The following is a 72,089-nucleotide window of genomic DNA, read 5'->3' as shown; positions in this document are numbered from 1 at the left end:
ACTTGCCAGTTGTTCATCGGATCACCCTTTCGACCTCAGGCACTCTATAATCTTGTGGGCTCACCTAAGGTCGATGTTGGTATTGATTGTGTAAATCAGAGTATGCAATGGAACGGTGACAATAAGCTTTTAACTAATATTAGATCCAAAGATCACATATATACTTATACATTAAATCAAGATTCATATAAACATAGAATCATACCTCTCGTAGCCTATAAAGAATCATCACTATCTTTTCGCAATTAAACAACGAACATCCAATCCAATAAGACAAGTTTGAGATCCACACCAAGATCTTCTAAGCCAATCCTCATCACACAAGGGTGTGTGTGGGCACATAGGATATAGATGACAAAATTTAGACTCCCTTGATGTACTCAACATATGACATCCAGAGAAGTTTGGAGAGGACAGTGGCTCTTGAGAGAGAAGCAAAGTTTTTCAGGTTTTCTTAAAACTGATAAAAAATTCTATGGTACTTTTTTCATTCTATAATTTAAACTTTATAAATCTAAATTAATCTAACAAACTTAGACTTGGTCAAAATATGATTTAGGTTTCTAAAATTCAATTTATTTATGGTGTGTTTGGAAGTAACTGTGTAATTACTACGTGTTGATGCCGTTTTTCGTCAACTTAGAGAAGAAGAGAAATTAAACAAAATATACCAGAGGAAACAAATAATAAGATACGATTTTTTACGTGGTTTAGCAGTTAAAATCTGCCTAGTCCATGAGTCTGTATTATTAACTTCTTGGAATTCTCTGATAGCTTTCTGGAAGCAACTGTACAGAGTTTTTCCAATATCAATTTCTCGGTCCATACAAATGAATTATCCCACTCTATTTATAGAGTGGTTTACCGAACCTCTTCCCACAAATTTCGGGAAGTTATTCTACAAATCAAATAAAATAATGCCATTAAATGCGTTAGTTACTATGTGCGCGGTAATATCCCATGATATTTGGGATTTAATAACAAATTACATACAATCCCTTAAACATAGGGATTTTACAACAATAAATACGTTCACACACAACTGACGAGCTTGGATGCTAGATTCACACGCCTTCGAGACCGTTTTCCTATTGTGAGCTCATCACCTTGGTTTGCCTATGTTCCCAACAAGTGATGTTGACGAGACCATCCTCTTCGAGCTTACAATACTCGAGCTCGAATTGTCTAGCCTGAGGGCAGGAAATAAATCAAGAAATTTATACAAGTGGTGAACCATTGCCATTGCAAGTTGCGAGCCTAACTTATAACCTCGAAACACCTCTGAGACTACATAGTTCCTGAGCTCACCAATTCGATGTTGTCACTTATTGCTTAGCAAGACTATCTCTGAGACTACACCTTATGAGCCTAAGCTTCGAGATCAAACTTCCCATTCTCGAAATCTGGGTGTAACATTTTGCCCCCTCAAAAGTATCAGTTCGAATCCCATGAGAAGGAAACTTTTGAACTGTCTCTTTCAAAAAACTGAGCAACTTAATACACTCGAGTGTGGACATGCATCAATCACGGGTTGCTCAATCAGAGTACTCGAGTACTTTTTTCACCATACCCATGTCTATTCGCCTGCCAACTTTTTGCTGCCATTGCCACGTTTGTACCCGACCGTTCGATCAGATATTGAATCCAGCCAATGGTCCAGATTAATTCGACCCTTGACATTCCCTGGGGTCTATAAATATGCCCATTTCATCTTCCTCATTTTTCTTTTTTCTCTTCTCGTTTTGAGTTTCAGAGAGAAAAAACCAGAGCTTAAAAATTTGTTTCATCTTTGCATGTTTTCCAAACCGAAGAAGCAAAACACCCTTGGCATTTTTGACTTCGTGAGAGCTTCCTTGACACCACTCCTTTAGTCGTCAATCTCACTGTACCCGCAGAAGTTTATGTGTAAGTTCCCGTTCTTCACCCTTGCTTTATCATTTACGTGTTTTTCAGCTGTATGAATGTGTTCACTAGTTTCTGTTTCTAGCTTTTACAAAGTTATTGCTATTACACAATTTTTTGGTTCAAAATCTAGATTTAAAACCCAGATTTAGTGCAAAAAATGCAAAAATAAGGTGTTTCAGATTACGGGTAGTGTATCGTGTAAGCCAAGAAATGGGGTTCTGAATTAGGGTTTTTAATTGCACAAATCTCAAAATTATCACCTTTTTGGGTAACCGTCAACTTTTCCCCTGAAAATCTGGGATTCTTAAAATGAACCCACACTTTCCTACTCTCGCATTAAATACACGCTCGAAGCCCAAACTTTACAATAGTTTAGGGTTCTTCCTTAAATTCGACCTGTCATTTCGAGACCTCGGTCTCGATTGAGCTTACTCCGTGGTCTTGAGCCTTTGAGTTCTAAGCACAAACACTACACTCTGATTTCTTGTATGCCTAGCCCTCACCTTTTTATTTCTTGCTAGATGTCACAGAACTCTGAGAATCTGTGGGGGTTAGTGCTCGCAATCCTTTATTCTCCATCAACTCCCAGTCCAGAATCTCCCTTCACCTAGAACCAACGACTGATACATGAGCACCGCGCGAGGTGTGAACAAGAGGATATACGAGCCCATTTCTGACGTCAGATTGACGAGATCGAGGAAAGAAAAAGGAAGAAACTTCGGGTCACGATTTATCCAGATCCAAACCCCGAGCTCAGACCTATCCCTCTCGATCCCAAACTCAAAGTCACCATTGCTTACGAGCCTGGTGCACTTTCCTTTTCTTTGATGGAGGACTCTTTAAACCACCCTTCCACCTTGCAAGCTGCTACCATTCCTACCTCCAGGGAGGAATTCTTCGAGGCCAAGCATTATTGGAGCTCGGTTACTTCGATGGGTCAAATTTCTAACATCCTAGCTTGCCACAGCTTGAGACTATCCGGCACGCTGATGTGTCGAGCTGCAACTCCAAATGAACGGAGCTGCTACACCCCAAGTGATGGCCGACCTGATAACAAGATTAAGCTTGCGGCCTGGAGTCACGAGCATATGAAGGCAGGGGCTCTTCTTCCCCTGAAATCCTTTTTTAAGGATTTTGTGGACTTTGTCAAGCTCTCACCCTTCCAACTCCAGACCAATTCATACAGGTTTTTGTCAGCCCTAAGGTTGCTATACCACGAGCTAAAGTGGGAAGGACCTTCACCAAAAGAGATTCTCTATCTCTTTTGTTTGAAAAGCAACCCATCCCGAGCTCGGGGATGAGATGGCTTCTACTATCTATCGAGCTACCCAAAGGAGAAGAAGATCTTCAAGGACATGCCGAATCATCCTCCCAACTTCAAGCTGGCCTTCTTCTGGACGGACGACCTTGCTCCCTCAAAATTTTATTCGTTCCAACGAATTCGTAAGTACACATACTTATTTATTTTTTCGCTCGATTAATGATTAGGCTCGAACTAATGACACATATCAGTTTCTTCAGCCAATTATCACCGTCCTACACCCTCAGACTCAATGGTGGAGCACAAAAAAGCTTTGTTCCAGCTGCCGTATGGTAGGCGCTCCCTGTTTTATCTTCTCCATGAAGATAAACTTCGAGCCTGCGACCTCCTGGAGCAGGACTAGTTGACAGACGATGTTTCTTATCGTAAATACCTTGAGTGGGAGCATGTGACCCTTCCCATTGAGAAGCTCCCTCCAAGACAGAGGTTAACGAGCTCATAGGCCCGCTCCCCAGTGGCTCGCCATCATGAACGCCCGTGCTCGGGGAATGAAGAAAACGACGAGGCTTCGAGCTCGAGTGGTGGAGGTAAAATCATTCTCAGCTCGGCTATGTGTTCCCCCTCTCTACTAAAGCATAAGCCCGATACCTTGATCCTATTACCAGATTCTAGGGATAACTTCTATGTATGGTCTTGGGTAGATGAGAGGGTTCATAGGTTTGATAGTTGGTTAGGAAATTTCCAGACTATGTATAGTTTAAATGAAGTCTGGGATGGGGTAGTCGTTCAGTATGGTACCAATGACTATAGAGACCTTTGAGGCTATCTCCCACGTATAGGGAAGGGACTCCCCCAGCCTCCTCTAAAGAAAGAGGGATTACATGGTCATCGAGCACAAGCCCGGGTGAGAGTTCCAGTTAGGTTTCTTTTTACTTTAACCCTTGTTTCTTTTTGTAGTTTAAGCTCGTTAACTAATGTGTAACTTGTCTATATGCAGATGATATGGAGTCCTATCTTGACAACGTACTCAATTGCCGCTTCGTAGCAAAACAAAGCAAACGTCCGAGGGCATCGTAGAGAGCGGGACACCCTTCTAAGGTCCCGAAAAGAACCGAGGCGACTCCTCCAGCCCCGGACTCCCAAGACCTGAGCCAATCTGTTGCTACAGACCTTGACGTCAGGGTATCTATCGAGGTCACACTCCCCTTGCCTCCTGCCATTCAAGCCTCTCAAAAGACTGTGCAGGCCCCAAAGAAGCTGGTTCCCACTCAGGAATGCCTGCTGTATATTTTGACTCATTCCACTGAGTATGTGATTGATAGTGCTGCAAGGACAAACGGAGACACTTTGGGCTCGAATGTATTGTCTCGAGTAGGCCAGAGTTTCAGAAATCTCGGCGCCCCTCAATGGCACTTCCTAACCTCCTGCCAAGACACCAACACCCTTTATGACAAGGGTAGCGAGCTCATCTCCTTGGTAATTCTTTTTTACTCTGTCATGCTGCCTGTTTGAGTTTATTCTGTATGCGTTTTAACTTATTTTGTTTATGTACAGGCTCTTGCTGTGTTTTCTCAGCTTAATTACAAGCTGAACAATGAAGTCAACTCGAGGATGTCCTATGCTCGGGAGTAAAAGAATCTCCAGATCAAGCTCGCAAACGAGCTTAAGGCCACAAAGTCTGAGCTCGAGCCAAAGCTGGAGGCTAAAGATTCTGAGATCAAGGAGAGGGATTCGAGAATCAAGGAGCTTAAAGAACTGAATGCCAAGCTCGAGGAGGAGAAGAAAGCCACTTTTGACATAATCGAGGGTGAGAAGGCTCGCCTCCTCGAGGAGTTCAAGAAAAAAAAGGATCATGGTTGATATGGCCATGTGCCGAATCTGGGCCAACAACGCTGACCTCAACAGAAGCTTCTTAGACACTCTCGAATATGAATTATTGGCGAGGTGGCAAGCTTGACTTGATGAGGAGGACACAGAGGAGGAGGCAGAAAAGGTGGCGAAGAAGCCTAATGCTGCCGAGGGGTATGCATTCGCTTCATAGAAGCGAGGACATGGGCTGCATCCCATTAATATTTTTGTAATAATTTTTTTTATTTAAGCCCTTGGGGAAAAGACAATTGATAGCTCTCTTAAGGGCTTATTTTATATTTATTCGAACAGTAATCTTAATGTACGATTTTCTTTGCTCGTAAACCTTCGTACCCTTAATTTTACATTCAACTTTTACTTTAATAATTTTTTCTTTACATTCATGGGTCGAAATATTTCAAGCATATTATATTAAAGGTTAGCTTTTATGCTTGTTTATTCGTACAAACACATCTGTTGGATTTGGATTTAAGCTCGAGTTTCAATGCATTCATGCACAGTTTACTCAATGTATCCATGTCTGATCTCGTTATTTGTCAAGGTCGGACATTACTTTTACCATGCACTCGAAAGTACTTATATGGCATGTAAGATAGGTAGTTTAGTTATATCTTGCTTTTCTAGTCACTTTTCCTCTTCCTCGAGTAGCTCCCCAAGGTTGTGAGGTCGAAACTATCTTTTTGCAAAATATTCCAGCCTCGATCTCGACTTGACTCGAAGTAGGTTTATTTATATTCCAACTTTCTATTGATTTGTTATAGTTGGTTTGTTCCAAACTTATTTAGCTCGTGTTTGTTTTGTAATCCATACACTTGTAACTTTGCTAATCTGGTTATGTCCAGATGAGCTCGCGTATCTGGTCAAATCCAGACACTTATAATTTTGATAATCTGGTTATGTCCAGATCATCTTAGCTCGCATATCTGGTGAAATCCAGACAGATTTAGCTCACGTATACACTTATAACTTCTATGTCGGGTTGATAATCCAGACATTTTTGTTAGTTTACATGTATACATGACATTTTTATGTCAGGTTAACGATCCATACATTTTTATTCTATGTTATTTATTTTTTTCAAACTTATGGTATTATTGTATACCACTGATGCCCCCTTAATATCCTATGAGTGCGACCATAGGTTATTAAATTAAGAGAGTTTGCAAAAAATACAACATTTAATACTTTTGATCAAACTGGAACACTTTATTAACAAAAAATCTAAAAAATAACAAGCTTGGTTACAATAAAATATCATTCCTACACTACTGATAGTAAGGTCATAGATGTTCGCCATTCCAAGCTCATGGTACCAATTCTCCGTTCAATCTTGCCAATTTATACACCCCAGGTCAAATAATAGACTTGATCTGGTAAGGTCCTTCCCAGTTAAGTCTGAGTACTCCAACAGACGGATCCCTTGTAGCTAGGAATACAGGTCTTAATACCAAGTCTCCTAATCCGAATTTTCTATCTTGAACCTTTTTATTGATGTATCGGGTAGCTAGTTGCTAATATGCAACATTTTTTTAGTTGAGCTTTATCTCATCTTTCTTCAATAAGGTCTAGACTTTCTTCGAGCTGGGATTAGTTTAAGACCTGATCGTAGGCATGGGTCCGAATTGTGGGTATTTCAACTTCAATTGGCAACATGACCTCGCATCCATATGCTAGGGAGAAGGGAGTATGTCATGTTGAAGTTTGAGCAGTGGTTCGATAAGCCCACAAAACTTGGGGTAACTCCTCGGGCCACCTTCCTTTAGCCTCCTCCAACTTTTTCTTCATGGAACTTTTAAGGGTTTTGTTGACTGCTTCGACCTGACCATTTGATTGGGAATGGGCGAAGGAGGAGAAGTTTTTTATTATCCCATTTTTTCACAGAAATAGGTAAACAAATCATTGCCGAACTGGGTACCATTGCCCGACACTATCTTTCAGGGCATTCCGTATCGGCAGATGATGTTTTTTACCACAAAGTCTAAAACTTTTTTCGAGGTAATTGTTGCCAGGGGTTCGGCCTCAGTCCGTTTTGTGAAATAATTCAACTGCGACCACAACATACTTCACTCCACCTTTGCCTGTTGGTAGTGAGCCTATAAGATCGATTCCCCACACCGCAAATGGCCATGGGGAGGTCAGCATGGTTAGCTCGGTAGGTGGAGCTCGTGGAATCGAAGCAAATCGCTCGCACTTATCACATCTCTTGACATACTCGAATGCGTCTGCCTTGACTGTGGGCCAGAAATATCCTTGTCTTATAACCTTCTTGGACAGACTATGCCCCCCAGTGTGATCCCCAGAAAATCCTTCATGAATTTCTTCTAGGATTTTCTTTGACTCAGGTGGAGTTACACATCGGAGTAGTGGCATAGAATACCCTCTTCGATACAACCTTCCTTCCACAATAGTGTATCTCGGGATCTGATACATCAATTTCTGAGCCTTATTCCGTTCTTCTTGGAGAAAGCCAGTTTCGAGGTAATCGACTATTGGGGTCATCCAGGTAGGTTGAGAATCGATCATGCATATGTCTTATTCGTCAGGATTGCTGATACTCGGGGTCGATAGAAACTCTATTGGCACCACGTTCAGTGTGTCGGCCTCGCTAGTCGTAGTGAGCCTGGCCAAGACGTCCGCATTTGAATTTTGTTCTCGGGGAACTTGCTCTATAGCGTAGAACTCGAATTGTCCAAGCGCAGCCTTGTTTTTCTCTAAATATGCATCCATCTTTATGCCATGAGCTTGATATTCCCCTAAAATTTGGTTGACCACTAATTGTGAATCACTATAGCAGTGTATAGCCTTTACTTTGAGTTCCTTGGCTATTCGAAGTCCTGCCAATAATGCTTCGTATTCAGCTTCGTTATTTGACACTTCGAAGTTGAACCTTAAAGCGGAATGAAATCGACTTCCCACTGGAGTGATCAGTATAATACCTGACCCCGATCCATTTTCGTTGGAGGATCCATCGAGTTTCCATAGCTCGTGGGCTGGGGTTATAACTTCGTCGTTAGACACTCCAGTACATTCCTCGATGAAATCTGCCAGGGCTTGTCCCTTTATAGTCGTTCTCGGGTGATATGTGATCTCGAATTTTTTGAGTCCAACTGCCCACTTTAACAATCTTCCAGAGGCTTCTGGTTTAGATAGAACTTGTCGCAGTGGTTGATCAGTTAACACATGAATAAGGTGTGCTTGGAAGTATGGTCGGAGCTTTCGAGATGATGGATCAGGCTGAGAACTAGTTTTTCCATTAAAGGGTATCTCGATTCTGCCCCCAGTAACCTCTTGCTGACATAGTACACTGGTTTTTGTACCTTCTTGTCTTCTCGGAAGAGCACAACACTAGTGGCGTGCTCGGTGGTAGCGAGGTACAAGTATAAGACCTCTCCTGTGATAGGCTTCGACAAGATCGGTGGTTCGGTGAGATGTTTCTTTAAGTCCTGGAATGCAAGCTCGCATTCCTTTGACAACTCAAAATTTTTGCCCCTTCTCAAAAGGATGAAGAAAGGAAGACAGTGGTCTGTAAATTTTGAAACAAATCTACTTAGTGCTGCCATTTGTCCAGTTAAACTCTGGACATCATTATGCTTTCGAGGTGAGGGCATATCAACCAATGCTTTGATCTTGTCAAGATTAACCTCTATTCCTCACGCATTCACTATGAACCCTAGAAACTTTCCCAAGGATGCTCCGAAAGAGCATTTTTGTTGGTAGGGTTTCATGTTATATTTCCGTAATATGGTGAAGCATTCTACGAAATCATCCACATGGTTATCGTTACGTTTGGACTTGACTAGCATGTCGTCAACATAAACTTCCATGTTATTACCTATCTGCTCAGAGAACATTATGTTCACTAGTCTTTGGTTTGTTGCTCCAATGTTATTGAGCCCGAAAGGCATGACATTGTAGCAGTATAGCCCTTTATCGGTTACAAAGCTCGTATGTTCTTGGTCCGGTGCGTGCATGGCGATCTGGTTATATCCAAAATAGGCATCCATCAATGACATGAGGCCATGACCTGCTATGGCATCTACGAGTTGATCAATCCAAGGTAAGGGGAAACAATCTTTAGGGCATGCCTTGTTAAGGTCGGAATAGTCGATGCAGGTTTGCCACGTGCCGTTGGGCTTCGGAACCAACACTGGATTGGCAATCCAATTAGGATAGAAGGCCTCTCGTATGAATCGATTTTCCTTTAACCTGTCGACTTCTTCCTTGAGGGCCTTCTTTCTATCTTCATCCAGGAGTCTTCGCTTTTGCTGCTTCGGGGGGAAGCTTTTGTCGATGTTAAGTGCATGACTCATGACATTTGGACTGATTCCCACCATGTCCAAATGTGACCATGCGAATACATCCTGGTTTTCTTTTAAGAAGCAGATTAATTTCTATTTCGCTTCTTTAGAAAGATTCTTACCCACCTTTACTATCTTTGTGGGGCCTTCGAGCTTGACCTCCTCAAGCTCTTCTAGAGGTTTGAGGTCAACCCTTTCTTCTATTTTGGGGTCGATCTCTTAATCTATCTCAAAGACTGTCCCATCCTTGTTTTGAATAATTATAAGTGCCTGTGCACTTGTTTGCTTCTTTCCCCTAACGGAGATGCTATATCATTCCCTCCCCGCTAGCAGGTCCCCTTTCAGCGTCCCGATGCCACTAGAAGTCGGGAACTTGATAGCCAGGTGCCTAACAGATGACACTGCCCCCAGCCCAACTAGGGCGCGTCTCCCGAGTAGTACATTGTAGGCCGATGGGAGGTCCACCACAACAAATTCCATCATCTTGGTTACACAGACTAGATAGTCTCCCAAGGTCACAGGGAGTTCAACGGATCCCATACAGGAAATCATTCTCCTTAAAAACTATACAGTGTGGTTGTACATGCTTTTAGGTCGTGAAGCGCGATTCCCATATTTTCTTGAGTGGCTTTATAAAGGATACTCACCAAGCCCCCGTTATCAATCAAGACTCGATGTACCCTCTTGTTCGTGAGCTGGAGGGTTATGACCATGGGGTCGTTATGGGGAAACTGGTCGTGTGAGGCATCCTCTTTAGTAAAGGTTATGGGTTGAGTCTCAACCCTTTGTTGTTTTGGAGATCGTGGTTCGGGTTCGTAGGGAGAACCGCCGCCTGTCTTGAGCTCGTTTACATATCTCTTTTGGGCATTCCTGCCCGATCCTGCGATATGTGGTCCCCCCGAGATGGTTATTACATCTTCTCCATCAATCAGAGGGGGTCGCTCATACTCCCGAGCTCGGGAGTTACTATTTTGGGCAGGTGGTGCAACTGCTACCCTTTAGCTTGTGGAAGCTTGATTGGGATTTCAGTTTCTGACGTACTATCCGAAATAACCCCTCGAGATCAAACCTTCGATCTCGTCTTTCAACTGTTGAAAATTATCGGTTGTATGTCCGATATCTCGGTGAAATCTATAGTATTTTATTTAAATCTCTCTTTTCTTTTTGGTTGCTCATTGGGTCAAGTTGTCTGAATGGGACCTGATTTTCATTAGCCAGGTAGATATTCTCCCGAGACTCATCATGCTCGGTATACACCTTGTATATGGAGAAATATCTGTCCCCTTTCTTCTTCTTTCCTCCATCTACCTCTGGGTTATTCCCTTCGTTTTTCTTCCTTTTAGAAGGGTTATCCCCAGGGGGTTTCGAGGTTGAGGGGTCTGTCGAGGTTGAGGAAGAGTTCATGTTTGTCATTGTAGTTATAGGCTGAGAGGTCATGTTCAGCGCTGACCTCGCCTCTTCTACATTGACAAAGCTCTGGACCCTTCGATTGAACTCGGTTAAAGACTTGACAGGTTTCCTTTGTAAGTCTTCCTAGAGGGAACATCCTGGCATTACGCCTGCTCTAACTGCCATCAGGTAACCATTATCGTCGACATCTCGAGCTGGGGCCACTTCTAAGTTAAACCTCGTGAGGAATCTTTTTAACGACTTGTTTTGTTGTTGTCGAACGTTGGTTACGGCTGAGGCCTCGGGCCTAATGCCAACCATAGCCTTAAATTGTTTTTTAATGTCCCTAGGAAATTGATCCCAAGACGCGATCGAATGCCATTTGAACTTCTCAAATGAGTTTTCTGTTGGTCTTGTAAGTGTGGCTGGGAACAACATACACCTGAGCTCGTAATCCACATTGCTGGCTCACATAATAGTGTTGAACGTGCTTAGATGGCTGTAGGGATCTGAGTTTTCATCAAATGGCGGGACATGAGGTATTCTGAATCCCTGAGGGAATGTGGTGTTAGAGATATGTGGGGAAAAAGGCTCGAGCTCTTCATCGAACTCTTAATCCTTGTCCTTGCTACACTTGTTCTATAAGAGCCTGAATGCTCTCTCTAGTTGTTCAATCCTTTCTTGGACTAAATCCACTGGAGGTCTATCCTAGACTTGAGGGGGCTGGTTATCATTAATAAAAACTGTTAGAGAATATATATTATTGCTCAATGGAATTATGGAAAAACCAAATACAACTCTATGCAAAAATACAATGGACAAGATAATATTGATTAAATAAATATTACAACTCAATTGCTCAAAATACAAGTAAATAAAAGGATGTAGAAGAAGAAGATTACAAACTCAATACTATAACAATACAAGTAAATAAGAAGAACAAAAGAATGAAAACACAAACTCTCACACAACCAAAGTGTAGAGTAGTGGGGATCACCAACTTGAACAAGGTTCAAGACCTTTGTCAAAAAGCTTATTTCCCCCTATTCTCTAAGCACTAAGGGATCTCTCTAGGAAATAGCTCTTTGGAATTATCAAGCCTTTTGGTGTATTTTTCAGCCAAGTGCTTTGTGGATGAAAAAAGGTGTTTCATACAAGTGAGCATTAGGCTCCTATTTATAGAGTTTGAGATACCCCTTTGAATTTCAAATTCCACCAACCCCCATGGCTGTTACCAATGTTTAATTGGATGTTTACGGAATTAAAATGGAGATTTGGGAGTTATTTGGGATGTTAGAATCGTTCAATTTGGAAAAAATTAAAAATTCACATAGGCTGTCAGCCTCACTGGCCGCGGCCACTAGCTTCTGTCCCCCATGCCGCGGCCACAGGCCATTTTCAGCACAAAAAAGTCATTTTTCCAAAACGTTCCAAAACGTCCCAAATCCTTTCCCACATGATTTTGTAACCTCCAAACACCTATTGGGAGTTAAAAACATGTCTCCAACAGTCATATATCATCATGACTTTATGAAATCCAATCTCAAATGTGTAACATATAATATACACATTATTGGGTAATATTTGGGAGCTACAAATTTGTAACTGATTTTGTAACTCCAAAATATGTCACATTTGGGCACACACTTTAGTCCAATTTTGTGACTCTCAATAATATGTTACAAGGTGTGACAAATCACATTTTGTCACATTATTTAATCTAATATTATATTATATGAAATAATATAACAAAAACTCCAGCCCCCTATCTCGGTACAGGGTTATACACTGGCTGTTTGCGGCCATTCAGATGGTCTCGGAGATCTGGGTTCAGGGGATTGTCTCGACCCCGATTGTGGTTTAAGTGTTCCCGCATATCAGGGTGATTCCCTCAATTCCCTGCATGCCTTGGTTCCGTGTTGTAAATGCTCATGGACCTAGTGTAATCCGAACTTTCACTTACATAGCTTGCAGCTCGGTGATTACGAGGTGGGTCCCCTGCTGGTGATAACTCTACAAAATAGAGTTATTTGACCACTTTTTATGTGCTAATTGTTGCTTAATTCTTGAGTTTTTAATTGATTTATTAAGTTTTAAAGTAATTTTGAATTTATTGGGTTTATTTTGGTTTTTTTATATTTTTGTGTGTTTCTATAGTTATTTTGTTGTAAAATGTTGTAGTTAATTATTTGAATTATTGTTTTTTAATTTGAGGAAAAAAATGTTGTTTTATTGAAATTAAATGTTATGTAAATTAAATTTTAATTAATATTTTCATGGAAGTTATATGGTATATTTTATTAGAGAAAATAATTAATCTTTAATTTAATTTATGATTATTTGTAGGAAACAATATGCATTTTGTTACTTTGAAAAGTAAGGAAAAGAAATGAAAATTTTGGCATTTATGAAAGCCAACCTCACCCTTCAGCAACTTCTGCCCAGGCCTAAGCCGAAGCCCAGCCTTCACCAACTGCTTTAGGCCCATCCTTCTAGCCCAGCCTCCTAGGCCTGCCAGCTGCCACTCAAGCCCAACTGAAGACACTCCCAAGCCAGCAGCTGCTCCATGCTCCCCCAGCCGAAGACCAGCCCACTTGGGCCTCCTGCTCAGCCCAGCGCCCGTTCCTGCCCATTTCAACCTTCCAGCCGCCTACTTCATCTCAGCCAGGCCCACACACCCACCAACCTGCCTCTCCTTGCCTCCCAGCACCCAACAAGCTCTAAAGAGAGCAGTCCTTGAGCCAGCTGCCCATTTACTTGTCTCCTTGCACCAAATTCCCATTTTAAAACATGCACAAGAAAGCTACAACATTTACATCAAAATTACCATTTTTATTATTTCATGTTTTATTTTGGTTTAATCTTTGGTTTTAATCCCCAATGTAATTTATTTTTGTTTCTTAGTCCCCATCCCCTCCTATAAATAGGAGCCTCATTTCACCATTTCACATCCCCTCTCTTACACTAATTCTTCCATATCTCTTTATTTTTTCCATCTTTGTTCTTTTCTTAGATTTGATGTATTTTTAGAGGAATAATTTTGGGGTTTCTCCTCCAAATTTTCCTATTTATGTTTGTAATTTTTTATTTGTAATTTCTATTTTAGTTATGAGTTTCTAATCTTTTTAAGATTAATAAGGTGATGATGAAACAATATGTAACTAAATAGTATTTATTTTGTATGTTGATTTCCCATTTGTGCAACAAAGTTTATGGAATTTTCTTTTTCAAATATCTTCTTTCATCTTAAATATCATGTATTTATGATTGTTAGCACATATTTACACTATGTTCTTCATTAGTGAAAAATCATAATATTCTTTGATTAAGGTGTGCCATTAAATTGTGCACATCAAATGCTTAGAACAAAAATATTATGTTTTGCCTTATAAATAATATTCATTGATTTGTTTGTTATTTCATTAGATTGTTTTAGATTAAATACTTTGAAATTATAATTTTAAAAGTGAAGATAAATCCTACAATTCTATGATAACTTGTGCTTAAATAGAATATCTGATTTGAATAAGTGATGGTTTGATTAATTTCTACTATTATTAAAACTTGGAAATCAATGTACTTATAAATATTATTGAACTTATATTTTGTGGATTCTATTATCATAATAATCTTTCTTCTACCATCTTGTTTACAATTATTAATGTTAGTATATATATTGTCTTTAATATCTTTATTATTATCTTTTATTTTATTTTCTTGTCACAAATTCTCATCAATTTTTTGAGCTAGGTTAGAATTTATTAATTTTGATTTAAAATAGTTTTCTTTTTTATTTTAGACAACTTCTTTGGATTCGATCTCGTGCTTACACGAACACTATATTTCATATATGATTCGTGCGCTTGCGAGTTATAAATATTTAAAACATACCCGTTTTGGGTCCATCAAGTTATAAATGTTTTTTTGGCGCCCCTGCTGGCCTCCTTGTCCCAGAAGTCTGTGATCTTCACATTTGGCTTCCTGTAGGGTGAGGAGCCCTGCGATCTCGGGTAGCTTCTCTTTCATTCCCCTGTCTGTGCCTAGCCTGTTGATTTCCATCTCGACGTGCAGGTCGTGGAACTTCCTGGACAGGTGAGGGGTGCCTTATTGGTGATGGTGGGTGTCTTATGGAAGATGGTGGCTGTCTCCCATAGCCGGGCCTAGATGGTCCCGAATTCGCCAGGTCAGGCTCTGGGTTTTTTTGCACATCATAAAGATTTGGGTTCCGAGCCATTGAGGGGGCCCGGTTATTTCCCGTTCCTGTTTGTGCTTCTGCAGTTGGGTTGGCATTACCCTTAGCCCGGCTACTCCTCTGGGGCCTTGGATGGACTGGCTGGGATGCTGGTGGTGGCACCCGCTCCGCCCTCCTGGTAGCCGTGCTCTCACGAGGACGTCCCCTAGGCCTCCGAGGAGGTGCCTGGGCACCAGCAGCCTGTCTAGCTAACTCTTCGTTGCGCTTTGTTGCTTCTGCCAACTGTTTGCGCAGTTGGTGATTTCCGAGTTCCACAATTGAAACATACCTTTCAGGATTGTAATACATATCCTCGTCTGACCTGGGAGTAGGCGGCCCTCGAGAATTGGATGAATCGCTCCTTTCTTCAGGATCTGGATCCACCATGGGTTGCTTTCCAGGCCATCGTGGGTAATCTTCATCATGAGGAATCTGCTCCTAAGGTATATTGGGCATTGGTCGTTCACCCGTATCGAGGTTACTCACAGTGACCATTGATGATTTGAGAGACTTTCTGACTAAACAGGCTCACGTTTTGTTTAATAGCTCTCAATGAAAGCACCAAACTGTTGACTTCGTTTTTCGTCAACTTAGAGAAGAAGAGCAATTAAACAAAATATACCAGAGGAAACGAATAATAAGACAAAATTTTTTACATGGTTCAACAGTTAAAATCTGCCTAGTCCACGAGTTTGTATTATTAACTTCTTGGAATTCTATGATAGCTTTCTGGAAGGAACTATACAAAGTTTTTCCAATATCAATTTCTTGGTCCTTACAAATGAATTATCTTACACTATTTATAGAGTAGTTTACCAAACCTCTTCCCACATATTTTGGGAAGTTATTCTACAAATAAAATAAAATAATATCATTAAATGCATTAGTTACTACGTGCGCAGTAATATCCCATGATATTTGGGATTTAATAACAAATTACATACAATCCCTTAAACATATGGATTTTACAACAATAAACACGTTCACACACAGCTGACAAGCTTGGATGCTAGATTCACATGCCTTTGAGACTGTTTGCCTATTGCGAGCTCATCACCTTGGTTTGCCTATGTTCCCAACAAGTGATATTGACGAGACCATCCTCTTCGAGCTTACAATACTCGTTCTCGAATTGTCTTGCCTGAGGGCAGGAAATAAATTAAGAAATTTATACAAGCGTTGAACCATTGCCATTGCGAGTTACGAGCCTAACTTATAACCTCGAAACACCTCTGAGACTATATAGTTCCCGAGCTCACCAATCCAACGTTGTCACTTACTGCTTAGCGAGACTGTCTTTGATTTGTTGATCACATGATGACTGTGCTGGTCTTGAGCCTACACCTTACGAGCCTGAGCTTCGTGATCAAACTTCCCATTCTCGAAATCTGGGCGTAACACTATGACATGTAATTATTAGTGTAGTAATTACACTATCTTATAAAACACAACGTGTGTTTGGATATCAAGTGGTAATTACATATGAATTTCTATTGTCATGTTTGGCAAAACAATTAGTAATTACACAGTTTAAGAATATTATGTAATAAATATTATTTAGAATTGGTAGTATTTAGTAATTACACCCAATTCTCATATTCTCGTGGGGGCTATGAGAATTTGAAAGTGTAATTGGGACCCCTCAATTACCTCAAATTACATGGTTACTGTGTAATTACATGGCCAGACAAACACGTCAAATCGAGTAATTACTCTGAATTACACCCAATTCCAATTTGAGGGTAGCTTTCCAAATGCACCCTTAATAAATATTTTAATCAAATTAAAATTATCCTTTAATAGATAGATAATTCCAATTATTAACAATTAAAATTTGAATTGAACAAACTGGGCTGTGACATGTGTCACACGCTAGCCACTATGCAACCAAAGTGTTGGGCGTGCTCCCCAATTTTATCTCATTTATTTATTCAATTAATAAGACAATATATTTATGCATTAAAATAATATAATATTTCACAAATGCATAATTATTAGTTAATTTAAAATTAAATTTATCTAGTAATTTAAATAATTTATTATCATATAACAAATTAATATCTTTCTCTCTCATTATTAATTAACCCAAAGTTAATTAATACAACTAATATATAGTTTTTTAAAAAAAACATACTAATTTATTTAATTTTAATTACACATAATTATTACTTAACCTTAGAAAATTAATTCCTTGATAATTAAGTCATTTTCTCCTTTTAATTTGTCAATTATATCCACACCCTTAACAATGTGGTATAGAGGTGACTTGGGACCGTGGACCTATAATACTAATCTCCAATCAACCAGAATATTAATTAAACTCTTTAATTAAATAGTCTTATTCATTAATTCTATTTTTACTTCCACAATATATATAAAGTTACACTCTTAGTAATTATAGAATTATATTTACAGAGTTATCTCACTTTGTCCATTGATATAATCACTTCATGTAGGTCTGTCCTCCAATTTATTGGTTTGCTAATTAGAGCTGGTCAAATTTACTGTTTTACCCTTCTAATTATCTCTTATTCCTTAAGTACCATTAACTCACTAGTGAACAATTAATTTATAACCATATTATAAATTTGAGCTCAATAACTATTCCGTTCCAGAATTAACTCTTAAGATAACCGATATTCAATCCGTTAAGAAAGCTAGGATTTTACTATTGTAAGATCATGTCCCAAGCCATTCATACTATTGAATCTCCAAAAAAAAAGTCACTAGCCTCATTATTCTAAGAGACCTCAACGAGTGAATCAAAAGACTCAATAGACACGAACATGAGTTTATAACTTCTCAGGATTTATACTGATCTACATATGATCATCCTTTGATATGAATTGAATCTTTATGGAAAACGGTATGTTTAGAAAGAAATCTGTATGTCTATCCACATCAGCAACCCGGATCTAGATCACATACATTATCAAAATAATGCTTAGTAAACCGTACTAGCAACCATTAATTTAAGATTCCATACTTTAATATGCTGCTAACAATTTTATTCACTATATATGATCTTAATCCTCTCGTACTCATACAAGATCATACTCTCATTAATGAATATGAAATTTTCTGATATTTATAATTATTAATTCCAATAAGAAATTGTCTTATTACATGCTTTTAGGGCACTAACCCTAATAGTTGAGGCTAAACATACTATGTGAGATACTATTTCTTGATCATTGACTCAATCTTATTCTACAAATTTCTATACTCATTCATGTTGTCACCGTGGTTATTGTGGAACTTACTGAACTTAGTAATATCCTTCCTTATTCTCGCTGATGGGGAGATTGTCAAAAGGGAATTTGCAAAGTTGTAGGTATAAAAATGTTATCGAGAGTCTTGATTAGGTCGGTATAGGCTAATTAACAAATCTCATTGTATTTTTTGTATCCCTTGAACTTTGTTATTTTTTTATTTCCCACATGGTGGTCCTCGCACTTTTCCATAGCTTTTCTTGTTGAGGCCCTTTTAGCGATGGAAGTCTAATTCGCTCGCATCCTTTCCATGGCCTCCTCAAGTCTCATGTAATTGTTAGTCTTCTAAAGGAAGTCCTTAAAAAAGTCCCAGATCTTCTTCTGTAAACTTACCCACAAGAGTGCAACTTAGAGACCGAAAAGCATAGCCTTCGACTTTCCATCCTCACTCACATTTCTTAAGTAGCTTCCTTGCTGAATCTCTTTATGAACTGCTTAAGTAGTTACTTGAGTCATTGCTTAATGTTAGATAAGGTAAGACCACCCCCTAATTACACTCGACAAGAGTAAAACTGATTCTTGAAACTAGAGGAAAATGTTGTTGGTATTAAAAGTGTAAATCAGAGTTATGCAGCAGACTAAGTCTCTTAAATTTTTTTTTAATACCAGTGAGGATCATACATATTGTAACGTCCCAAATTACCTAATAAGACTTAGGGCCTTGATGAGATTGCCAGGATGGCAAATTATGAAAAATTATGTGATTTAATTATGAAATATGTGTTTATGTGATATATATGTGTGCCATTGTATGATTACGTGAGTTATATTATAATATGACTAGATATGCATGTGGGCCCGTTTCTTATTAGAAGGGAAATTTTCATAATTTGGCTATTACATGTATATTTGGAATATATTGCATATATGTGTGAGACCACATTATTATGTGGATATATTTGGGTTACTTTGCGCAAGGCGATCCTAGGGAGCAGGTTAGCGGGAAAGTCACAACGGGACCTAATACCCGACTAGAGGTGATCACAAGCATATCCCTTTAACACAAAAACATTGTCTTTAGATAAAATAAGCTTACTGGAATCTATCACAACCTTGATTCCCAGTTTTCCAAGTAAATTGCCACTCACAAGATTTCTACTCATTTCTGGTACATACAAAACATTTGTGAGTAGAAACTTCTTGCCGGATATGAAGAACAAGTCAATAGTTCCCTTTCCTTCAACCTTGGACCTTTTCTCATTGCACATTTGGATTTCATGCCCTACCTTTGAATATTCAAAGGTCTTGAATAGAGATCTATCATAGGTTACATGAATGGTGGCACAAGTATCATACCACCGCCCACTCACCTTTCCATGTATGACATTAACCTCACTTAGTGTTGCCACTAGCTCCTCTTAGGCTGAGTTGACTTTTGCCTCATTGTTATTGCTCCTCTTGAACCTACAATCTCTAGCAAAGTGGCCATTCTTGCCACACATAAAGCAAGGTGCCTTGGAACTCTTGAATTGTCCCTCACTCTTCTTGGGCCCCAAGGGTTTTTGGCCCTTGCCCTTGTTCTTGCCATTTCCTTTCCCCTTGTTAGGAGGATTTGCCACAACATTGGCCTTAGAAGTCTCTCCATTAGATTTCTCATCATTCATATCTCTAGAACAAGATTCCTCCTAAATTCTCAAGTGTTTGATAATTTCCTCCAAATAAATCTCTTCGTTTCTATGGAGCATCTTTTTCCTATAGCCTCTCCATGAAGGAGGTAACTTGGCTATAATGGCACCCATAAGAAATTGTTCCGGCAATACAATTTTAAGAGTAGACAATTTATTTACAATAATTTGCAGCTCGTGAATTTGAAGGAGAAGGGGTTTATCATCATAAAATTTAAATTCCATATATTGAGTAATAAGGAATTTCTTTGTACCTTCCTCTTTCACTTTGTACTTCTTTTCCAAGGCCTCCCAAATCTCCTTGGCGGTCTTGGTGTTGGTGTATAGATCATAGAGCCTATCCGATAGAGCATTGAGGATGTGACCACTAGAAATTAATTCATCTTCTTCGCGCTTCTTTCTTTCTTTGACAAGTTCCCGAGTATCATCTTCCTTGGGCTCTTCTAAGGCCTTTGTCCAAGACATAGACAACCTTCAAAGTGGTGAGCAAGAATCTAATTTTGTCTTGCCAACGAACAAAGTTTGTCCCATCAAATCTATCTACTCTAACAAAGTCTTGTTTCATGAATCTCAAAGCCGAAAGAGAGTTAGATTCTTCCATGATATGCTATCTCAGATTATAGAGTATTAGAATGTTGGGGGAGAGTGAGATAACACCACCATAAGAAATATAATCTACACAAAATTTGGATTGACAGAGACTTAAGAAAGATTAAGAAAGAACATGCAAACCCAAGTAGAACAATGGTGTTCTTCAAGTTTTGATGAAGCTTCAAACCCTAGGAAATTCACAACTTTTAACAATCCTTTGAGCAAACCAAACACAAACCAAGGCTTATACATGTTGTAGAACACTATCCTAATACTATTTTTCCTAGCCACCATTGATGCTTGAGGCCTTTTCTTGAGGAAATGAGGATTGAGATTGAATAAGCCTTCAACTCTCTAAGTCAAGCACTTTCTTGGAGAGTTCTTGGAGAAAACTAGAGATTCTTTGAGCTAGAGAGAGAGAGAGAGAGGGTAGAGAGAGATTGGAGAGAGTGATCAAGTCTCCCAAATCACTGTTTTTGACCCTTATATACAGTAGGCACCGTCATTAAGTCCAACCAATAGGATTAGACTTATAAAACACGTAATTTGGAGCATTTACGTAAGTCCACGTTATACAGCAGGCGACGTGTCGCCTGCTAGGGTTTCTAGAAACCATAGCCTTCAGGCGATGTGTCACCTCTTGGGTGGCCACATATTGCCACCCCCTCTGACTTTGGACACTTCCAAAGGTCCCAAAATTCCTCAAAATGCCACCAAACTTTTTGGGAACCCTTAGATACTTTTATGTATCAATTTGGACCCAAATTTTCAATTTATAAGTGCCTACAATTGAAACTCAAATTCACATCTTCACTATGTGAATTCTACTATGTGTTTATACCTTGCTTGTATTTTAACACTTATCATTTGTATTTAACAAATAATAACAAGAGCTAGCCAAGCACTTTGTTTTCCAACGACCATATGGTCGACCACCGTAATAGTACGTCCCTGATTTGGCCTAAGCCTGTCAACCAGCACACAACGCGCTATTGACGCCCTTGACTAATAAGTCAAGGCCATAACTAGATATTCAGATAACCAGACAAACAGTTACAGATACAGATAGACATACTTCAGACAATACAAGTATGCATACGTATCAATCATATATTTTAGCCAATTGAATACATACATAGTAATAACCATGTTCCTTAACGGGGTCGAGCCCTAATTATGCAGACAATGCAAACAATGATTAAACAATTATCCAAACATAGAGCATTCAAGCATGCTTAATTAACGAGCACAAACATAACCTTAATCACATTCATTCCTAGGGGCCCGAGCCCGAGCCCGAGCCTTATTCATATTTACATTTAACAAGCAGGCCAAGCCCAAATCACATATATCACGTATTGGGTGCAGTTTTCTTACCTTAGGTCCGAGTGCAATGTATATTAAGAACGATCCTCGAGCATGATCCCGGTTCCGAGCCCTTAGCGATAACTAGCCATAACCATTATAGATAATCTTCTTAAAAATGAGCGAATAAATGCTTTCGGACTGAGTCCTAGCCTCTGGGACGTCGAATTCTACTAAACCAAGTAGTAGGATCAATCCCGAGCCCTAAGGTTTGAGTTCCTGCACTCAAAACTTTCCCAGGGCTCTCCTGAGTTCCAAGCACCGCGGCCCAAGGCAAAAGAGTTGCGGCCTGTCTCAAGTCAGAAAGCCCAAGGGCTCTCCTATGGACCACACACGTCGTGGTGCGCCCCTACAAGCGTCGTGACTCAAAAGAGGTTTCTGCACCTGCTTTTCCCTGTGTTCATAAGAGTCACGCCGCCCCAAGAGCAGGGTCGCGACTCGCAATTAAACCTTAGGTTTCCCATTCGTTTAGACAAATCTCACAAAAATCCTATCCAAACATAGTTAAATCCCAAAAGTAAAGTTCCCAAACAACTCAGCACTTGAAATTCCTAGTCTTGTTAAAATCTAAGTATTATAGTCGTACCGTGATTGACCGCAATGTGGTAGAGTTTACGACTTTGAAGCAAGGAAATTTGAGCATCCAGGAATATACCAGGAAGTTTGATCACTTATGCAGATTCACACCGGATCTGGTTAGTGCTGAATCAACTAAAGTATGGAGATTTATGAGAGGACTTCGAGGAGAGATTAGAAAACTTGTGGAAGCCAGGAAGACAAGCCCAGAAACATATACAGAAGCAGTGGAGCGAGCTCTTCTCCAAGAGTCATGGTCTGAGCTGTAAAGGAAGGAATCCCAGAAGTTTGAAGAAAGAAAGTTTAACTATGGCAATTCGGGTCAGACCTGAGCTAACCGAAATGGCTCCAAGGGAAGGTTTTTCCCCAAGACCAACCGCAATAAAGGGAATTTTGGAGCCCCAGGAGGCTCAAGACCGAGTAGTAATGGAAATAGCAAGAGAAAAAGGGGACTGTCTGACAGTCGGGCCAGGGGTTCCAATAAACAACCCAGGCGCGATTTTGAGTACTGGCCTGTTTGTGATATGTGTGGCCATTGAAATTTTGATGAGTGTAAGGTGGAGGCATGCTATGCCTGTGGAAAACTAGGGCACCTCGCTAAGAATTGCCCAAGTCTGAATTGGAAGGGCGGCAACAACCAACAAAAGCAGATAGGAGCCTCGCCATGGGTCTACGCTCTTACTCAAGGCAACAAAGAAGCCATACCATCTGAGATGGTGTCAGGTCAGATCTCTATTTCCCAATCCTCAGCATATGCACTAATGGACACTGGTGCATCATCTTCTTTTGTAGCTACCTCTTTTGTTGAAAAATTGAATAGAATGCTTGAACCTACGCCTAGTGTTTGTGGGGTGTTGTTTCCTTCAGGTGAAGATATGTTGGTACGGTCATGGGTAAGAGTCATACTAGTTTGGGTAGAGGGACGATAATTGATAGTAGATCTGTTGATTTTAGACCTACACGAATATGATGTAATATTAAGGATGGACTGGTTATCTAAGTATGGTGCCATAGTGAACTGTAAGAAGAGGAGAATGGTTTTCAAACTGGCAGGAGAAAAGTCGTTTACGTTCCAAGGCTCAGCCGAGGAAAAGAAATTCGCGATGATCTTAGCTATGAGGGTGAGGAAGATGTTAGAGGATGGTTGCATTGGATATCTGGCAGACGTCGTGGATAAATATAAAGAGGGCATGTTACAACTAGCTGAAGTACCCATCATATGAAAATATCTTGAAGTATTTCCCGATGACCTTCCCGGGCTACTGCCAGAGCGAGAAATGGTGTTTGAAATAGAAATTATTCTGGGGATGACACCCATTTCGAAAGCTCCATACCAGATGGCGCCAGCAGAATTGAAGGAGCTGCAGGCTCAACTACAGGAGCTGTTGGATAAAAAGTTCATAAGACCGAGTCATTATTCGTGGGGAGCTCTGATATTGTTTGTAAAGAAGAAAGACGGCTCCATGAGAATGTGTATAGACTATCGGGAGCTGAACAAGGTGACGATTAAGAACCAGTGCCCGCTTCCCAGGATCGATGATTTATTTCATCAACTCCAGGGAGCATCGATATTCTCTAAGATAGATCTCCGATTAGGCTACCATCAACTCAGAGTTAAGGAGTCAGACATACCTAAGAAATTGTTTCGGACGCGGTATGGGTACTACAATTTTGTAGTGATGTCCTTCAGACTGACCAATGCACCCGATGCATTAATGGACCTCATGAACCGAGTGTTTAGCGAGGTTCTGGATAAATTCATCAACGTGTTTATTGAAAATATTTTGATATACTCGAGAAACCTGGAGGAACATGCGGTGCATTTGGAGATGGTTCTTCAACGTTTGAAGGAACAAAAACTTTATGCCAAATTTTCCAAGTGCGAATTTTGGCTGGAAAAGGTGAGTATGTTGGGCTATGTGGTGTCACGGGAAAGGATATCCGTGGATCCTACCATGATAGAGGCAGTAAGTCAGTGGAAACCTCCGAAAAATGCTCAGGAAGTGAGAAGTTTTCTCGGATTAGCAGGGTATTATAGGCGATTCGTAGAAGGGTTCTCAAAAATAGCTACACCAATTACCGCTCTTACCCGTAAAAATGCTAAGTTTGTATGGACCGAACATTGTGAGAGGAGTTTCCAAGAACTAAAGACAAGGTTGACCACTGCCCCAGTGTTGACTATCCCAGTGGGACAGAGGGATACCCGATCTACAACGATGCCTCATGACAAGGACTAGGGGCATTACTAATATAACATGGCAAGGTGATAGCTTATGTGTCCTGACAGCTAAAGAATTATGAAAAGAACTACCTGACACATGACTTAGAGTTGGTTGCAGTAGTGTTCGCATTAAAAATCTGGAGGCATTATCTCTATGGGATGCATTGTGACATTTACACTGACCACAAGAGCCTCAAGTACTTCTTCACCCAGAAGGAACTGAACATGAGGCAGTGCCAGTGGTTAGAATTGTTAAATGGTTATGATTGTGACATTCTATAATATATCGGAAAGACCAATAAGGTGGCAGATGCTTTGAGTTTGTAGTTGATGGCGTACGTGATGACAGTGCGGGAAATGCCCTTGGAACTGCAAGGTGACATCTCTACGTTGGATCTCGAGGTAGTTGTTGGAAAATTATCAAATCTTTCAGTCCAACCCACCATTATGGAAGCCATACAAGGAGGATAGCTTTTGGAACCTTGGTATGAGCAGATCAAACATGAGGTGAGGAAGGATATGCGACCAGGATTCCACATATCGGAAGATGGGGTGTTAGGATTTAAAGGTAGAATTTGTGTTCCCGATGATGTAGAGATTAAGAAACAAATCTTCTACGAGGCACACAATGCCCCTTACGCAATGCACCCTGATGCCACAAATTATGTTTTTCCACAAATTATGTCAAGAGATTTTACGGGACGTTAGAAGAGATTCTCATCATCTTCTATTATTCGAACATTTCTCAAGCCATAATCCAAGTACTCATGTGTTGAGATAAACTTGTGATTTCTAAATTAGAAACCCTTGTTCTCTATATGCCCACACATCTTGAGGTGTAGAGAACACTCCAAAAGATTGTGGTCTAAGTACTCAAAGCGTTGGATTGGAAGTTCGTTATTCATACAAAAAGACTCAATGACACTTAATAGACTTCAAGAGGTAAATATATTTGTTCTTGAATATTGTTATACCCAGATTTCGAGCCATAGTAAATATGACCTCGAAAGCTGAGTTCGCATTAAATGGTCTCGTGAGGGTTAGGGTATGCTCTACGATTGTAAACCGAGCCTGCAAAGTATGATACATGACCTGGAATGTACTGACCTCGAAATGATCTCGATCTCGAAAGATAACTCTGAGAGCCCCTCATCTTCGGGAACAACTTCGGAGCAGGGATATTGAGCTCGATGTACTATCTCGAAAGCAATGTTAGCTCGGGAGATGTCAGTGGCTCGCACAATGACGTGAAACCTGAGATGCCGAAGCCTTGGAGATACGCTATGACCACCTTGAATATCTACAAGTATTGTAAGCATGAGATGTAATCCTCATTTATTGATATAAATCCCCAAGAATCGTGGGATATTATTTAGTCAGTTATGCGTTTCCTGATCTATGGGGGACGTTTCCTTATATATCTGATTATTGGTATTTAAAGCCATTTATTTTTATTCACAAAAGAGTAACTACCCAAAATATGTGGGATAGTATTCTGCATCCTTCTCTATAAATAGAGAAGCCATGCACCATTGTAAGGGACCGAAATTCTGATCCTTAAGAGAAAACTCTGGAGAATTCATGCTAAAGAATTGTTCAGAGATAATCTTGAGATTAATAACAGAGACTCGTGGACTAGGCAGATTTAACTGCTGAACCACGTAAAAAACCGTGTTTGATTCATTTGTTTATTTTTGGCCATTGTCTTAAATTGTTTACGTGCTCTCTTCTTTTATCTGTTGACGAAAAACGGCGTCAACAGTTTGGTGCTTTCATTGAGAGCCTCAAGCATCCATCCCGGAGAGATTCATGGCTGCAAACAATCAGAACACTCCTGAAGGAAATTACCCAAGGCGTCCTGGAAAACAACCAATGGAGAACCCGGACGCTGAAGAAAGGAGTGGGTCCTCTGATTCTCGGGGACCACCTCCACAACCAAGGGATGAGGACATGTACTATAACCCTGAACGTTATGTCCCTATTGTAGAATTGGAGAATCGGCAGCTGAAACAGCTGCTGGCAGATGCCAACAAACGTAACGAGGAGTTGACTAGGATAGCCGCGGAGGCGCAGGTGGCTCAGCCCCCGCTTCCGCGCGAAGACCAAGTCCCTCCTCCAAGGGACGTGCACGTTCCTCCCCGGAGGCCCCGTGGACGTCCATGAAAAAATGCTGCCACAAGGAGGCCAGCACAACCTCCAGCACCAACAGAGCCATCTGCTCCTTCTAGGCCTCAGAGGAGTACCCGAGCTCGGGTCCCGCCTAATCCACCTGTGGGAGTGCCTGCAGGAACTGAGAACAACCGAGCTCCTGCCGAGGCTCGGACTCAGGTTCCTGGTAGTGCACCGAACGCAACTGGCCCGTTTCGGGCAAATTCTGGACCCTCCAGGCCGAGGCAAGGAAGACAACCACCGTCACCTATACGGTTTCCTCCGTCTCCCATAAGATATCCTTCACCTCCCCGCAGAAACGCTCAACCTGGTCGAGATCAGGATCAAGGGCGTACAGGGGAAAGACAAGGAAACAGGGAGACGTTCCAGGGGCGGAAAGGCGCGCCATCCGAGAGAAGTCAGACGTCTCGATCTCGCACGGCAGAGACGAGGCGACGTAGAAAGGATCCACCACGAAATGACCGATCGATGAGTTTCACCAGTGATGAGTCCGGAGAAACTAGGTCTGTCAGTAAACACGACCGGGGTCGAAAAAATACTGGAAATCACAAGAGCCATCCCGACCTGCGCAATCATCTGAATCAGAGCAGGGGAAAGGGAGATCAGACAAACCCGGATCTTAGGAATCATCTGAACGGGCGTAGAGATCCCTCACGGAGACGCGAGCCTGGGATCGCGATTAACGACTGTCAATTCCAAACACCGCCTAAGGACCCAGTACAAGAAAGGATCGATCAGCTCGAAAAAGCCTTTAGGCTTTTGAAGAATGAACGAGGAAACAGTCGATATGAGGACTCTGATGAGGAGCTCGAGCCGTTTGCTCCCAATATTTCTAACACTCAGTTCCCCCAAGGGTTCCAGATTCCTCACGTCCCAGCGTTTGAAGGAAAAACCGACCCATGCAGACACCTGAGTACATTCAACACTATCATGAGAGCTAGTAACGTGGGTTACGAGCTCAGATGTATGTTGTTTCCGACATCATTGGCCGGACCTGCCAAGAGTTGGTTCGAGAAGTACAAGAGACATTCTATAACTTCGTGGGATCAATTGTCTAGAGACTTCAAGAAGCAGTTCCGAGCTATGATGGGAGTCAGACCCGAAGCATCCACTTTGACTAACGTCCGACAACATTCGGGCGAAACACTGAAGAGCTACCTGACAAGATTTAATCTAGAGGTCGCCCGAGCTCGTGGCGTGGATGACAGCGGGTACTTGATGGCCATCCGAGCTGGTGTTTTACCCGGGAGTGCCCTTTGGGATGACATGCAAGGGAAACCGGTGAGGTCGATAACCGAGTTTAACAGACGGGCGCAGAAATTTGTCAATGTAGAGGAGGCGAGGTCAACACTCAAGGCGACCTCGCAGACCGAAACTACAACGATAAACATTAACTCCGCCTCAACCTCGGTTGACCCAGCAGTTACACAGCCTACCTCGGAGAATCCTTCCAAGAGGAAAAAGAGCGAGGGAAATAATCCCGAGGCTGATGGAGGAAAGAAGAAAAAAGGAGAAAGGTATTTCTCCGTATATAAAGTGCATACCGAGCTCAACGAGTCTCGGGAAAACATATACCTGGCTAATGAAAACCAGGTCCCCTTCAGGCGTCCGGACCCTATGAGGAATCAAAAGTCCAAGAGGGACTCCAGCAAGTATTGTCGATTTCATAGGGACACCGGCCACACAACTGATGAGTGCCGACAGCTGAAGGACGAGATCGAAGGATTGATCTTGAGAGGTTATTTCCGGCAGTATGTCAAAAACCAGAATACTGGACAAGCTACTGCCAGCCAGAGAGTAGCCGCGCTTCCGGCATCGCAGAATAATAACTCCCGATCTCGGGATGAAGACAGGCCTCCGCCGATAGATGGAGAGGACGTAATAACCATCTCGGGAGGTCCTCATCTCGCAGGAGGGGGCAGAAATGCTCAAAAACGATATGTGAATGAGCTGAAGACAGGGGACGGATCTCCATACGAACCCGAACCAAGGGCACCAAAAAGCCAAAGGGTTGAAACTCAGCCTATAACCTTCACCGAGGAGGATGCCTCCCATGTCCAGTTCCCTCATCATGATCCACTCGTCATCACCCTACAGCTTGCCAACAAAAGAGTGCGTCGAGTTCTCGTAGACAATGGGAGCTCAGTTAACATTCTTTATAAAGCGACACTAGAGAAAATGGGACTCTCCCTTCGTGACCTGAAGGCTTGTGCAACCACTTTGTACGGATTTTCTGGAGAAGGAACCGCCTGTATGGGGTCCATTGAACTCCCTGTGACCTTGGGAGACTATCCAGTCTCGGTAACCAAGATGATGGAGTTCGTGGTGGTAGAGTTACCATCTGCCTACAATGTACTGCTCGGGAGACCCGCCCTGGTCGGGCTGAGGGCAATTTCATCTGTAAGACATCTAGCCCTTAAGTTCCTAACTCCAAGTGGGGTCGGAACATTGAAACGAAATCAATTGGCAGGAAGGGAGTGCTACAGCATTTCCTTAAGGGGAAAGAAACAAACAAGCGCGCAAGCACTCGTTGTCATACAGAATAAAGATGGGACAATTTTAAAAATTGATGAGGAGATCGATCCAAGGATTGAGGAGAAGGTCGACCTCCAACCTTTGGAAGAGCTCGAAGAGGTTCAGCTCAAGGAAGCTGATCCCTCAAAGAAAGTGAAGGTCAGGAAACACCTCCAAGACGAATCAAAATAGCAATTAATTTGCTTTCTGAAGAAAAACCAGGATGTCTTCGCGTGGTCACACTCTGACATGGTGGGAATAAGCCCTAATGTAGCGAGCCACGCATTGAATATAGACAAAAGCTTTCCCCCAAAGCAGCAAAAGCGAAGGCAGCTGGATGAAGACAGAAAGAAAGCACTAAAGGAGGAGGTAGACAGGCTGAAAACAAATAATTTCATAAGGGACGCTTTTTACCCGGACTGGGTGGCCAATCCAGTGTTAGTCCTGAAACCCAATGGGACGTGGAGAACGTGCATTGACTACTCAGACCTCAACAAGGCCTGCCCGAAAGACTGTTTTCCCCTGCCGAGAATTGACCAGCTCGTAGACGCCACGGCGGGGCATGGTCTGATGTCGTTCATGGATGCTTATTCTGGGTATAACCAGATTCCCATGCATGCCCCCGACCAAGAACATACGAGCTTTATCACAGACAAGGGGCTCTACTGCTACAATGTCATGCCATTCGGACTCAAGAATGCCGGAGCCACGTACCAGCGGCTCGTAAACATGATGTTCTCAGAGCAAATTGGGAACAACATGGAAGTTTATGTTGATGACATGCTTGTAAAGTCTCAACTTAACAAAAACCATGTTGATGACCTCGAAGAGTGCTTTGGCGTGCTCAGAAAGTACAACATGAAGTTGAATCCTCAGAAGTGCACTTTTGGGGTGTCTTCAGGGAAATTTCTGGGTTTCATTGTCAACTCCCGTGGAATCGAGGCTAATCCCGATAAAATAAAGGCCCTAATCGATATGCCTTCACCTCGGAAGCATAAAGATGTTCAAAGCTTGACTGGCAGGATGGCAGCTCTGGGCAGGTTCATTTCGAAGTCAACGGACCGCAGTCTCCCATTCTTCAACTTATTGAAAGGAAGTAAAAAGTTTGAATGGACAGATGAGTGCGAGCTAGCCTTTCAAGAGCTCAAAGGGCACTTAGCCGAACCACCCATCCTATCGAAGCCTGAGACGGGAGAAGTACTGTTCTTATACCTCTCAACAACCGAACACGCGATAAGCGCGGTGCTCGTCCGAGAGGAAGAGAGAATACAGAAACCCATCTACTACATCAGTAAAAGATTACTGGGGGCAGAGTCAAGGTATCCGCTGATGGAGAAGCTCGCCCTCAGTCTGATCCACTCATCTCGAAAGCTCCGCCCTTACTTTCAGGCACATCCTATCCATGTACTAACAGATCAACCACTAAGGCAAGTCTTGTCCAAACCAGAGGCATCTGGTCGACTCCTTAAGTGGGCTGTTGAGCTCGGACAATTCGAGATCACCTACCATTCGAGAACAACCATTAAGGCACAAGCGTTGGCAGATTTTATAGTGGAGTGCACCGGTACAGCCGACGACGAGGTAACAACCACGGCCCACGAGCTGTGGAAACTTTACGTCGACGGGTCGTCAAATGAAAATGGAGCGGGGGCAGGAGTTATTCTGATCACTCCTACAGGGAGCAGATTTCACTCTGCTTTAAAGTTCGGCTTTAAAGCATCTAATAATGAAGCTGAGTATGAAGCTTTACTTGCGGGACTACGAATAGCAAAGGAGCTCAAGGCCAAAGCTATACATTGCTACAGCGACTCCCAGCTCGTAGTTAATCAAATCTTGGGAGAGTACCAGGCTCGTGGCACAAAAATGGCAGCTTATCTGGAGAAGGCAAAATCCGCATTGGAGTTTTTTGAGTTTTATGCAATCGAACAGGTTCCCCGAGAACAAAACTCAAACGCAGATGCCTTAGCTCGCCTCGCCACCTCCGCCGAAAATGACGAGCTAAATGTCGTACCCGTAGAGCACCTGTCAGCGCCCAGCATTACTGAGCCTGACGAGGAAGATGTGTGTATGGTCGAGACAGAGCCGACCTGGATGAGCCCGATAGTTGAGTACCTCGAAAATGGAATTCTTCCAAAAGATCGAAATCAGGCTCGGAAACTAATGTATCAACTTCGCCGTTACACCGTCCTGGACGGAAGGCTATACAGAAGGGGGTATTCCATGCCATTGCTCAGATGTGTAACTCCTCCCGAGGCAAAGAAGATTATTGAAGAAATTCATGAAGGGTTCTGCGGAGACCATACCGGGGGGCATAGCTTGTCCAAGAAGATTATACGCCAAGGATATTTCTGGCCAACCATTAAAACGGATTCTTTCGAGTTCGTGAAAAAGTGCGACAAGTGCCAGAGATTCACCACGATACCCCGAGCTCCACCTTCCGAACTAACCATGTTGACATCCCCATGGCCTTTTGCGGTATGGGGCATCGACCTCATAGGCTCACTCCCAACTGGCAAAGGAGGAGTAAAATATGCTGTGGTCGCAGTTGATTACTTCACAAAATGGACGGAGGCTGAACCATTGGCGACCATAACTTCGAAGAAGATCCTAGATTTCGTGGTAAAAAACATCGTATGCCGATATGGAGTGCCAAGAAAGATTTTGTCTGACAATGGAACCCAGTTTGATTTCGACTTATTTACCAACTTTTGTAACAAGAACGGTATAATAAAGAGCTTTTCGTCAGTGGCTCACCCTCAGGCGAACGGTCAGGTCGAAGCCGTTAATAAAACTCTCAAGAGTTCCTTGAAGAAAAAGTTGGAAGAAGCAAAGGGACGATGGCCTGAGGAATTACCCCAAGTCCTTTGGGGATATAGAACTACAGCTCGGACATCAACTGGGCATACCCCGTTTTCTCTTGCATACGGCTTCGAGGAAATGTTGCCCATTGAGGTCGAAATTCCAACGATTCGAACTCAGACTTACGACCAAAGTTCCAATCATACTCAGCTCGAAGAAACCCTAGACTTGATCGAAGAAAAAAGGGAAGAGGCTCAGCTGAAAAATGTTGCTTACCAGCAACGGACCACGAGATATTTCAATAAGAGGGTTCGAGACCGAAAGTTCGGAGTGGGAGACCTGATTTTGAGACGAGTATTCTTAGCAACCCGAGATCCAGCAGCTGGGGTGCTCGGGCCGAACTGGGAAGGACCATACCAGATAGAGTCAATCATCCGACCGGGCGTATACAAACTTGCGAGATTAGATGGGAGCCTGATACCTCGAGCATGGAATGGCGAACACCTTAGACCATATTATCAATAGTGTAGAAAGTGTCGCCTGTAACCATGATTTTCCGTATTTAGTGTGTTTTTTAATTTCAAATAAAGGGTCTACTTTGTTTCACATGTAATTTATTTTTATTTTTGCAATCTCTCTTAATTTAATAACCTATTATCACACTCATAGGATATTAAGGGGGCATCATTGGTATACATACCACCAGCTTAAAAAATAAAAAATATACATAAAGTACTTGGATATAACCAAGTACGCGATGTTAGATAGTTCGGACATAACCGAATTAACAAACACAAAATATTTGGACATGACCAAATGCGCGAGCTTAGATAGTTCGGATATAACCGAACCATCGCGAGCTTAGATAGTTCGGATATAACCAAACCATCAAAACCTAGATACCTGGAGTTAACCAGATGTGTAGACACAACAGGTTTGGAACAAACCAGCCAAATTATCGATCGATGACAAATGGAAGCCTAAACCTATTGCGAGATAAGTCAAAGTCGAGGCTGGAATATCTTAGAAATATAGTTTCGAACTCTTAACCTCGGAGCTAAAATACTGAGGATGAGGAAAAGTAACTAAAAAAAAAAAAGATATAACCAAGTCATTCATATTACATACCATATAAGTACTTTCGAGTTCATGGTTGGAGTAATATCCGACCTCGATAAATAACGAGGTCGGAAACGGATAATCCGAATAAACTATGCATGAATGCATCGAATTTCGAGCTTAAAATCCAAACTATGTTTGTATGCATAAATAAACATAAACGAGTTCATCAATTATAAGAATGTGCAAAATATTTCGAGCCAAGAAATGTAAAGCATGTAAAAAATTAAATTAGTTAAAGAAATTGTATCAGCCCCATGGGCGTAATTCACAATAATTACATAAGAGGACGCAGCCCCAATGACTGATCTTCCCGAGGTTAGACTCAATGAAGAGGAGTCTCCTTGGCCTTCTCAGCGGCACCGGACCCCTCAGGACGAATAGCATGACTATCCTCCTGAGCTCCCTCCGAAACGGTACTCGGAGCAGCTTTATCCTTCTCGAGCTGCTCAGCCTCTTCCTTCTCGAGCCGAGCATTCCATCGTTCGAGGAAGGACGCCTCGAGGGGACCCAAAAAACTGGTGTCCAGTTCTTCGTTATAAGCCCACATCCGGTACATGGCTGAATCAACCGCCGTTTCCTTCTTTTCTTTGAACTCGGCAGTAAGGCGGGTTTTGATATCCTCCATAAGGTCGAGGGTGACAGCCTTGTCTTCCTCGAGCTTCTTATTGGTCTCCCGGAGCTGGATGATATCTTTATTTTGCTCCTCGAGTTCGTTTTTCAGCTTTCCGAGCTCCTTGGCCATTTCCTCACGCTCCTTAACCACTGCCTCGAGCTTAATGTTCGCCGCCTTCAAGTCATCATTCGCTCTAAGGTGGAGGTCCCTCTCCTCTTGGGCGAGGGTCCTGCTCGAATGGACCTCGTTGTTCAGCTCGTAATTGAGCTGGGCAGTGAAAGCAAGAGCCTGAAAAAAGGAAGAAACCATCTTTAGCCTCGAGACAGTATGGATGTAAGCAAAGGGAATATAGGATACTTACCGCGGCAGTGTGCTCGATACTCTTCTCGTACAGGACAGTGCGGTCCCGAGTGCCAGTTAGACACTGCCACTGAGGAGCCTCGAAATTGCCGTAACTCTGGCCGATCCGGGACATTACATCCGAGATCAGCGTAGATCCGTGAGGACCGGCAGCATTATCCACCACATACGAATCCATATGGGTGGAGATGGTTAGCTTCTGAGCTCGGGAAGCAGAAGGTCTTTTGGCGAGCTGGGTAGAAGGTATTTGACCCGCCACAGGAGGTTGGGATTCGGCCACGGCAGCGATACCGGTCTGCGAGGCCGGCGCCACCACAGAGACGACGGCCTGCGAGGGTGGTATCGTCGTGGGGGCGTTAGTCTGGCCAGTCGACGCAGCAGCAGAGCTCGAAGCCGGCGGGGGAGGAGGAGGCGTTTTCCTAGATTTCTTGGAGCCTTTCCCAGGCTGGCTGGTTTTCAGTCCCCCTGACCTGGGGCGTTTGCTCCTCTTGGCACCCGCATTGTCGATAAGGGCGTGGAGCTCGGAGTCCATATCGCCTGCACAAGTCATCACAGTGAGTCAGTAAAAGAGATAAGTTACTTCAACACTATATATAGAGTGGTGGAAGAAAAAACCTAACTGGAACTTTTCCCCGAGCTTGAGCTTGGGGACCATGAAATTCCCCCGTCTTCAGAAGAGGCGGGGGGAGGGCCTTCCCTATAAGTTGGTGATAACCTCGAAAGGTCCCTATAATCATTGGTCCCATACTGCACAGCTATCCCATTCCACATCTCGTCCGTGGTATACATAGTGTCGTATTTCCCGAGCCCACTATCAAACCTATGGACACAGTCATCTACCCAACTCCATATGTAGAAGTGGTATCTATCCTGTGGGCACGAGACTAGTCTATTGGGCCTGTGTTTTAATAAAGTGGGGGACCACATTTGCGAAGTAGGAAGGGTTTTACCTCCGTCGGAGTCCGAGCTCGAGGCTTCGTCATTGGCCTCATTTCCCGACCGCGGACTTCTCGAGCGAATTGGGAGGGATGCTTTCCTTTCCCTCCTCGGAGGAAGGATGCCTGTGGGCAGAGGCACTTCCTCCCAGCGTTCATATTTTTTACTGGACCAGTCAGAGGTTGACTGGCCCTGTCCCAACAAGCCACAAGCTCGTAGCTTGTCCTCATGTAGCAGAAATGAGAGAGACCTCCTGCCATAAGGGAGTCGGAGCAGGCTCACTTTGTGCTCCTTCATTGTCTCGTCAGGGGTGGGACGCTGAAAGTTAGCTGAAAGGCGAGATACACTTCAACTAAACATGGATTCAAGGGCTAAAGATTCGAGCTCAAAAATAGAAAGTAACGAGAATACTTACGAATTCGCCTAAACGAACGATGTCGAGACGGGAACAGACCGTCTGTCCAGAAAAAAGCCCTCTTGAAGTCAGGGGGATGGTTCGGAAGGTCTTCAAATATTTTTGTCTCTTTGGGGTAGCTCGAAAGATAGTAGAAACCATCTCCTCCCCGAGTTCGGGAGGGATTACTCTTCAAGCAAAAGAGATATAAAATCTCTTGGGGTGAAGGTCCTGTCCACCCCTGCTCGTGAAACAAGGACCTCAGGGCAGACAGCACCCTGTATGAATTGGTGTTGAGTTGGAATGGAGCCAACCCAACAAAATCGATGAAGTCTCTGAAAAAGGACTTCAGGGGCAACAAAGCTCCTGCCCTTAGGTGTTCTTGGCTCCAGGCCGCGTATTTCACACTGGAATCGCGGCCCCCAGGAGCGAAGCAGCTCCGTTCATGCCTTGTCGGAGCACGACAGTTCAGTGTGTCCAACGAGCTAAGGCCATGAAGGGCCAGGATGTCAGTTATCTGGTCGGAGGTGGTAACCGAGCTCTGGTAGAACTCGGCTTCAAACATCTCCCTCCTAGGCTGCGAAGACAAAGGCTCCGCCATTAAGGAAAACTGAAGTTCCCTCGGGTGGTATGCTACCGTGACTTTTAACGCGGGGTCGAGGGGAACTGGCCTAGGTCCGGGGTTAGGCTCCAGATAGATGGCCTCCCGAAGGACCTTTCTCTTCTTTTCGATGACCTCGTCAATCTGGCGACGATAGTGGGCTCGAATGTCTTCTTGCTTGCGTGCGATCTCGTACTCTTTAATTCGACGCTGGTTCCGGGCAAAGATCGATTCCGGGCTCAGAGATTTGGGCTCGTAAGGAATTGCTCGTAATGACCCCCACCTTTTTTCCGAATTCTGTGACATCTAACGAGAAAGAAAAAATGGTGAGGGCCATGCATGCAAGAATCACGAGCTCGATGGATGAGCTCGGAGATCTAATGACAAGAAACTAAATATTAAGACCCTCACTAAAGAGTCAGAGCGCGTAGTCTACGGGAAAGGAAAAGGAGCGTGGATGATTTCTTTTTTGAAAATCCCGAAATTCAAGGGAAAGGAGAGTGGCGGTTAGCCAGGAAAAACGTTTTTGGGTTTCGTGTAATTGTCAAGAACAAGGGTTTTTTCCCGAAAACTTGGTGTACAAGAAACATAGCCTAAAATTTTCAAAACCCAGAAAGTTGAAACGCCGGTCAAAGGACAAAACTGGGCATAAACCAGAGGCAAACATCCAGAAAGAAAATCCAGAAAACATAAAACCTATCGGTTCAAAACCTCCTATCGCATCATGCTAAGAACACATACTAACGTACACAGCAAGCACAGTATAAAAAGAACAATAAAAATGGCGTACTTACACAGTGATGGTGAGTGCAGCGAAATCGTCGAGTGGAGAAGAGGTTACAAGAAAGAACTCACTGACTCGAACAGACCAGGGTTCCTTTGTTTTTTGGGTCGAGAAAACATGCATGGGATGGAAGCTTCTTAAGAAAGTTTCTGGCTTTCTTGTTTTTTCTTTTCTTTCTGGTTTACAATGAACAAACGTAAAGAAGAAGACGAAGAGGAGATCTTATATATATAGGTGGGAAAACTAAATCAATCAGGAGCGTTGGTTAAAATCCTCAACAGATCGAATGGAGGGGAATCGGTGATAAGATGGTGCCGAAAAGCTGTCAGACGAACAATCGTGGGCGTGTTCCCAAGGTACTCAAGTACCTAAAATGAGCAATACCCATCTGGCACGTGTCCGTTTTTAAGAGTGTGACGGTATGGTTCCCAGAAAGAGTAGTTCAAAAGTTTCCTTCTCTTAGGACTCGAACAAATACTTTTGAGGGGGCAAAATGTTATACCCAGATTTCGAGCCATAGTAAATATGACCTCGAAAGCTGAGTTCGCATTAAATGGTCTCGTGAGGGTTAGGGTATGCTCTACGATTGTAAACCGAGCCTGCAAAGTATGATACATGACCTGGAATGTACTGACCTCGAAATGATCTCGATCTCGAAAGATAACTCTGAGAGCCCCTCATCTTCGGGAACAACTACGGAGCAGGGATATTGAGCTCGATGTACTATCTCGAAAGCAATGTTAGCTCGGGAGATGTCAGTGGCTCGCACAATGACGTGAAACCTGAGATGCCGAAGCCTTGGAGATACGCTATGACCACCTTGAATATCTACAAGTATTGTAAGCATGAGATGTAATCCTCATTTATTGATATAAATCCCCAAGAATCGTGGGATATTATTTAGTCAGTTATGCGTTTCCTGATCTATGGGGGACGTTTCCTTATATATCTGATTATTGGTATTTAAAGCCATTTATTTTTATTCACAAAAGAGTAACTACCCAAAATATGTGGGATAGTATTCTGCATCCTTCTCTATAAATAGAGAAGCCATGCACCATTGTAAGGGACCGAAATTCTGATCCTTAAGAGAAAACTCTGGAGAATTCATGCTAAAGAATTGTTCAGAGATAATCTTGAGATTAATAACAGAGACTCGTGGACTAGGCAGATTTAACTGCTGAACCACGTAAAAAACCGTGTTTGATTCATTTGTTTATTTTTGGCCATTGTCTTAAATTGTTTACGTGCTCTCTTCTTTTATCTGTTGACGAAAAACGGCGTCAACAGTTTGGTGCTTTCATTGAGAGCCTCAAGCATCCATCCCGGAGAGATTCATGGCTGCAAACAATCAGAACACTCCTGAAGGAAATTACCCAAGGCGTCCTGGAAAACAACCAATGGAGAACCCGGACGCTGAAGAAAGGAGTGGGTCCTCTGATTCCCGGGGACCACCTCCACAACCAAGGGATGAGGACATGTACTATAACCCTGAACGTTATGTCCCTATTGTAGAATTGGAGAATCGGCAGCTGAAACAGCTGCTGGCAGATGCCAACAAACGTAACGAGGAGTTAACTAGGATAGCCGCGGAGGCGCAGGTGGCTCAGCCCCCGCTTCCGCGCGAAGACCAAGTCCCTCCTCCAAGGGACGTGCACGTTCCTCCCCGGAGGCCCCGTGGACGTCCATGAAAAAATGCTGCCACAAGGAGGCCAGCACAACCTCCAGCACCAACAGAGCCATCTGCTCCTTCTAGGCCTCAGAGGAGTACCCGAGCTCGGGTCCCGCCTAATCCACCTGTGGGAGTGCCTGCAGGAACTGAGAACAACCGAGCTCCTGCCGAGGCTCGGACTCAGGTTCCTGGTAGTGCACCGAACGCAACTGGCCCGTTTCGGGCAAATTCTGGACCCTCCAGGCCGAGGCAAGGAAGACAACCACCGTCACCTATACGGTTTCCTCCGTCTCCCATAAGATATCCTTCACCTCCCCGCAGAAACGCTCAACCTGGTCGAGATCAGGATCAAGGGCGTACAGGGGAAAGACAAGGAAACAGGGAGACGTTCCAGGGGCGGAAAGGCGCGCCATCCGAGAGAAGTCAGACGTCTCGATCTCGCACGGCAGAGACGAGGCGACGTAGAAAGGATCCACCACGAAATGACCGATCGATGAGTTTCACCAGTGATGAGTCCGGAGAAACTAGGTCTGTCAGTAAACACGACCGGGGTCGAAAAAATACTGGAAATCACAAGAGCCATCCCGACCTGCGCAATCATCTGAATCAGAGCAGGGGAAAGGGAGATCAGACAAACCCGGATCTTAGGAATCATCTGAACGGGCGTAGAGATCCCTCACGAAGACGCGAGCCTGGGATCGCGATTAACGACTGTCAATTCCAAACACCGCCTAAGGACCCAGTACAAGAAAGGATCGATCAGCTCGAAAAAGCCTTTAGGCTTTTGAAGAATGAACGAGGAAACAGTCGATATGAGGACTCTGATGAGGAGCTCGAGCCGTTTGCTCCCAATATTTCTAACACTCAGTTCCCCCAAGGGTTCCGGATTCCTCACGTCCCAGCGTTTGAAGGAAAAACCGACCCATGCAGCCACCTGAGTACATTCAACACTATCATGAGAGCTAGTAACGTGGGTTACGAGCTCAGATGTATGTTGTTTCCGACATCATTGGCCGGACCTGCCAAGAGTTGGTTCGAGAAGTACAAGAGACATTCTATAACTTCGTGGGATCAATTGTCTAGAGACTTCAAGAAGCAGTTCCGAGCTATGATGGGAGTCAGACCCGAAGCATCCACTTTGACTAACGTCCGACAACATTCGGGCGAAACACTGAAGAGCTACCTGACAAGATTTAATCTAGAGGTCGCCCGAGCTCGTGGCGTGGATGACAGCGGGCACTTGATGGCCATCCGAGCTGGTGTTTTACCCGGGAGTGCCCTTTGGGATGACATGCAAGGGAAACCGGTGAGGTCGATAACCGAGTTTAACAGACGGGCGCAGAAATTTGTCAATGTAGAGGAGGCGAGGTCAACACTCAAGGCGACCTCGCAGACCGAAACTACAACGATAAACATTAACTCCGCCTCAACCTCGGTTGACCCAGCAGTTACACAGCCTACCTCGGAGAATCCTTCCAAGAGGAAAAAGAGCGAGGGAAATAATCCCGAGGCTGATGGAGGAAAGAAGAAAAAAGGAGAAAGGTATTTCTCCGTATATAAAGTGCATACCGAGCTCAACGAGTCTCGGGAAAACATATACCTTGCTAATGAAAACCAGGTCCCCTTCAGGCGTCCGGACCCTATGAGGAATCAAAAGTCCAAGAGGGACTCCAGCAAGTATTGTCGATTTCATAGGGACACCGGCCACACAACTGATGAGTGCCGACAGCTGAAGGACGAGATCGAAGGATTGATCTTGAGAGGTTATTTCCGGCAGTATGTCAAAAACCAGAATACTGGACACGCTACTGCCAGCCAGAGAGTAGCCGCGCTTCCGGCATCGCAGAATAATAACTCCCGATCTCGGGATGAAGACAGGCCTCCGCCGATAGATGGAGAGGACGTAATAACCATCTCGGGAGGTCCTCATCTCGCAGGAGGGGGCAGAAATGCTCAAAAACGATATGTGAATGAGCTGAAGACAGGGGACGGATCTCCATACGAACCCGAACCAAGGGCACCAAAAAGCCAAAGGGTTGAAACTCAGCCTATAACCTTCACCGAGGAGGATGCCTCCCATGTCCAGTTCCCTCATCATGATCCACTCGTCATCACCCTACAGCTTGCCAACAAAAGAGTGCGTCGAGTTCTCGTAGACAATGGGAGCTCAGTTAACATTCTTTATAAAGCGACACTAGAGAAAATGGGACTCTCCCTTCGTGACCTGAAGGCTTGTGCAACCACTTTGTACGGCTTTTCTGGAGAAGGAACCGCCTGTATGGGGTCCATTGAACTCCCTGTGACCTTGGGAGACTATCCAGTCTCGGTAACCAAGATGATGGAGTTCGTGGTGGTAGAGTTACCATCTGCCTACAATGTACTGCTCGGGAGACCCGCCCTGGTCGGGCTGAGGGCAGTTTCATCTGTAAGACATCTAGCCCTTAAGTTCCTAACTCCAAGCGGGGTCGGAACATTGAAACGAGATCAATTGGCAGGAAGGGAGTGCTACAGCATTTCCTTAAGGGGAAAGAAACAAACAAGCGCGCAAGCACTCGTTGTCATACAGAATAAAGATGGGACAATTTTAAAAATTGATGAGGAGATCGATCCAAGGATTGAGGAGAAGGTCGACCTCCAACCTTTGGAAGAGCTCGAAGAGGTTCAGCTCAAGGAAGCTGATCCCTCAAAGAAAGTGAAGGTCAGGAAACACCTCCAAGACGAATCAAAATAGCAATTAATTTGCTTTCTGAAGAAAAACCAGGATGTCTTCGCGTGGTCACACTCTGACATGGTGGGAATAAGCCCTAATGTAGCGAGCCACGCATTGAATATAGACAAAAGCTTTCCCCCGAAGCAGCAAAAGCGAAGGCAGCTGGATGAAGACAGAAAGAAAGCACTAAAGGAGGAGGTAGACAGGCTGAAAACAAATAATTTCATAAGGGACGCTTTTTACCCGGACTGGGTGGCCAATCCAGTGTTAGTCCCGAAACCCAATGGGACGTGGAGAACGTGCATTGACTACTCAGACCTCAACAAGGCCTGCCCGAAAGACTGTTTTCCCCTGCCGAGAATTGACCAGCTCGTAGACGCCACGGCGGGGCATGGTCTGATGTCGTTCATGGATGCTTATTCTGGGTATAACCAGATTCCCATGCATGCCCCCGACCAAGAACATACGAGCTTTATCACAGACAAGGGGCTCTACTGCTACAATGTCATGCCATTCGGACTCAAGAATGCCGGAGCCACGTACCAGCGGCTCGTAAACATGATGTTCTCAGAGCAAATTGGGAACAACATGGAAGTTTATGTTGATGACATGCTTGTAAAGTCTCAACTTAACAAAAACCATGTTGATGACCTCGAAGAGTGCTTTGGCGTGCTCAGAAAGTACAACATGAAGTTGAATCCTCAGAAGTGCACTTTTGGGGTGTCTTCAGGGAAATTTCTGGGTTTCATTGTCAACTCCCGTGGAATCGAGGCTAATCCCGATAAAATAAAGGCCCTGATCGATATGCCTTCACCTCGGAAGCATAAAGATGTTCAAAGCTTGACTGGCAGGATGGCAGCTCTGGGCAGGTTCATTTCGAAGTCAACGGACCGCGGTCTCCCATTCTTCAACTTATTGAAAGGAAGTAAAAAGTTTGAATGGACAGATGAGTGCGAGCTAGCCTTTCAAGAGCTCAAAGGGCACTTAGCCGAACCACCCATCCTATCGAAGCCTGAGACGGGAGAAGTACTGTTCTTATACCTCTCAACAACCGAACACGCGATAAGCGCGGTGCTCGTCCGAGAGGAAGAGAGAATACAGAAACCCATCTACTACATCAGTAAAAGATTACTGGGGGCAGAGTCAAGGTATCCGCTGATGGAGAAGCTCGCCCTCGCATTAAATGGTCTCGTGAGGGTTAGGGTATGCTCTACGATTGTAAACCGAGCCTGCAAAGTATGATACATGACCTCGAATGTACTGACCTCGAAATGATCTCGATCTCGAAAGATAACTCTGAGAGCCCCTCATCTTCGGGAACAACTTCGGAGCAGGGATATTGAGCTCGATGTACTATCTCAAAAGCAATGTTAGCTCGGGAGATGTCAGTGGCTCGCACAATGACGTGAAACCTGAGATGCTGAAGCCTTGGAGATACGCTATGACCACCTTGAATATCTACAAGTATTGTAAGCATGAGATGTAATCCTCATTTATTGATATAAATCCCCAAGAATCGTGGGATATTATTTAGTCAGTTATGCGTTTCCTGATCTATGGGGGACGTTTCCTTATATATCTGATTATTGGTATTTAAAGCCATTTATTTTTATTCACAAAAGAGTAACTACCCAAAATATGTGGGATAGTATTCTGCATCCTTCTCTATAAATAGAGAAGCCATGCACCATTGTAAGGGACCGAAATTCTGATCCTTAAGAGAAAACTCTGGAGAATTCATGCTAAAGAATTGTTCAGAGATAATCTTGAGATTAATAACAGAGACTCGTGGACTAGGCAGATTTAACTGCTGAACCACGTAAAAAACCGTGTTTGATTCGTTTGTTTATTTTTGGCCATTGTCTTAAATTGTTTACGTGCTCTCTTCTTTTATCTGTTGACGAAAAACGGCGTCAACAAATACTTGTATACATGTGCATATGATATATATATATAAATATGTGTATAATTATATATATGTTGCATGATTAATGATATTGCATATTAATGGTTCCTGTATGTATGTACTCTTGAACATATAAACTGTTTATATGAGAGGTGGAGATTTTTTTGTTGTTTATCAACTGCGCCCACCACGCCATTTTGCTGTGCACTCTAATTGTTTTTCCAACACTAGAGACCTATTCCAGGGGGGATACATAGGATTCTTAGCTAGCGGGGTGGATACCATTCAAGTGATGCCAGTGGGACTAGGAAAGACTAGATTAGTCTGTGAGTTTTTGGATGTGTCTTTAAAGGATCTGCCAAGGTTACCTCCACACAAGAGAAAGAGTTTGTGATTGAACGGGTGCCAGGGACAAAGTTGGTGTCAATGGCACTATACAAGATGGCTCTAGTAGAACTAAAGGTTCAATTACAGGAGTTACTAGACTTGGGTTTTATTAGGACCAGTTTCTTGCCATGGGGCGCACCAGTTCTCTTCGTAAAGAAGAAGGATGGTTCTTTGAGGATGTGTATCGACTATAGAGAACTGAACAAGTTAACTACCAAGAACAAGTATCATCTACCAAGGATTGATGATCTGTTTGATCAATTACAATGTAGACAGTATTCTCCAAGATAGATCTTCGATCTGGTTATCACCAGCTGAGGATCAGGGAGGAAGATATACTGAAGATAGCCTTTTGCACTAGGTATGGGCATTATGAGTTTTTGGTGATGTCATTTGGACTGACTAATGCCCCAGCAACATTTATGGATCTGATGAACAGGGTGTTTAAACATTACCTTGATCGGTTCATGATCTTCTTTATCAATGATATACTGGTACACTCTCAGTCAGAGATAAAGCATGAGCAACATCTTAGAATAGTACTACAGAGGCTGAGAGAGCACAGGTTGTATGCGAAATTTAAGAAGTGCGAGTTCTGGTTGCCACAAGTGACTTTCTTAGGTCACATAGTCAGTAAGGATGGAATTATGGTGGAACCAGCGAAGATTGAGGCGGTCAGAGATTGGCCAAGGCCAAAGAATGCTTAAGAGATCAGAAGTTTCTTGAGATTAGTAGGTTATTACATACACTTTGTGGAGGGGTTTTCCAAGATTGCATCACCACTAAAAGAGTTGACACGCAAGAATCAGAGGTTCATATGGTCAGACAGGTGTGAGGACAGCTTCCAGAGACTGAAGAAGAATCTGATCACCGCTCCAGTTTTGAATCTTCCTATAGATCAGGGCAAGGTTGTGGTTTATTGTGATGCCTCGAGGCAGTGCCTAGGTTGTTTCCTTATGCAGGTAGGGAAGGTAATTACCTATGCATCACATCAGCTGAATGAGTATGAGCAGAGGTACCCCACACATGATTTAGAACTTGCATCAGTAGTTTTTGCACTAAAGGTATGGCGACACTACTTGTATAGTGAGAAGTGTGAGATATACACAGATCACAAGAGTTTGAATACTTCTTCACCCAGAAGGACTTGAACATGAGGCAGAGACGTTGGTTAGAGATGGTGAAGGATTATGATTGTGAGATCCTCTATCACCTAGGGAAAGCCAACGTGCTTGCAGATGCCTTAAGTCGGAAGGGTCCGGGACAGTTGTACAATGTGAGACATATATCTAAGGAGTTGGCAGAGGATATGACTAGAGCATGTATTGAGTTAGTCGTGGGCTAGTTAGCCAACATCACCCTGTAGTATACTCTTTTAGAAAGGATCAAGGAGAAGCAATTAAGTGGCCCACAGTTGGAAAGGATTAAAGGAGACATCCTAGCAAGAGTGGCTAAGGACTATACAGTGTTAGATATGGGTTTATTGAGATACAATGATCGGATTTGTGCTCCGATGGACACTGGGATCAGATGGGAGATTCTAGATGAATCTCATACTACCCCTTATTCTCTACATCTAGGCACCACGAAGATGTACCAGGATCTGAAAGTTTTATATTGGTTGTCTGGGATGACGAGGGACATGAATGAGTACGTGGAAAAGTGCCTGACTTGTCAGCAGGTCAAGGCAGGTCATCAGAGACCAGCAGGAATATTGCAGCCTATGGACATCCCAGAGTGGAAGTGGGAGGACATCACGATGGATTTCGTGGGGGGATTTCCCAGTACAGTGGGCTAGCATGATTCACTCTAGGTCATTGTGGATCGATAGACGAAGTCAGCTCACTTCTTATCGGTAAGGAGGAACTACATAGTTGAGTGAGAGAGATAGTACGCCTTCATGGGACTCCGAGGTTCATCGTGTCAGATAGGGACCTATCTTTACTTCCATGTTTTGGGGAAGTTTACAAAAGGCAATGGGTACACAGCTAAAGTTCAGTACAACTTATCATTTTCAGACTGACGGTCAGTCTAAGAGGACTATCCAGATATTGGAGGACATGCTGAGAGGATATGTATTGGAATTTGAAGGGTTATGGATTAAATATTTTCATTTGATAGAGTTTTCCTATAATAATAGCTACCAGTCGACTATTGGAGTGGCACCATATGCGATGTTCTATGGTAGAAAGTGTAGATCACCCATTCACTAGGATGAGATGGGTGAGAGAAAAAACATTTGGGTCCTAAGGCAGTTCACAGGACCACTGAAGCTATTGAAAATAATAGAGCTCATATGCTCACGTCTCATAGTAGATAGAAGAGTTATTATGACCCAAAACGGCAGAACGTGGAGTTCCAAGTGGGAGACTATGTCTTCCTTAGGGTTTCACCATTGAGAGGGATGAAGTGATTTGGGAAGAAGGGCAAGTTGAGCCTTAGGTTTGTTGGACCATTTGAGATCCTAGAGAGGATCGGTCAGGTGGCCTATAGCACTACACCAAATACCCATTTCTATAACACACAAATATAATACTAATAAAAAAGTGTTATGTTAGATTAATATATTGGGCCACTTTATCAAAAAAAGGCGGTAATAATTCCACCATCCCCCCACACTTAGCTTTTTTTTTCATTTGTGAGACCTGACCCTTCATTCTCCTTTTTCCTCATCATTCTCTCTCCTCTCTCTTGGATCTCTTTCTCCCACCAGACCCGTCGAAGCTTTGACCACGCAGGCCCAAGCCCTCACACGACACCAGAGGCGAACGACGACACCGGAGGCCAGCTCTTCTTCTCCTCTTCCCTGTGTGCGGCCAAGCTTTCTTCTTCCCTGTGTGAGACCAGCTAGCTCCGGCCGGTTCAGCAACGGTGGTTTCGGTCTAAGAACATTGGAAGGGTTCGATTACGAATCTATTTTGGGGCAGTGCTGCGAAATGCCTGTTGGGTACGTCCAGATTCTGGTGGGGATCGCGGGTCCATTGTTGCTCGATGGGTTCGAGTATTCGGTGCCGATGGCGACTACGGAGGGTTGTTTGATTGCGAGTACAAAAGAGCTTGCAAGGCTATCCATTTGTCTGGTGGGGCTACCAGCGTGTTGTTGAGGGATGCCATGACCAGAGCACCGGTTGTGAGGTTTAATTCCGCCAAGAGAGCTTCCGAGTTGAAGTTCTTCTTAGAGGACCCTGAAAATTTCGAGACGCTTTCCATCGTCTTTAACAGGTTAGTCCATGCTTCATAAAAATTATATGTATATATGTAAAGTTGTATCTATTATTGTTTGTGGTTATGGTGATTGAAATTTTAACACGGAGATCGATATCATGTTTTTTTTTTCCTCTAATTTAATATAAATTTGAGTAATAAATTTGTTTTCTACATCAATTTCGGACCTGGTTTGTTTCTAGGACAAGCTGGGTATAATTCTTTTGTACATCATTTTCATTCCTAATAGTTTTAATGAATATGTATAGTCTAATAATTCGCACACGCATACTTGTCAAGAAGTCATCGCTGATAATGCTATCCCCACCCCAATATTTAAATGTTTGGAATTTGAATATTTAATGTCATTGTCGCTGCCATTTGTTTTTCATTGAATGTTAATACCTGTAAGGAATAATCCTTTATCCAGGTCATTTTTCTATTCCCATCTTATTAGCAATTATTGCCCTTTTGTTTTGTTTTTTTTTTTGGTTGTGGTGTGGAGGTGTTAGTTCACAGCTTCCTATGTCATTCTCTAGTACCAGTTTCATATTTTTCTACTATATGACAGGCAACTTTTGTTCGGACAAGAAACCTGCTGCTGTAAACTGGATCGAAGGGCTTGGAAAATCAGTTGTTTGCAAGGCAGTAATCAACGAAGAGGTGGTGAAGAAGGTTTTGAAAACAAACATCCATGCTCTTGTAGAGCTTAACATGCTTAAGAACCTTGCTGGCTTTGCCATTGCTGGTGCTCTCAGTGGATACAATGCTCATGCCAGCAACATAGTATCTGCAGTATTTATAGCCACAGGCCAAGATCCAGCACAAAACATAGAGAGCTCTCACTGCATTACCATGATGGAAGCTATCAACAACGGCAAGGATCTTCATGTCTCTGTGACTATGCCTTCAATAGAGGTAAAACCAGTAGTTCCATTCCAACACACAATAAATCATTAAAGATATGCATTAACATTATTTCCTATATATTTTATCTTCAGGTGGGTATAGTAGGAGGTGGGACACAACTCACTTCTCAATCTGCATGCCTGAACTTGCTTGGCGTGAAAGGTGCAAGCAAAGAGTCCCCAGGAGCTAACTCTAGACTACTGGCCACCATTGTAGCTGGTTCGGTGTTAGCAGGTGAGCTCTCTTTGATGTCTGCTGGGCAGCTTGCCAAGAGTCACATGAAATACAATAGATCCAGCAAAGACATGTCAAAAGTTACATGCTAAATAGGTACAAAATAAAAGAAAAAAAAAGGGAAGGGGGGGTCCGGGTGTGATTATCGAGCTACAATTTAAGAGAGAAGAAAGTTCACTAGTCCAGGCTGTGTTGTTTTGGGTGGTGCACATGGGAAAATGTTGGGGGGGGGGGGGGGGGTTCAATTTTCCATAGCTGTAATAAGGGTTTTCGGTATCTTGTGGTGGAGGAGGAGAGAGAGATAGAGGGAAAAGTAATATAACATGGGGGTGAGTTGGGTTGGGTTAGGTTGGGCTGTACGGGTTTTCTCTTGTTCTTTTTTTATTCTTTCCAACTTCTCTAATTTTCTCCAAGTGTGAGGTGTCAGTGAGTAGGACATTATACTTGGCAGTGGCAGGCCATCTTCTATGCAGATCTCCCCACCATCAAAATTTGTGGTCTGTATTATGTCGCAGTCTTGATTATTATTATTTTTATTTTGAAAAAAAAAAGAGTTGTTTTTGTCTTCTCCGTTGGGAGGAGGTATTTGTATAATAATGATTGTACTTTTGTAGTGGGATTCATGTTCAATCTATGTATTTTTCTCAGTCTTTTTGCATACTAAGCTAAGACTTGGTGAATTTCTTTGTATTACCATTCTTCCTCGTCATCCACTGTTAAGTAGTATTTATTATAACTGTGGTATAATAATATCAAGAGTAACTAACATATAGATATTGGTGAGATTTATAAATATAATGTTCCAAACTATAATGTAAATAATTTGGGGTCTGACTTGTGAAATTTTGAAATGATGAAACCAATGCATGTTATTGTAATCATAACCCAACTTTAGTGAGTTTTTGAACTAGATGACATGGATGTTATTGGCATATCTGGTTAGTTTTTTTTTTTTGGATTATTATATTTATATTTTTAGACCATTTAGTCACTTTTCTTTCTTGTGAACTTGTCAAATTTTTCTTCAACCTGAGTTGTTGCTGCTGTTCCTTTTTTCAGTTATGTGCAGTAATACACCCCCTATATTCATATCCCTTGAAGATGAACTCAAGGAAAATAAAACATTTAAATAATCAAATAATGAAATAGTTTAATTTGGCAATAAGTTTCAAGACAATTATTTTATTTGATTTTTGTGCTTGAACGCGAAGGTGCTTGCCTGCTTTGATTTTTGTCACTTCTGTGCTTTGTTTGCTGATTCAAATTTGTACTGGTCTAGTTGTTTTTTTATCATTTGTCATTCTACCTGAGAAAATTATGTCATTATCTTTTTAAACTATTTGTTAGTGTCAAAGTTTCTTTGCTTTATCAGAATACTGAATGATGGGACCTTTTTAATCATAAGTTTTATGTTCTTTTGGATGGTGATTGATTTGTGAAGAATAAGAAGTCTTTGGTTATTGATTAGTCAACTTTTTGAGTTTATAAGATCTTTGGTCTTGGCATAAAATCTTCACCAAGGCTTTATGCCTAGGGAGAAATTACTTAAAGTTTCATAACTGGCCAATAGAAATGGAAAAAGGAGAAAAAAAAGGCATTTGATTGTGACTCTTTGGTCCCTAGCAGCAATATTTTGCAGAGAATTGAAATTGATGTTAAAATGTGTTTTAAGACATATAGGATGCCCTTTTCTTTTACTTGCCAATATATTGATTGATGTATTATTAACTATGTTTTCTTTAACTAAATGTCTGTATATACTATTAGACGTGACGATAATTCTTTAGTTTGTTTTGGCCTGCTCTACCCTTTCACCGTGTTTGTCTTAGTCCTTAATGATTTTAAAAAACTTGAATTACAAAGTTTCAATAAAAGGAGGAACAAAATAGTCTAGGTCATGTATTACCTTACACTAGTGCCAAACCTATTGAGTTTTTTTGTATAGGAATACCACCAAACTAATCAAGACATGCTGTTAATTTCACTAACTTTTATTAAATGCCGATACACGGGTGTTGATATATAGCCAAAAAAATATAGAAAATTAAAAGAGAAAAAATGGATGTTGATACTGCTGAAATGACTTATAAAGGTCTAATTTCTTTGTTTGCTGATGAGAAGTAATTATTATGTTGTGCCTTGATGAATTTTTCTTATTAGGTTCTAAATTGATTGGAACTTGTATTTCTTTTCTTTGATTGCTTTTTTTATTTTTTATAATCCAATAAAAGTCAAGGAATTCTTTGTATTGTAGCTTTACAAGATACTGAAAGAGCACAAGAATCCCAAGGTTCTTAGCGAGGGGCTACTGTGGATGGTTTCAGTAGTGGAAGATTTTGGCATCTCACATTTGAAACTTAAGGTTTGAAGTTATATTTGGGCCCTTGTTTTTTTGCTTTGTCTAACTGTTAGTTAATAATTACCATATTCAGCTATTAAAGGAATTGATATATTTTGTTTTACATGATTTAATTGATTTTTGTAAAGATACTGGACTGCAGTCAAGTGCAGCTGCTACTAGAAATTCTTCCATCAAGCTTTTGGGTGTTTTGCATAAATTTGTTGGCCCAGGTTGACACTCATTTTATGTGAATTGTCCACACACCTAAATTTCCTTTTAAATATTTAGTTGAACTGCTCCCAAACATTGATTTTTTTTTTTATATAATTAATTTGTAACTCCCTCCCAACCCTTTTCTTTTGTAGATATTAAAGGGTTTCTTTCTGATGTTAAACCTGCACTTCTTAGTGCACTGGATACAGAGTATGAGAAGAATCCATTTGAGGTGCTCCAACTTAATCATTCAAGATGCATGTATTGTTCGTTTTTGTTTATTTGTTACTGATGTATTCCCATATCTTATCTAGGGTGCAGCAGCAGCTCCAAAGAGAACTATTAAATCAGCAGAACCTATATCTGCATCTTCTGGTGGACTAGATGGCCTGCCACGGGAAGATATTAGTGGGAAGATTACACGTACCCTGCTTAAAGGCTTAGAAAGTACTGATTGGAAGGTAATATTTTGATCATAATTAATGTTCTTAGGGATGGAGCCTGACACCTGCCTGCTGCTGGAAGGTCCAAAGGGGAGATATTTAGCAGCCATTGTAGTGTTTTGATGTTTTGTATTTTCTGCTTTCTAGGCTCGCTTGGAGTCAATTGAAGCTGTGAATAAAGTTTTGGAAGAGGCTAACAAGCGCGTCCAACCCAATGGAACTGGTACATTCTATCATGTGTTTAAATTCTCTCTCCCTCTATTGTTATTATTTATTATTGTACATGCTATTCAGCCTCCTTTATATCCTCCCATTTGTTAATTATTGTTTAATGTTTATTTTCAACTGAATTGTTTGGTGCTCTAAGGGGTCGTCTAGGTGACAGCAACAAAAATTTAGTCATGGCAACATTGACATGCATTGGCAATGTTGCATGTGCAATGGGTCCAGCTGTTGAGAAAGCAAGCAAGGTTGATTTCTAATTCATGATCGCTAATTTTATGTAGTGTACTCTTTAAAATTGAATGTGAGTGTATTGATTTCTTTCAGGGCATTTTAGTGGATGTTTTGAAATGTTTGGGTGACAATAAAAAGCATATGAGGGAATGCACATTGAATACTTTAGATTCTTGGCTCTCTGTTGTTCATCTTGATAAAATGGTAAGTTTTTTTTTTTTTCTCTAGGCTGTGGAAGCTGTTTAGTTTTTTTGTCTCATGTGGCATGATTGTATACTTCTTGCAGGTTCCTTACATTGCAGCAGCTTGGACAGATGCAAAACTTGGTGCGGAAGGGCGCAAAGATCTTTTTGAGTGGTTGTCAAAACAACTATCTGGGTTAACTGAATTTCCTAATGCTGTACAGCTACTAAAGTCAGCTTCCTCTGCTCTGACGGTAATTTTGACTTGTCAAAAACAGTGAAATATTCTTTTTACTTGTTTGCATTGCTAGAATATTTCCATGCTAACAATAATGTGCATAGAGATGTAAGAATCATGATGCCAGTTCCCTTTCCATTGTTTCTGGTTATGACTTTATGAAATTTTCATCCAAGATAAATCATCAGATGTTCGTAAAGCAGCAGAGACATGCATTGCTGAAATCTTGAGAGTTTGTACACAAGAAACTGTAAGTACACTAGTAACTTTTGGTACTACTTTGACTCATTGGTCAGTTAGTGCATGAACACATTGTTTGAATGTATTATTTCAGGTTGAGAACCTTGTTAGGGATGTTCAGGGACCAACTTTAGCTCTTGTTCATGATGTTTGAAGCATTATGGTAATTTTCAAGGTAAGGCTGTTGGGTACTTGGGTCTCTTGCTTGTATTCTGTTTTGGTGATTTATACCAATAATAATTATTTTTTTCCAGAATCTTTTGAATCTGCCAAAACAATTTCGGCCCCTGCATCCAAGACCCTTTCGAAAGTGGGTAAATCCACTTCTAATGGTGTTTTGAAGCATGGAAGAAAAGTAGCATCTTCTGTATGTTTCCTTAAATGCTAACTTCTAGTTCTTTTATAACTTATAATTTTGTAAGGAGATTATTATTATTTTATTTTATTTTTTAATTTTTTTCGGTTAATGATTTTTTGAAGAGAACTGTTGGTACGAAGGCTTTGAGGTCAGAATCAATTATGTCCATTCAAGATATAGCAGTTCAATCGCAGGCTTTACTAAATGTTAAAGATTCCAATAAGGTACAACTTAAGCAAGCAATTTTTGAATGCCTCTTACTTTTGAATATATTGACAAGTAATCATTTGGACTTTACTTATCTGCAGGAGGATAGGGAAAGATTGGTAGTAAGGAGGTTTAAGTTTGAAGATCCACAGATAGAACAAATTCAAAACCTTGAGGTTGTGGATATAGTAGTTTCTCAGATTTGTTTATTTTGTATCTAATTTAATGCAGAATTTATTTAACATACATGTTTATGCAGAATGATTTGATGAAGTACTTCAGAGAGGATTTGCATAGACGGCTTCTAAGCACAGATTTTAAGAAGCAAATTGATGGGCTTGAGATGCTGCAAAAGGTTTTTGTGTGCATCACTGGTTCATTTCTTTTGTATATTAGTGCACATTTTTTACAGTATATTCTGGATTTTATTACAGGCATTCCCATCGATTGGCAAGGAAATAGTTGAAGTTTTGGATATACCGCTGCAATTGAAATGGAGGACGCTGCAATTGAAATAGAGGACGCTAACATCTATTCTCTTGACAGATTAGTGGGCAGTTAAAATCCTTGCAAATTGTTGCAAGCTTGACAGCAGAAAGAGATGGTGAAATTAGAAAAGCTGCTTTGAATACTCTTGCCACTAGATATAAGATTCTTGGTATGTCATGATTTCAAGATTTTAAAGTATTTTCTAACTTGTTTAAGATTTTGAATTTTTATTTATTATTCCTTTGAGACATCCCATTTTCTTTCCGCCTGTTTTGTGGGGTTAAGTTTTCTTAGTTTGTAATTTATTTTGTAAGTTGCATTGTATTAGTTGTTGTTTACAGTGAATGCAATTAGATTTTATCTATTTAATTTAAAATTTTATTGTTAACTGTTAATGACCTTTTTTCCCCATTAGGTGATGATATATGGAGGTATGTTCTTAATAATAAATGGACTTTTTTTTTACAATGTGCAGGTATATTGAGATGATTTCTTTGGAGCAATTCTTGACAACATTTGTAGTTGAGGCCTTTAGAATGGAAGAATGTATTTCACTAATTTTTGAATACATTTCTTGTTTTGTATTTAGTGATAAAGGAATCTGAATTTGGCATAAATTACGTTGTAATATGATTTCTTAAGCCTAGACTAGTAGACTAAATATTGTAATTACATTTGAGTAATTAATAAAAATCTATTTATGTTACCTTATTTGGCTTTAACTTTCATATTTGTTTTCCTAGTTTTGTGTAAGTAAAAAAAGATCATTTTCTCTAAGCTAATATAACATATGTGTTATACTAAAGTGTAGTATAACACAAAAAAGTGTTATATAATCGACTATAAATAACATAATTAAACACTTATCTATATATTAAAATAACACAGAAATTGTGTTATCATTGACAGTACAATAACACATCTGTATAACACTGATAAAGTGTTATGTAAAGTACCCTGACCTACGATAACATAGTCGGTCTTAACACATCAGAAAGTGTTATCGTATGTTTTGATAACACATTTTCAGTGTTATTAAAAGCATTTTTTCTTGTAGTGTAGGTTGGCCTTACCCCTGGAACTGTCTAGTGTGCAGAACGTATTTCATATTTCCATGTTGAGGAAGTATGTATTAGATGGGACTCATGTGTTGAGTTACGAGGATCTGGAACTGGAGACAGATTTATCCTATGAGGAGCACCCAGTTATAATTTTAGTCAGGAATGACAAGGTCCTGTGGAACAAGACTATACCTTTGGTTAAGGTATTATGGAGGAACAGTAAGGTCGAGGAAGCGACTTGGGAGCTGGAATTAGATATGTAGAATTTGTATCCCGAGTTGTTCAAGTAAAATTTTGAGGATGAAATCTCTGTAAGGAGGGGATAGTTGTAACGTCCCAAAATTACCTAATAAGGCTTAGGGCCTTGATTTGGGGGTCAGGATGGAAAATTATGTAATTTAATTATGAAATATGTGTTTATGTGATAGATATGTGTGTCATTGTATGATTACGTGAGGTATATTATAATATGACTAGATATGCATGTGTTAGGTGTATTAAATATGCAAGTGAGCCTGTTTCTTATTAGAAGGGTAATTTTCGTAATTTGGCCGTTGCATGTATATTTGGAATATATGTGCATATAGGTGATATATGTGTGAGACCACATTATTATATGGATATATTTGGGTTACTCGGCACGAGGCGATCCTAGGGAACAAGTTAGTAGGAAAGTCACAGTGGGACCTAATACCTGACTTGGGGTGAGTCAAGGGGTATTTTGGGTATCTAGTGCATTACTGGGTTATCGGGTAATGGGAATAAATGTTTGAGGATATATTCGGAGTTAGTGAGATTAGGAGGGAATTTTAGGGATTTTGACCATTCTACCCTCGGGGACATTTTTTTGGGTACCCCGAGCCTCAGGATTTACTTAGAGTTACTTGAACTCTAAGTAACCTCACATAAACAGAAAAACATGTTCACTCAGCACTCACCTTCTTTCTCTCTCTCTCTCTCTCTCTCTCTCAATTCTTTGAAATTATTGCGATCCAAGGGGAATCGAAGCTAACTTAGGCTCGGGAGTGCTTGGGGAAAAGCTTAGCATCGTTTTGGGCAGTAGTGGTAATGATTTATAGCCTTAATTATCTGTGTTTTCTCTAATTTTAGCTAAGTTCTGGAGTTTGGAAACTCAGTTTTTAATTTAGAGATTTGGTGAGGTTTTGGCCAAGTTTAGGCTTGAGTTTTGTGGGTTTTGAAGTGTTGAGTTGTATGGGTACTTTACTTTTGGGATTTAGCTATGTTTGGATAGGTTTTTGGTGAGATTTGGCTTGAAGAAATGAAGGGGAAAACTAGGTTTTCATGGCGAGCTTCGGCCCTGTTCTTGGGGTGTTGCGTCTCTCATGAACACAGGGAGAAGCAGGTGCAGAAATCCCTTTTTAGCGTGTGGTCTAGAGGAGAGCCCTTGGGCTCTCTGACTTGAGGTGGGCCGCGACTCTTTTGCCTTGGGCCACGGCGCTTGAAGGGCTTTTGAGTGCACGAACTCAAACCTAAGGGCTTAGGATCGATCCTACTACCCGGTTTAGTAGAATTCGACGTCCTACAGGCTTGAAATCGGTACAAAAGCCTTTATCCGCTTAATGAGATTCTCTATAATGGTTGTGACTAGGTTTTTTCTAGTGTCTCAAAACCAAGATCATGCTCGTGGGTCGTTCTTAATATACATTGCACTCGGACCTAAGGTAAGAAAACTGCACCCAATACGTGATATATGTGATTTGGGCTTGGCCTGCTTGTTAAATGTAACAATGAATAGGGCTCGGACCCCAAGGAATGAATGCGATTAAGGTTATGTTTATGCTCGTTAATTAAGCATGCTTGAAAGCTCTATGTTTGGATAATTATTTAATGATTGTTTGCATTGTCTGCATAATTAGGGCTCGGCCCCGTTAAGGAACATGGCTATTACTGTGTATGTATTCAATTGGCTGAAATATATGATTAATGCGTATGCATACTTGTATTGTCTGAAGTATGCCTATCTGTATCTGTATCTGTTTGTTTGGTTATCTGAATATCTCGTTTAGGCCATTAATTATTAGTCAAAGGCATCAATAGCGCATTGTGCGTTGGTCGAGAGGCTTAGGCCTAATTAGGGACGTGCTATTACGTTGCCTGACCCTATGGTCGTTGGAAAACAAAGTGTTTGGCTAACTCTATGGTTAGTTAATCAGAGCTTGGGTAAAGGGCCCCGGGTGAATCTATGGTCAGATAGCTAGGGCATAGGGCTTCAAACTTACTCTATGGTCATTTATTCAAGGCAGCGGGCCCTAGAATCATCCTATGATCATTTATTTGTAATTGTATCCATGCATGAGTAGATTATTACTGCTGGGCATGCTAGATATGCATCTGGAATCTGTATTTACTGCTCATGCACATGTTTAAGTTTTCTTGTTGAGCCCTGGCTCATGGGTGCTATGTGGTGCAGGTAAGGGAAAAGGAAAGTTGGACCAGCCATGAGTTAAAGAGCTTCGGTGGCAGTGTGTACATATGCGGCTGCTCGACCCCCACGACTGAGTATATCTCAGAAGAACTAGGGTTGTATCCCTTATTTTGCCGCTTAGGTCGGCTGGTTGTAACTTTTGGCTTGTATATAACCTTTTAAACATCTGTTTACATCATTTTGTGATCCCATGTATGTACTAAATGTTGAGATTGGTTAAATATAATGGTTAAGATGTTTCCACATTGAGGTGCAAAACACTTAACGGTTTTCACTTAAAGAAAAGTGAAAATATGAGATTGTGCAGAAGGCATCTAAAAGTGAATTTTGTGGGTCTAAAGTGATACAATGAGATATTTAAATATTCACAAAAATTTTGGTAGCATTTGGAGAAATTTAGGACTATTGGAAGGGTCCAAAGTCAGAGAAAGTGGCGATGCTTCGCCTCCTAAGTGGCGTGGCATCGCCAAAATGCGAAGGGCTTCAAAAACCCTAGCTTGCGATGCATAGCCTTCTAGTAGGCTCCAAATGATGCATTTTAAATGTTCTAATCCTATTGGTTAGACTAATGATGATGCCTGCACTACATATAAGGGTTATTAGAGTTGAAAAGCCTTGATCACACTTCCCAACTCTCTCTTTAACCTCATTCTCTCTCTAGCTTTCTAAGATCAAGGTTTTCTCTAAGAAACTCATCAAGCGTTGCTTGACTTGCATGAGTTTCAAGGCTTGTTCAATCCCAAATCTCATTCTACTTAGTTGAACCCTCAAGCAATTGGGAAGGCTTGGAATAGAGATTTTGGACAACAATATTATTCTTGTGTATAAGCCTTAGAAGTTCCCCAAGTTTAAAGATTCAAGTTGCTCAATACAAAGGTTGTATCTCTCTAACCCTAATCTTGTATTTTGTAATTCTATTATGTTTTTCATTAATAGTATTGATGATTAAATGTATCTTATTTAATCTTATCATCATTTAATAATTTATTTCTTTATATTCTTTGATTATCGAGAATTGTATTCATACTTTGAATTTGAATCTTGATCAACATCTAGGATTTGGAATATTGCATTATTATCATTATTCATTGTTGATTTGCAAAGAGTAAAGCCATATATTCCCAACACTAAACTTCTAAATGAGAAGTCAACGTTTCCTTTTGACCAAATTTTTTAACCCTAACCCTTGACATTAACCTTAGTTACACATTATAACCAAATGACTTGATTAGTAAGTCTGACACTATTTAAAGTACACAATGTAACGGTCATGGATTAGGAGGACTTTACAAATACATATATAGTAAATCTCATACAAATAGATTAGAGATTACCTCTTGTAGCCTATAAAGAATCCATGAATCTTTTTGTATAAATCAACGATCTTCCAATCCAGATTTTGAAAGCTCACACCTTGATCTTACAAACCAATCCTCAAACACACAAGGAAGTGTGTGGGCACGTAGGATTCAAAAGGTTGATTTAGAACTCTCTAGATGTACTCAACATATGAGAACTAGAGAGATTTGATTGAGAGAAGATGTATTGAATAGTTTTCAGGTTTAGGAAAAACTACCGCTTTCTTTTTGAGAGAGAGAGTCTGCCAGTCTAAACATTTTAATCGCTTAAAACAACTTATTCATGAAAGTATCGCTCTTTCAGTTTTAAAAAGATAACTAACTTGTTAATTGATCCTTATTTTATTAAAATAAAACTTGTTAGATATAACCTATTTATTTATTTAAATCATATTTAAAAAGAATAATTAAATAACTGATTAAACAAATAATTTTGAAATTCAAACTTCAAATCCCAGGGATACAGATATACCTTTGTCTGGCACCACACTCACTGTGCAGTGAGTGTGTCGCACCACACAATTAGGGTTTTCTCTAATTTTCTCATTTGTTTGTTTAATCAATCCTTAAGACAATATATTTATCCAAAAATAAATATCAATTAATTAAAAATTAACTTTATCTTAAAATATCAGTTTTAATAAATAAATAAATATCTTATTATAAATAAGATAATTATTTATCTCTCTCTTTATATTAATCCAAACATGATTAATATTTATTTTAACATATAGTTTTTCAAAATAAAAACTATATAGTTAAATAAATAATTATTTCATAATTACTAATTACCCATAATTATCACATAATTATTTCCTTGCCCTGGAAAATTTATTCCTTTGCAATTTAGTCATTCTCTCTACAAATATTTCTTTTGACATCCTTACCCAAAACAGTGTAGGACATAGGTGATCTGGGGACCATGGACCTAAAATACGAAGCTCTAATAATCCATATTATTAATTAAACTATTTAATCTAATAATCTTATTTATTAATTCCATTATTACTCCACTTTAAATACAGAATTACACTCTAAGTATTTATAGAATTATATTTACAAAGTTTTCTCTTGTAGTCCATTGATATAATCAATAAATATAGTTTTGTCCTCCATTTATTTGTTCGTTAATTAGAGCTGGTCAAGATTACCGTTTACCCTTCTATTTACTTCTTGATCCTTAAGTGCAATTAATTCACTAGTAAATTATTAATCTATAATCAAATTATAGATTTGAGCTCAATAACTACTTAGTTCTAGAATTAACCCTTAAGAGAACCAATATTCGATCTGTTAGGAAAGTATGGATTCCGTTATTGTAAATCATGTTCCTAGCCATTCATGATATTGAATTTCCAAAACAAAAGTCATTAGCCTGACTATACTAAGAAACCATAATGAGTGAATCAAAAGATCCAATAAACACAAACAGGATTTCATGAATACTCATGATTTAGACTGATCTACAAATGATCATCTATTATGATAAGAATTAAATCTTTATGTCAATCGATAAGTTTATAAAGATAATTAATTCTCATCGCTCCCATCATATATAATCTCTATTATATACAACACCTTTACTAAGATGCCTATCCACATCAAAAATTCGAATCTAGATCACTTGCATCATGTATGCTTAGTAAACTATACTAGTAACCATTCATTAAAGATTTCTTACTTTAATATGTTACTGACTATTTTATTCATTATATATGATCTTAATTCTCTCATACTAGTACAAGATCATATTCTCATGAATGAATAAGGAATTTTCTTGATATTATTATACAATTGATTCAAACAATAATTATAACATTCAAATATAATAAAATTTTACTTTTATTTAAATCAATAAAATATCTTTACATGCTTTTAGGGCATTAATCCTAACAAATGTTTCCTAAGAATCAAATCCTTATGTTTGAATCATAGAGGTGATGTTGTCCATGTTTGTTGTAGTGTAAGATTATTGTCAAATCCTTATGTTGGAATCATAGAGGTGATGTTCTCCATGTTTGTTCAACTCCCTTTCCATTTGAGCAAGTCCTTCCTTGAAGTGATTGTTATTCACATTATGCACACCCTTCCTCAGTTGAGACTCAGCTTCTCCTTCCTATTTATGCTGCTTATGAACTTTCTTCAGCTAGCTGTGGATGTTCTCAAATAGGGTAGATTGCCATGGCTCCCATGATTGTAGCGTATCAACCTCCCAAAATTTTATTCAACCCTTGGTGTTGACGCGGTTATTCACCAACAGTGGATTAAGGAATCCAAAAATAGAGAGATTATGCTTTTGCTAAACCGTAATTGAACAAAAAAAATCATGAACACTCACACACTTCGTACGTGGTTTAGTGTTTAAAATCCATCTAGTCCACGAGTCATTCTTATTAACCTGTTTCGTTCTCACCGTGAAATTTTTTATGACAATTTCACTAGAGTTTTGGTATACAGAAACTTGATCCCCTTTTTTGTCCATTCTCCCTTGTATTTATAAGAGATTCTCATGGACAGTTTTGGGTAATCGTACATTAATATGGTATTTTACAAATTTGGGTAACTTCCCATTTACATAAATATACATTCGTTATCTCAAGTAATAAGTGCATAATAAAATTTGGGCATTTATGAGGCATATAAAGAATCTTCGAGTCTTTTGGGAGCCTTCACTGTAATGCCATGAATTCTCCGATGTGGTTTAATGGCGGGATTAGTAGGCAGGGAAGGCCATAAATGTTTAATTATGCCACTAAATGATAATATGCATGTTTATGTGAATTATATTATGATATGATGTTATATGCATGCATGTGGGTCCACATTATAATTACAGGGGTGTGATGGTAATTTGGCGTGTTGAGGGCATAATTGTATAAATGTATGCATGTCGGTGATATGTTGTTGAGACCACATTATAATGTGGGGTTGTTCGAGCTATTCGGCATGAGACGACCATGGTATATTAATTAGTGGTCTAGTCATAACAGGTTTAAGTTCAGGGCTCGGGATGAGTCTCGGGGTGATTTTAATGATTAGAGCATTACCAGAAGTTAAATGGTAATGGGATATAAATTATTGGTGTTTGAGATTATCGAGAATAGCAGGAATTGGAGAGCGTTAATTATGATTAACGAGATAGGTTGGAAAGGACAATTTTTCCCTTGGGAGACTTTAGAAACCCTTAATTGACCTAGGGGTATAATGGTCTTTTTACCCCTAGGATAGATATAAACCCTTTATGGCTGTGGAATAGAGGGAAAACAGAGGAAGTTCTTGAAGCTTACCGTACCTTCCTTCTCCTCCATTTCCTTTGTGATTTTTGAGCACTTGCTGAGGATTTAGTCTTGGGAAGTAGGCCTTGGGAGTTTGGCAGAGTGGTCTACCAATGAAGAGCATCACAACCTGAGTTTGAGGTAAGTTTCTAGCACTAGTTCCTTGGTTTGCTTTGTTTTGGTTATTAGTTTCAGCTTGTGAATTTGTTGTGGATAGTTGGAATTAATGGAAGTTTTGGTTGGGGTTTCACTTGGGCTTTTATAAGGGTGTGATATAGATCAAGTTTAGGGGTTGTATTGGATGTTTGAGTGGTGTTTGAGCTTGGTTTGAAAGGTTGGTTCCAAGGGAAATCGCAAGGGAAGAAAAACCAGAGTGTTGGCTGAACTGTGGGATGGGCCGCGGCATGGCCAAGGAGGGCCGCGGCTCTTGAGGGGTGTTGGAGGAGGCCGCCTCTATTTGAGGGGCGGGCCGCGGCATGGCCAAGGAGGGTTGCGACCCTTAGTGGCATTTTGGCCAGATATGGGTTTTTGGCTTGGGGATTCTAGCCTTAGGCCTCGGGATCTATCCTACTACTCGGTTTAGTAGTATTTGATGTCTCGGAGGCTAGGTTTTGTTTTGGGAACCCTTTGTTATTCATTTTATTTATGGAATCCCATAATTGGTTATGACCAGGTAACCGCTAAGGGACAAAAAGACAGGTCGTTCTCAAGGGTCGTTCTCATATTAATTCTTGCTCGAACCAGAGGTAAGAAAACTGCACCCTAAATGTGACATGCATGGTTGTTCATGAGGCATGCAGATTTTGTAAATGTGAACATGGATTCATTATTGAATGCTTAGAAAATCTTGCTCACTTGTGTATGGTACTGGCTCATTAGTCAGAATTGGCAAAGGTGTCAGTATCAAGTGTGAAGATGTGATTCATTAGTCAGGTTCGACAGTGGTACTGGGCACTGGTCACACAATGCTGACTCATAAGTCAGGACGGCCTTAGCGTGTTCAACGCAAGCCAATAAAGATTAGATCTAATCGATAACTGCATTGGATGACTTAAAGAGCATTAATGCCAGACCGACCTCAAGTTTGATGAATACTATAAGCACTTGTGTGACTTACCCGTCAGTCACTCATCTGTTAAGTTAGAGACTTACCCATCAGTCTCTCATCTTTTTAAGGCTAGTGGCTTACCCAGCAGTCACTCTTCTATTTAAATTAGTGATTTTCTATTCAATCACTCAGTATGGTTTACTAGAACCTCAAGTGATATTCACTCATCTGTTTAAGAGCTATAAGCTCTGTGTGATTATAATGATAATCATTTGATAATGTTTATATACAATACTGTGTTTTCTTGCTGGGCTTTGGCTCATGGGTGCTATGTGGTGCAGGTAAAGGGAAAGAAAAGCTCACTCAGCCCTGAGTGGAGAGCTTAGGTGGTGATGTGTACATATGCGGCCGCTTGACCACCACGACCAAGGAGTTCTCAGAGGAACTAGGGGGTTTACCCTATTTTTGTCGCTTAGGTCGGCGGGTTTGTAAATTTGAAATAGTAATGACCATTTTGAGTTGTAAATAACTTGTAAATGTTTTGATGAGCTCATGAACATTTTTGTTTACTTAATAAAGTATATCCTTTCCTTTTTATTGGTTTTTCCACCTTAGTATGTTAATAACACTTAGAAGCACATTTTTAACCAAAGGACTCGTGTGGCGAGTTAAATTTTTGGTTCACCGTAACTGATAATTGTCTGCTTGTTCTTGGACCGTAAGGCGGCAATAGGTTTAGTTATTACTACCTGACTGGCCGTATTGATCATTATTTCAGCAAGGTGACAGATAAGAATGAATCCAGGGCAGACAGATACTTTAGCTGGCCAGAGTGATCAGGGCCAGAATAATAATAAAAGTCAGGGTCAGGAAAATTACAGTCTCAGATTCCACAGCTAGCTCCTACAAACTGGCAGTAGTTGTTTAATGACTTGCAGGCAACAGTGTTGAAACAGGGAGAAGAGCTTCGTCTCCTGAGACAGCAGCAAGTGCCTGCAGTGGCTAGTGTATCAGAGGCCCCTCCTGTGTCGGTGCCAGCAGCAGAGCAGCTGCTTGAGGTAGGAAGTAAATGGGAACCTCTCTATGACAGGTTCAAGAAGCAACAACCTCCAGTATTTGAGGGCAGTGCTGATACTGCCAAGGCTGAACAATGGATGAGTATAATTACCACTTTCCTTGACTTCATGAGGGTAACTGGTAATGAGAGGGTGGAATGTGCCACCTATATGTTTCGGGAGGATGCCCGGATTTGGTGGGAGATGATTACCCAGACCAAGAATGTTAATGCCCTGAGTTGGGAGGAGTTTCAAACTCTGTTTAATGAGAAATACTACAATGATGCTATCAGGGCAGCTAAAGCTGAGGAGTTCATCAGGCTACTTCAGGGAAGTTTGTCAGTCACTGAGTATGCCTTGAAGTTCGATCGTTTGGCAAAATTTTCCATGGAGCTGGTGCCCACTGATGGGACCAGGAGAGAGAGGTTTCTGTAGGGGCTACAACCCAGATTAGTCTGTGATGTACGTATCACCACTGTGGCTGGGGTTACTACCTATGCACAGGTGGTTGAGAAGGCACTCACAGCTGAGAATGCAGATAACAAGATCTGGTGTGATAGTGCAGCTAGAAAGGATTTCAGGAGGGCGTGTCCTCCATTTGTGGGTTCTGGTAGGGGTGTTGGCCCCAGTGATCAGAAGAGGAAGGTTCCTGACACCTTCCCATTTCCAGGTCCTGAGAGGCGGCCCCGTGGTATTTCAATGGGTCGTCCAGGGGGTAGTGAAGCCTGGAAGACTCGTCCTGAATGCCCTACATGCAAGAGGCGTCATTTGGGAGAGTGTAGGGAAAAGGCTTGCTACTTGTGTGGAGCAGTAGGTCATTTTAAGAAAGATTGCCGTCAGGTAAGAAAAGAAGAACCCAGAAAAGCAGACAGCTCGGCCCCAGCTCGAGTGTTCGCGTTGACACAAGCAGAAGTTGGGGCTTCTCCCTCAGTTGTTACAGGTCAGCTTCTTAGTGCTGGAACCCCTTATAATGTGTTGATTGATTCTGGTGCTACACACTCTTTTGTTGCTAGTAGTGTTATTGATAGACTGTGTAGGCCTTATGATTTTTATGCTGTGGGGTTTGGTACTTTGTTACCCACTAAAGAGTGAGTGGTATCTAGGAGATGGGTCAGATCTTTGCCAGTGACAGTGGAGGGCAGAGAATTGTCCGTGGACTTGATAGAGTTGGTTATGACTGACTTCGACATGATATTGGGTATGGATTGGTTGTCAAAGTATGGGGCAACCATTGATTGCAGAAGAAAGATGGTCACCTTTGAGCCTGAAGGTGAGGATCTTTTTGTGTTTGTTGGTGTTGTGCATGGACCCCGTATCCCTATGATTTCTGTGTTGAAGGCTAGGGATTTATTGCAAAGAGGTTACATTGGATTCTTAGCCAGTGTGGTTGATACCACTCAGGGCATGCCAGTGAGACCAGAGGATACTAGACTTGTTTGTGAATTTCTAGATGTGTTTTTATAAGATTTGCGAGGGTTGCCACCACACAGAGAAATTGAGTTCGTGATAGAACTGGCACCAGGGATGGAGCCAGTGTCTAGAGCGCCTTACAGAATGGCCCCAGCTCAGTTGAAAGAATTAAAAGTGCAGTTGCAAGAGCTGTTAGATTTGGGTTTTATCAGATCTAGTTTCTCACCTTGGGCTGTGCCAGTTCTGTTTGTGAAGAAGAATGATGGTTCTCTGAGAATGTGTATTCATTACAGAGACCTGAATAAGCTAACAATTAGGAACAAGTATCCTTTACCAAGGATAGATGATCTGTTTGATCAGTTGCAAGGTAAGAAGGTATTCTCTAAGATCGACCTTCATTCTGGTTATCATCAGTTGAGGGTCAAGGAGGGAGACATACCGAAGACTACTTTTCGTACCAGGTATGGGCATTATGAGTTTTTAGTCATGTCATTTGGATTGACTTATGCCCTTGCTGCTTTTATGGATCTGATGAAGAGAGTGTTCAAGGATTATCTGGACCAGTTTGTGATCGTCTTCATTGATGATATTTTTGTATATTCTCAGACTGAGTCAGAGCATGAGCAGCATCTGAGGTTGGTTCTACAGAGACTGAGGGAACACAGATTGTTTGCTAAATTCAAGAAGTGTGAGTTCTGGTTGTCTTGGGTATCCTTTCTTGGACATATTGTCAGTAGGGAGGGGATTAAGGTAGATCCAGCAAAGATTGAAGCGGTCAGAGATTGGCCAAGGCCAAAGAATGCTTCTGAGGTTAGAAATTTCCTTGGATTGGTAGGTTATTATAGGCGTTTCGTGGAAGGGTTCTCAAAGATAGCTAGTGCTTTGACTGAGCTGACACGCAAGAGTTAGAAGTTTGTGTGGTCAGATAAATGTGAGAACAGCTTCCAGGAATTGAAGCAGAGATTGATTACAGCTCTGATTCTGAGTCTTCCGACAGATCAGGAGAAGTTTGTGATTTACTGTGATGCTTCTCATCAGGGTTTGGGCTGTGTTCTGATGCAATCAGAGAAGGTAATCGCTTATGCTTCTCGTCAGTTGAAGGTGTATGAAAAGAGATATCCTACTCATGATTTAGAGTTGGCGGGTGTGGTTTTTGCTTTAAAGATATGGAGGCATTATCTCTATGGAGAGAAGTGCGAGATCTATACAGACCACAAGAGCCTGAAGTACTTCTTCACCCAGAAAGATCTTAATATGAGGCAAAGGCATTGGCTGGAGTTAGTAAAAGATTATGATTTTGAGATTCTGTATCATCCAGGAAAAGCCAACGTGGTAGCTGATGCTTTAAGCTGGAAGGGTCCGGGGCAGATTCATGGTATGAGGCTGATAGCCAGGGAGTTAGTAGATGATATGACCAGGGCTGGTATAGAGTTGCTGGTGGGCTAGTTGGCTAACATTACGCTACAGTCTACGCTGTTGGAGAGGATCAAGGAGGGTCAGTTGAGTGATCCACAGCTGATCAAGATCAGATAGGATGTTCTGGCTGGAGCATCCAGAGATTATACAGTGTCTGAGTTAGGCTTGCTGAGATACAAAGGGCGGATATGTGTTCCGCTGGACACTGCTTTGAGGCAAGAGATTCGGGATGAATCTCATACTACACCCTACTATTTGCATCCAGGCATCACAAAGATGTATCAGGATGTGAGATCATTGTATTAGTGGCTGGGGATGAAGAGGGATGTAGTGGAATATGTGGCTAAGTGCTTGACATGTCAACAAGTCAAGGCTGAGCATCAGAGGCCGGCAGGGTTATTGCAGCCTCTGGATATCCCAAAGTGGAAATGGGAAGATATCACAATGGATTTTGTGGTGGGCTAACCGAGGACTGTTGGTCAACATGATTCTATTTGGGTGATAGTGGATCGCTACACCAAGTCTGCTCACTTCTTGCCAGTGAGGACTACTTATACAGTTGACTAGTATGCAGATCTCTGTGTGAGAGAGATCATGCGTCTCCATGGAGCACCTAGGTCGATCGTGTCAGATCGGGACCCCACTTTTACTTCCTAGTTCTGGGGGAGTTTGCAGAAGGCCATGGGGACACAACTAAATTTCTGTACAGCTTATCATCCTCAGACAGATGGGCAATCTGAGAGGACGATCCAGATTCTGGAAGACATGCTGAGAGCATGTGTGCTGGACTTTGGTGGATCTTGGAGTAAGTATCTTCCTTTGATAGAGTTCTCCTACAATAACAGTTATCAATCTACCATTGGAGTTGCACCTTATGAGATGTTGTATGGTAGGAAGTGCAGATCTCCCATTCATTTGGGATGAGACAGGTGAAAGGAGATACTTAGGTCCTGAGGTAGTTCAGAGGACCTGTGAGGCCATTGAGAAGATTAGAGCTCGGATGGTCGCTTCTCAGAGTAGATAGAAGAGCTATGCAGATCCCAAGCGCAGGAATGTGGAGTTCCAGATAGGAGACTATGTTTTCCTTAGAGTCTCGCCATGGAAAGGGGTGAGAAGGTTTGGGAAGAAAGGCAAGCTGAGTCCTAGATTTGTAGGTCCATTTGAGATCCTGGAGAGGATTGGTCAGGTGGCTTACATATTAGCTTTGCCTATGGCATTGTCGGCCGTGCATAATGTATTTCATGTCTCAGCTCTTCAAAGGTATGTATCTGATGTGAGCCATATTTTGAGTTATGAAGATCTGGAGCTTGAGCCAGATCTCTCCTTTGAGGAGCAGCCAGTTCAGATACTTGACAGAAAGGACAAGGTCCTCAGGAATAAGACGATACCTTTGGTTAAGGTATTGTGGAGGAACAACAAGGTCGAGGAAGCGACCTGGGAGCTAGAGTCAGATATGCAGAGTCAGTATCCCAAGCTGTTCAGGTAAATTTTGAGGATGAAATTTTTGTAAGGAGGGGATAAATGTAATGCCCCGAATTCTCTGATGTGGTTTAATGGCGGGATTAGTAGGCCGGGAGGGCCATAATTGTTTAATTATGCTACTAAATGATAATATGCATGTTTATGTGAATTATATTATGATATGATGTTATATGCATGCATGTGGGTCCACATTATAATTACAGGGGTGTGATGGTAATTTGGCCTGTTGAGGGCATAATTGTATAAATGTATGCATGTCGGTGATATGTTGTTGAGACCACATTATAATGTGGGTTTGTTCGAGCTATTCAGCATGAGACGACCATGGTATATTAATTAGCAGTTTAGTCATAACAGGTTTAAGTTCGGGGCTCGGGATGAGTCTCGGGGTGATTTTAATGATTAGAGCGTTACCGGGAGTTAAATGGTAATGGGATATAAATTATTGGTGTTTGAGATTATCGAGAATAGCAGGAATTGGAGAGCGTTAATTATGATTGACGAGATAGGTTGGAAAGGACAATTTTTCCCTTGGGAGACTTTAGAAACCCTTAATTGACCTAGGGGTATAATGGTCTTTTTACCCCTAGGATAGATATAAACCCTATATGGCTGTGGAACAGAGGGAAAATCGAGGAAGTTCTTGAAGCTTACCGTACCTTCCTTCTCCTCCATTTCCTTTGTGATTTTTGAGCACTTGCTGAGGATTTAATTTTGGGAAGTAGGCCTTGGGAGTTTGGGAGAGTGGTCTACCATTGAAGAGCATCACAACCTGAGTTTGAGGTAAGTTTCTAGCCACTAGTTCCCTGGTTTGCTCTGTTTTGGTTATTAGTTTCAGCTTGTGAATTTGTTGTGGATAGTTGGAATTAATGGAAGTTTTGGTTGGGGTTTCACTTGGGTTTTTATAAGGGTGTGATATAGATCATGTTTAGGGGTTGTATTGGATGTTTGAGTGGTGTTTGAGCTTGGTTTGAAAGGTTGGTTCCAAGGGAAATCGCAAGGGAAGAAAAACTAGAGTTCTGGCTGAACTGTGGGTTGAGCCGCAGCATGGCCAAGGAGGGCCGCGGCTCTTGAGGGGTGCTGGAGGAGGCTACCTCTATTTGAGGGGCGGGCCGCGGCATGGCCAAGGAGGGTTGCGGCCCTTAGTGGCATTTTGGCCAGAAATGGGTTTTTGGCTTGGGGATTCTAGCCTTAGGCCGTGGGATCGATCCTACTACCCAGTTTAGTAGTATTCGATGTCTCGGAGGCTAGGTTTTGGTTTGGGAACCCTTTGTTATTCATTTTATTGATGGAATCCCATAATTGTTTATGACCAGGTAACCGCTAAGGGACAAAAAGACAAGTCGTTCTCAAGGGTCATTTTCATATTAATTCTCGCTCGAACCAGAGGTAAGAAAACTGCACCCCAAATGTGACATGCATGGTTGTTCATGAGGCATGTATCAACTGTGAAGCTGTGACTCATTAGTCAGGTTCGGCAGTGGTACTGGGCACTAGCACACAGTGCTGACTCATAAGTTAGGACAGTCTTTGCGTGTTCAACGCAAGCCAATAAAGATTAGATCTAATCGATAACTGCATTGGATGACTCAAAGAGCATTAATGCCGGACCGACCTCAAGTTTGATGAATACTATAAGCGCTTGTGTGACTTACCCATCAGTCACTCATCTGGTAAGTTAGTGACTTACCCATCAGTCTCTCATCTGTTTAAGGCTAGTGGCTTACCCAGCAGTCACTCTTCTATTTAAATTAGTGATTTGCTTGTTAATCACTCAGTATGGTTTACTAGAACCTCAAGTGATATTCACTCATCTGTTTAAGAGCTATAAGCTCTGTGTGATTATAATGATAATCATTTGATAATGTTTATATACAATACTGTGTTTTCTTGCTGGGCTTTGGCTCATGGGTGCTATGTGGTGCAGGTAAAGGGAAAGAAAAGCTCACCCAGCCCTGAGTGGAGAGCTTAGGTGGTGATGTGTACATATGCGGCCGCTTGACCACCACGGCCAAGGAGTTCTCAGAGGAACTAGGGGTTTACCCTATTTTTGCCGCTTAGGTCGGCGGGTTTGTAAATTTGAAACAGTAATGACCATTTTGAGTTGTAAATATTTTGATGAGCTCATGAACAGTTTTATATACTTAATAAAGCATATCCTTTTCTTTTTATTGGTTTTTCCACCTTAGCCTGTTAATAACACTTAGAAGCACGTTTTTAACCAAAGGACTTGGGTAGCAAGTTAAATTTCTGGTTCACCGTTCACCGTAACTGCTCTGGGGTAGCCAGGGCATTACATTCACTGTGCGTCATGACCAGGCTTCCGCGAGTTGAACCCTTTCTTTGAGCTGGGTGTCGTAGGACTAATCGGAACTAACACAGGTCATGTTTGGAGCTTCCCAAAGGTGATCTGGATGACACACATATTGAACTAATATGTTAGTGCAAGAGGTGGTCTGGAGAATATCTAGTTGTTGTAAGCTGTCAAGCTTGATTCGAGTTGTTCACTTCAAATTCAGTGTCTCACTTTCTTCATACGCCTCTGCCAGCTGTGCCCCGTGCTGAGTAATTCAGCTCGTATTTTTGGGGTACAAAATTTTCCCCCCAAGCTCCTGCTCATGGATGACATCACTTTTGACACACACACACACAGTAGGGGCTTTTCAAATTATGTTATGAGAAAATGTGCCCACTCACACACTTGAGTACGAGACACATGTCGATCTGTAATAGGCACCTTTTCGAGTTTCAAGTACTGTGACAATTGTCTTGTAAACCTTTTGCCGCCACTTGGTTTAATTAATCCAGGCCTTTGGATTTCAAATTGATCTAATCGTTTGGCCTAGATCAGTTCCCAAAGTTTACGTATAAATAGAAAAACCATACCTAAATGTTACCACTTTTGCATTCAAATTTTTTCCTCTTCACTTTCTTCTCAAAATACTCAGAGCTCTCTGCATTCCCTTATTTTCCAGAAGCTTTCAGGCTATTACTTCCAATTCTGCCATCACTTCATCGACCGAGAAACCAAACTGTAAGTATCTTTTTATCCAAATTATATTTCATTTTCTTATTTTTGATAAGTTTTATGAAATTTTCCAGTATATTTTCTTTTACCTGTTTTGGTCTGGTGCGAGTTAAGTTTGGGCTTTATATGTGACCGAGACTAATAGAAATAGGAATGGGCAGGGAAAATGCACCGAAAAAAATAGGCCAGTTTCTAGGTTTTCTAGGTTTGAATGAGGAACGCCTGAATACATGAACTTGAAGATTTGGGGATTTTTTTTTTAGTTTCAATTCTAGGTAGCTTATGGGTCATGGTTTCTTGAGTGTTTTTGCATTAAACCGCTTTCCAAAAAGGTACTAGGTCTGACACGCAAATCTTGAAGTATCAGGGATTCCTGAGGTAGTGGCGCGTGATCCCTGATCACGCATGAGTTCACGCGATAGCATCTGATTAGGACTTAGCCTTGAACACTAGGTTTTCCTTGCATCTACCATTGAAGCTAGGTTATATCCCAGGTCACCTCTAACATACCACTTTATTTCCAAGAGAACTTTAAAGTATGGAAAAAGAGAAGAAATCAATCGTGATCTCGTATTCCCACAATAAAGATAAGGAGAAGCGGGTTGACGCCGAGAGCCCAATTCCCCGCTTCGGTCCAAAAGTGGAAAGGAAGACCGAGGTCAGGCCTGATGCTTTTTTCGAGGCCGAGCTCATTGAGTCTCGAATAAAGTCTCAAGATAGGATAAATAAGATATTTCTGAGCCACGAGATTGAATTTGGGAGGTCAATCCTTATAGCCCGCCCTCCATTGAAAGGAGAGCGGAGCTGCACCCCACTCCAGGACGACTTCGGATCCTGGAGTGATCAGCACCCAAAGGTAGGTGCTTTCCTTCCCCTTAGACCAATATTTTGTAGAGTTCTTAAACTACGTCAAACTGGCTCCATTACAACTCCCCTGAACTCGTATCGACTCTTGTCAGGGTTAAAATATTTATTTTTGATACATGAGTGGGAAGTCCCCACTCCGGCAGATATTTTGTTCTTTTTCTGCCTCAAAGCTTGTCCCTAGCAAAAAGACAAAGGTGATGAGTTCTACTACCTCACTTGGTTCCCCAACTCCACCTCGGTCATCGATCTCCCCAACCACCCGAATGACTTCAAGGACGTGTTCTTTATGTTGAACGGGTTCAAAAGTTGCGAGAACAGATGCTTCAATCGTCCTTGTGAGTTTTTAACTCCCCAAAATCTTTATCTGAATCCTTTATTATTATTATTTTTAATTGTCGATTTTGACTAAGTTGATTTCTTGTGCAGTTGTTTACAAGATGACGAAGAGATCTATAATGCTGAGGGATCAGTTTGCGACCTTGGCCAAACACAGCGCCCAAGAGATGGACTAGAAGGCGGTTGTGAATGATTTGACAATGGTAATAATGATAAGACCCTG

At 41.5% G+C, this 72,089-nt stretch overlaps 2 protein-coding genes and 2 long non-coding RNA genes across 4 annotated transcripts; all 4 read left to right on the top strand.

Annotated features, from left to right (window-relative positions):
• The first annotated feature begins 24,933 nt into the window (after positions 1 to 24,933).
• Positions 24,934 to 48,067, top strand: LOC133806105 (3-hydroxy-3-methylglutaryl-coenzyme A reductase 1-like). The gene is made up of 5 exons (XM_062244238.1): positions 24,934 to 25,005; positions 25,099 to 25,306; positions 46,498 to 46,792; positions 47,287 to 47,692; positions 47,776 to 48,067. Exons 1-5 carry the CDS (start codon positions 24,934 to 24,936, stop codon positions 48,007 to 48,009), a joined length of 1,215 nt encoding a protein of 404 aa, XP_062100222.1. The 3' UTR covers positions 48,010 to 48,067.
• Positions 48,068 to 50,081: 2,014 nt separating this feature from the next.
• On the top strand, positions 50,082 to 51,256 carry LOC133804454 (uncharacterized). Its single transcript, XR_009878485.1, has 4 exons — positions 50,082 to 50,488; positions 50,624 to 50,703; positions 50,786 to 50,932; positions 51,062 to 51,256. It is a non-coding gene; the product is annotated as an uncharacterized LOC133804454 (long non-coding RNA).
• Positions 51,257 to 51,265: 9 nt separating this feature from the next.
• Positions 51,266 to 51,940, top strand: LOC133804453 (protein MOR1-like). The gene is made up of 3 exons (XM_062242612.1): positions 51,266 to 51,384; positions 51,464 to 51,574; positions 51,657 to 51,940. Exons 1-3 carry the CDS (start codon positions 51,316 to 51,318, stop codon positions 51,831 to 51,833), a joined length of 357 nt encoding a protein of 118 aa, XP_062098596.1. The 5' UTR covers positions 51,266 to 51,315; the 3' UTR covers positions 51,834 to 51,940.
• A 219-nt stretch (positions 51,941 to 52,159) lies between these two features.
• LOC133804899 (uncharacterized) lies at positions 52,160 to 52,771 on the top strand. Its single transcript, XR_009878694.1, has 4 exons — positions 52,160 to 52,205; positions 52,285 to 52,397; positions 52,511 to 52,612; positions 52,697 to 52,771. It is a non-coding gene; the product is annotated as an uncharacterized LOC133804899 (long non-coding RNA).
• Positions 52,772 to 72,089: the final 19,318 nt, after the last annotated feature.

Source organism: Humulus lupulus, chromosome X, assembly GCF_963169125.1.
Source record: "Humulus lupulus chromosome X, drHumLupu1.1, whole genome shotgun sequence".
Taxonomy (NCBI): domain Eukaryota; kingdom Viridiplantae; phylum Streptophyta; class Magnoliopsida; order Rosales; family Cannabaceae; genus Humulus; species Humulus lupulus.
Note: the sequence above shows the minus strand (reverse complement) of the source record. Positions and strands in the feature narration are given on the sequence as shown.

What these genes read in the sequence shown, in the direction of transcription:
- LOC133804453 (XM_062242612.1), top strand. Translation starts at nt 51,316, where the DNA reads ATGGCAACATTGACATGCATTGGCAATGTTGCATGTGCAATGGGTCCA. An exon ending in CTGTTGAGAAAGCAAGCAAG is followed by an intron (nt 51,385 to 51,463) that starts GTTGATTTCTAA and finishes GATTTCTTTCAG; the next exon opens with GGCATTTTAGTGGATGTTTT. An exon ending in TTGTTCATCTTGATAAAATG is followed by an intron (nt 51,575 to 51,656) that starts GTAAGTTTTTTT and finishes TACTTCTTGCAG; the next exon opens with GTTCCTTACATTGCAGCAGC.
- LOC133806105 (XM_062244238.1), top strand. Translation starts at nt 24,934, where the DNA reads ATGGCGTACGTGATGACAGTGCGGGAAATGCCCTTGGAACTGCAAGGT. An exon ending in GTCAAGAGATTTTACGGGAC is followed by an intron (nt 25,307 to 46,497) that starts GTTAGAAGAGAT and finishes ATTTTGGGGCAG; the next exon opens with TGCTGCGAAATGCCTGTTGG. An exon ending in TGACTATGCCTTCAATAGAG is followed by an intron (nt 47,693 to 47,775) that starts GTAAAACCAGTA and finishes TTTTATCTTCAG; the next exon opens with GTGGGTATAGTAGGAGGTGG.